This window comes from Lithobates pipiens, unplaced genomic scaffold (genome assembly GCF_037356315.1).
Source record: "Lithobates pipiens isolate NorthernLeopardFrog02 unplaced genomic scaffold, aLitPip1_a1.2 Scaffold_30, whole genome shotgun sequence".
Classification (NCBI taxonomy): Eukaryota; Metazoa; Chordata; class Amphibia; order Anura; family Ranidae; genus Lithobates; species Lithobates pipiens.
The window spans coordinates 37,761,847-37,833,650 of NW_027507791.1; the positions used below are offsets into that span (position 1 = coordinate 37,761,847).

The 71,804-nt window shown below is 47.9% G+C and overlaps 4 protein-coding genes and 1 pseudogene across 4 annotated transcripts in view; 1 reads left to right on the plus strand and 4 right to left on the minus strand.

Annotated features, from left to right (window-relative positions):
• The window catches only part of PAQR6 (progestin and adipoQ receptor family member 6), a 39,350-nt gene extending 34,370 nt beyond the window's left edge, over positions 1-4,980 (plus strand). Inside the window, exon 8 of the mRNA XM_077464024.1 lies at positions 1-4,980. This exon is cut by the window's left edge and continues 7,509 nt beyond it. The gene's annotated coding sequence lies outside the window, so the exon portion shown is untranslated.
• Positions 4,981-9,916: 4,936 nt separating this feature from the next.
• On the minus strand, positions 9,917-15,861 carry BGLAP (bone gamma-carboxyglutamate protein). Its single transcript, XM_077464025.1, has 4 exons — positions 15,717-15,861; positions 13,529-13,570; positions 10,992-11,058; positions 9,917-10,717 (listed from the first exon to the last, which is right to left on the minus strand). Exons 1-4 carry the CDS (start codon positions 15,775-15,777, stop codon positions 10,585-10,587), a joined length of 303 nt encoding a protein of 100 aa, XP_077320151.1. The 5' UTR covers positions 15,778-15,861; the 3' UTR covers positions 9,917-10,584.
• Positions 15,862-26,306: 10,445 nt separating this feature from the next.
• LOC143950434 (U2 spliceosomal RNA) lies at positions 26,307-26,414 on the minus strand (annotated as a pseudogene).
• A 1,526-nt stretch (positions 26,415-27,940) lies between these two features.
• PMF1 (polyamine modulated factor 1) lies at positions 27,941-37,625 on the minus strand. Its single transcript, XM_077464026.1, has 5 exons — positions 37,430-37,625; positions 34,755-34,860; positions 33,747-33,847; positions 31,734-31,929; positions 27,941-29,220 (listed from the first exon to the last, which is right to left on the minus strand). Exons 1-5 carry the CDS (start codon positions 37,564-37,566, stop codon positions 29,161-29,163), a joined length of 600 nt encoding a protein of 199 aa, XP_077320152.1. The 5' UTR covers positions 37,567-37,625; the 3' UTR covers positions 27,941-29,160.
• An 8,865-nt stretch (positions 37,626-46,490) lies between these two features.
• SLC25A44 (solute carrier family 25 member 44) lies at positions 46,491-59,207 on the minus strand. The gene is made up of 5 exons (XM_077464027.1): positions 59,056-59,207; positions 58,008-58,087; positions 52,488-53,133; positions 50,301-50,428; positions 46,491-47,288 (listed from the first exon to the last, which is right to left on the minus strand). Exons 3-5 carry the CDS (start codon positions 53,107-53,109, stop codon positions 47,097-47,099), a joined length of 942 nt encoding a protein of 313 aa, XP_077320153.1. The 5' UTR covers positions 53,110-53,133; positions 58,008-58,087; positions 59,056-59,207; the 3' UTR covers positions 46,491-47,096.
• Between the last annotated feature and the right edge of the window lie 12,597 nt (positions 59,208-71,804).

Genomic DNA, 71,804 nt, shown 5'->3' on the forward strand with positions numbered 1-71,804 from the left:
AAAAAGTGCTTATGCCGCATACACACCGTCTGAATTTCTGACAACAAATGTTCGATGTGAGCTTGTTGTCGGCAAAGCCAGCCATACCATGTGATTTCCACCAAAATGGCTTGTTGTGTAGCCTTTAGGCAAAGCCAGCCATATCATGTGGTTTCCACCGAAAGGGCTTGGTGTGTGGCCTTCAGGCAAAGCCAGCCAAGCCAAGAGGTTTCCACCAAAAGGGCTTATTGTGTGGCCTTCAGGCAAAGCCAGCCAAACCAAGTGGTTTCCACCAAAAAGGCTTATTGTGTGGCCCTCAAGCAAGGCCAGCCAAACCATGCGGTTTCCACCGAAAGGGCTTATTGTGTAGCCTTCAGTCAAAGCCAGCCAAACCAATGCGGTTTCCACCAAAGGGGCTTATTGTGTTGCCTTCAAGCAAAGCCTGACAAGTCATATGGTTTTCACCAAAAAGTGCTTATGCCGCGTACACACGGTCGTAATTTCCGACAACAGATGTTCGATGTGAGCTTGTTGTCGGAAAATCCGACCGTGTGTATGTTCCAACGGACATTTGCTGTCGGAATTTCCGACAACAAATGTTTGAGAGCTGGTTCTCACATTTTCTGACAACAAAACTTGTTGTTGGAAATTCCAAGCGTGTGTACACAATTCCGACGCACAAAATTCCATGCATGCTCGGAATCAAGCAGAAGAGCCACACTGTCTATTGAACTTCATTTTTCTCGGCTCGTCGTACATCTTGTAAGTCACCGCCTTCTTGACGTTCAGAATTTCCGACAACATTTGTGTGACTGTGTGTATGCAAGACAAGTTTGAGCCAACATCCGTCGGAAAAAAATCCACAGTTTTGTTGTCGGAATGTCCGATCGTGTGTACGCGGCATTAGAGTGTGGGCTTCAGGCAAAGCAAGCCATACCATGTGGTTTCCACCAAAATTGCTTGGTGTGTGGCCTTCAGGCAAAGCCAGCCAAGCCAAGAGGTTTCCACCAAAAGGGCTTATTGTGTGGCCTTCAGGCAAAGCCAGCCAAAGCATGTGGTTTCCTCTAAAATGTCTTTTTGTGTGCCCTTCAGGCAAAGCCAGCCAAGCCATATGGCTTCCACTAATGGGGCTTTTCATGTGGCCTTCAGGCAAAGCCAGCCACGCTATGTGGTTTCCAAAAAAATGGCTTGGTGTGTGGCCTTCAGGCAAAGCCAGCCATATCATGTGGTTTCCACTGAAAGGGCTTAGTGTGTGGCCTTCAGGCTAAGCCAGCCAAGCCATGGGTGTCCACCAAAAGGGCTTATTGTGTAGCCTTCAGGCAAAGCCAGCTAAGCCATGCGGTTTCCACGAAAAGGGCTTATTGTGTGGCCTTCAGGCAAAGCCTGACAAGTCATATGGTTTTCACCAAAAAGTGCTTATGCCGCGTACACAGGGTCGGAATTTCCGACAACAGATGTTCGATGTGAGCTTGTTGTCTTAAAATCCGACCGTGTGTATGTTCCAACAGACATTTGCTGTCGGAATTTCCGACCGTGCGTACGCGGCATAAGCACTTTTTGGTGAAAACCATATGACTTGTCAGACTTTGCCTGAAGGCCACACAATAAGCCCCATTGGTGGAAACCACATGGCTTGGCTGGCTTTGCCTGAAGGCATATGATTTCCACTAAAAGGGCTAGCCGTGTGGCCTCCAGGCAAAGCTAGCCAATCAGCAGCCGTCATGTCACCAGTAGAATCTGTTGTTCTGTAGGAGTTGCTATTCCAAGCTCGAGCTTGCTCTGGAAGTAGATGGCGCTGGATGGGGAATTAGCCACATAGTTCCTGCTAAAAGGGCTTGTTGTGTGGCTTTCAGGCTAAGCCAACCAAGCCATGAGGTTTCCACCAAAAGGGCTTATTGTGTGGCCTTCAGGCAAAGCTAGCCAATCAGCAGAGGTTAAGTTACCAGTAGAATCTGTTCTTTTGTAGAAGTTGCTAATCCAAGCTTGTGCTTGCTCTGGAAGTGGATGGGTGCTGGCTGGGGATATAGCCACATAGTTCCTGCTAAAAGGGCTTGAGCCGTGGCTTTTAGACAAAGCCATTTGATCAGTGGTGGTCATGTGGCCAATGTCTCCAATGTCCAGCCTATAGTTATGTCTTTGCTATAGCTGTTTGAAGTTTGATGTTCAAACCCCAACCTGCAGCTCTGCCTGAACCCTGACTTCCCCTTCATTGGAAATCATATCTAAATTACCAAGAAGAGCAACATTGAAATGGGTAAACATCTAATATCTATGGCAACAGGGCGTCAGGAAACGACAGGAAGAGGAAACAAACCAGGCTTACATATTTCCACATCATACGTGTGCTAAAATGCAACCACTGGATCATTATTACCGTATTTTGTTGCAAATGCTGAAAATGTTTGCAGATGAGGGTCTCGTGGCTGAACACTGAGCAATAAAGGACCAGTTTCGGGGTCTCTGTCTTCAATTTGGATACTTTTCCATGGTCAAATATCTCTAACTCTCTCAGTACAACCCCTTTCTGTAGCTTTCGCAAAAGGTATTGCTTTGTTTTTGTGGTTTCAAGTAACCTGAATGAGGAAATGTCCTTCCAAAATGTTGCAATCTGCTTGCCACAAAAGGCAATCCTATGAAATCAGAACTGACGTTTTTTTTTGCAAGAACCTAGTTTGGGTGTATAGATAGGTGGGATGGCTCAGTCCATGCAATAATAAATAGCAATAATGCCTAACAGAACTAGCTACCAAATCTGTCTTATAACACCCAAACCAGCCTTTTCAGAACTATAACTCCCATCATGAGCCTGCTGAGCCTTGTAGTTCCATAAGAGTTGATCTAAACCAGCCTTTCCCAACCTTTTCAACACAGAGGAACCCCTGAAGTAACTTTTCAGTCACAGGGAACCCTTGCTAAAACTGACTATATTTACAACTCCTGATACATTTGTGTGGTGGTCAGTGGAAAGAAAGCTTCTTACACTTGTGGACATTGGGAAAAATGACCACCTTAAGGATAGATAAAAAGGTCAATGGTTTCAGTGGGAACTTATCTGAGAGGCAGAAATTACTCATTGCTCAGGACACACCTAGCAACCTCTGGAGGAACCCTGGTTGAGAAACCCTGATCTAGACCAAACTTTATCAACCTAAAAAGGTTGATAAAGTTTGGTCTAGACTAGGGTTTCTCAACCAGGGTTCCATGGAACTCAAAGGTTGATAAAGTTTGGTCTAGACCAGGGTTTCTCAACCAGGGTTCCATGGAACTCAAGTGTTCCTCCGAGTGATAAAGTTTGGGCTAGACCAGGGTTTCTCAACCAGGGTTCCATGGAACTCAAAGGTTGATAAAGTTTGGTCTAGACCAGGATTTCTCAACCAGGGTTCCATGGAACTCAAGTGTTCCTCCGAGTGATAAAGTTTGGTCTAGACCAGGGTTTCTCAACCAGGATTCCATGGAACTCAAGTGTTCCTCCGAGTGATAAAGTTTGGTCTAGACCAGGGTTTCTCAACCAGGGTTCCATGGAACTCAAGTGTTCCTCCGGGTGATAAAATTTGGTCTAGACCAGGGTTTCTCAACCAGGGTTCCATGGAACTCAAAGGTTGATAAAGTTTGGTCTAGACCAGGGTTTCTCAACCAGGGTTCAATGGAACTCAAAGGTTGATAAAGTTTGGTCTAGACCGGGGTTTCTCAACCAGGGTTCCATGGAACTCAAAGGTTGATAAAGTTTGGTCTAGACCAGGGTTTCTCAACCAGGGTTTCATGGAACTCAAGTGTTCCTCCGGGTGATAAAGTTTGGTCTAGACCAGGGTTTCTCAACCAGGGTTCCATGGAACTCAAGTGTTCCTCCGGGTGATAAAGTTTGGTCTAGACCAGGGTTTCTCAACCAGGGTTCCACGGAACTCAAGTGTTGCTCCACAGGTTTCTAGGGGTACCTTGAGCAATGAGCAACTTCTGCCTCTCAGATAAGTTCCCACTGAAACCATTGAACGTTTTATCTATCCTGAAGGTGGTTCCAGAGGAACCCATTGGTGGTCAGTGGGAAGAACGCCCCTTACATTGATGGTCAATTAGCCACCCTTCTCAAGAGTTAAAAAGATTATTGGTATCATGCTGTTGGCTCTGCCAAGTGTCTTCGGTCCAAGGCATCACCAGATAGCAGGTCAATCAGCCACATCTCAAGGAACCCCTAGCAAGCTCTGGAGGAACCCTTGCGTTCTATGGAACCCTGGTTGAGAAACCCTGATCTAAACGTAAGCATATGCTTGGGTTTGGCGCATGTGGCCCTCTGGTGCCATCTTGTGGCCAAAACTAGGAACTGCACATGCTTACTGCATACTATCAGTTACATTTGTTGCCATCTTGTGGTCAAAATGTATAACAACTGTTATCGGTGGTCTGTTGGTGCCATCTTGTGGTCAAAATGTATAACAACTGTTATTGGTGTCCTGTTGGTGCCATCTTGTGGTGACAATACGGTACTGTCATTTCTTGTTTCCTAACGTTGCAGCTTGAGCGCGTACTGGAATATATAGCAATAAAAAATATGACTGCACCCTTCCATTGCTCCATAAGCATAACACATTATTGTATTACTATGATTATGAAGCTAACTGCTGCTGAACATCATGTGGTTGTACACGGCACTGCTCTATCTTGAAAATCTTCAGTTTTCATATATAATTTAAAAATGCTGCTCTTGTATTATTATCAACACGAAAAAAAAAAAAAAAAACTAACCCCTTTATCTGCAGGTAATAATAGATATTTCTGTGCAAATAGAAGATATTATAAGCTAAATGCGTTTTAAAAATTTTTTTTTTAGAACCTGTTTTTATTCTCGATCATCCATATCGCGATTATGTGCCTTCACCTTACCGAGCTTCGTTGAATGTATTTTTTTTTTCTAAGTACTAACTGCAAAAAAGAGATTTTATTTTTCCGTCAGTCATGATGTAATTTTTTCTATTAACTGTACTAACAGTTTGATTTTTTTAAATGAAACCTGTTTTTGTATGATTTTATGTTTTTATAATGTTTTGGTGTGGGGGGGGAAGGGGAGGGGAGGGGTGTTTCAAAAGTAATTTTTATGGGGTACATTCCACAGTTTGTCCTTTTTATAACCTCTCTCTTTTTTTTATCATAACATGAATGAATTACTGCATAACCTACAGTATATACACACTCTATATCGTCAAAAGTATTGGGGTGCCTGCCTTTAATGGCATCCCAGTCTTAGTCCGTAGGGTTCAATATTGAGTTGGCCCACCCTTTGCAGCTATAACAGCTTCAACTCTTCTGGGAAGGCCGTCCACAAGGTCTAGGAGTGTGTCTATGGGACTGTTTGATCGTTCTTCCAGAAGAGCATTTGTGAGGTCAGGCATTGATGTTGGGCGAGAAGGCCTGGCTCGCAGTCTCTGGTCTAATTCATCCCAAAGGTGTTCTATCGGGTTGAGGTCAGGACTCTATGCAGGCCAGTCAAGTTCTTCCACCCCAAACTCGCTCATCCATGTCTTTATGGACCTTGCTTTGTGCACTGGTGTGCAGTCATGTTGGAACAGGAAGGGGCCATCCCCAAAGTGTTTCCACAAAGTAATGAAATCATCCAAAATGTCTTGGTATGCTGATGCCTTAAGAGTTCCCTTTACTGGAACTAAGGGGCCAAGTCCAACCCCTGAAAAACAACCCCCACACCATAATCCCCCCTCCACCAAATGATCTGGACCATTGCACAAAGCAAGGTCCATAAAGACACGGATGAGTGAGTTTGGGGTGGAGGAACTTGATTGGCCTGCACAGTCTTGACCTCAACCCAATAGAAGACCTTTGGGATGAATTAGAGTGGAGACTGCACATCCAATATCAGTGGCTGACCTCACAAATGCGCATCTGGAAGAATGGTCAAACATTGCCATAGACACATCTCCTAAACCTTGTGGAGGGCCTTCCCAGAAGAGATGAAGCTGTTGTAGCTGCAAAGGGCGGAGCCAACTCAATATTGAACCCTACGGACCAAGACTGGGGTGTCATTAAAATTCACGTGTGTGTAAAGGTAGGTGTCCCAATACTTTTGACAATATACATATATATATATATATATATATACACACACACATATATATATATATATATATATATATATATATATATATATATATATATATATATATGGGCTGAGGAGCATATTCTAGCTGGGGGTCAGCAACCTTCGGCACTCCAGCTTGTTGTCAGCCCTATAAGGCATTGCAAGACTTCAACAGCCCCAGGCATGATTCCCAGAAGCAGAAGCATGGTGGGATTTGAGTTTTATCACTAAATAATAAAAAGCAACAGGGGGTATTCAAAACAAAGGGAAGAGAACAGTTCCCACTTTTCTCAGTCAAAAGTCCGACGGCTCACAGTGGGTTTTGGGGTGCGATCCTAGTAGTAACAGTAAACAGTACAATCGCAACACAGACTTAGAGAAGCCCCAAAAAGAAGGGGCTACCATAAAAGGACCGAGAAGTTTGACCAATGACAATTTATTGAAGAAAATACAGTTACAAAACTCTAATTCAAGAAAAGTAGTCACCTTCAGCCTTTATCAATTAAAAATTACAACGTTGTCAAACAAGCACTGGACAGCAGCTGCTTACACACATCCATCCACACAGTCCATAGGTTTCTACGGGCAGAATACCCTCTAATTAAACAGAGCCAGAGGAGTACTCCATCATATCCCCCAATGGGTTCAAACCAAGCCTGGCCTATGATGGATTTAAAAAAACAAGACAAAAATGTCCAGTTAAAGGAATTAGAGGGTGTTCTATGGACTTTGTAGATGGATGTTTGTGAGCAGCTACTGCCCAGTGCTTATAGGACAACCATTTTGTCCTTTTTAATTGGTGAAGGGTGGAGGTGGATTTTTTTTTTTCTTGAATTAGGATTTTGTAACTATTTTATCCAATAAATTATCATTAGTCAAACCGCTTAGTCCTCTTATGGTAACCCCTTCTTTTTTTGGACTTCTCTAATGCCGTGTACACACGATCCGAATTATGGTCGGAAAAAGCTCTGATTGTTTTTGCGACTGAATTCCGCTCAAGCTGTCTTGCCTACACACGGTAACGCCAAATTCCGACCGCCAAGAACGCGGTGACGTTGCGACACTACGACGAGCCTGAGAAAAAAAAATGAAGTTCAATGCTTCCGAGCATGCGTCGCATTGTTTCCGAGCATGCGTAGGAATTTTGCGTGTCGAAATTGCTACAGACTATCAGAATCTCTGACAGAAACTTTCTCCGTCTGAAAAATTGACAACCTGCTCTCAAATTTTTGCTGGCGGGAATTCGGCCAGCTAGATCCCGATGGAGCCTACACACGGTGGCGTTTTTCCCATGAAAAGCTCTCATCGGTCTTTTGCTTTGGCCGGAAATTCCGATTGCGTGTACGCGGCATTAGTCCGTGTTTCAATTGATTTGAGTTATATGTCAAAGACAAAAATTGCAGATTGTTTATAATATTTTAATATATACCAAATAGGTGCCACTTTCCCAGAATTCCTATGGGCGCCCCAAACTTGAGACCACTATAGCATGTCAAGATGCAAGCAATCGGGTTCGAACTGCTGTTACACGTTTGTTGTTCACTTGAGAGCCATTGGGTGCCATAGTTTGGCGGAAAGCTAAATGGACCTTGAATTTCATGATCAGAATTAATAGTGCCTCCACCATCACTTCTTCACGTAAGTCAGGCCTAAGCGATTATTTTTTCAAGGCGCCAATGTTATCCTGCGCTCCCCTTGTTCCTAAGTCCCGGGTCTGCTTCAATATGTTGAAAACACCTAGAACAACTCTGCTCCCGCGGTTACACCATCCAATACTAGTAGACCTCCCCTCTCCAGCTCCACAAAGTTGTGGTCGCCCTCAACTACCATGAAGATGCCCCAAGTTCCTCATACCTTGTGGCTTCAGAGCTTTCCTAATCTTGGCCTTACATGGTCTCATTGGTGGATGGGCCTCATTTTCCTCCTCCCTGAGTCTTCTGATCAGGACTTCCTTGTCCCCTCTCTTCCTTGTTCCCCCAGCAGTGTGTAGATATTAAAACACAACATGGAAGCCTAACAACGTTTAAACACAGCCCGTAGTGACCTTCATAATGGTTTAATTAATTCTCTAATACTTCTACTCAAGACGTTATGTTTCCACATGAGGGTGTGTTAGAGAGAGGAGATCTCCTTAAAAAAAAATATATAAAATTTACTAAAAAAAATAAAATAAAAGCAAACAGGAAACCTGTGGTTAACACTGAGCTATTGGCGTGGCCTGTAGCCATTCTGTGTAACATTAAAGGGCTATCAGGATTTGTCACGGCTAGTAATGGTTTGTTGTATAGAAAGTCATGGTGATAATATTCTGTAGTAGGAATAAATATAACCCCAGGGGGGGTAATGAAAGAGATTGAAGTCTTGTGTTTATTTTTTTACCTTTCAGGACTGTGTAGGATGGGGGGCGATGTTCTGCAGATCTCAAGAGTAACCAAGGTGCCACGGCACCCTGAGGTGCCCTTTGGGTCTCCCCGCGGTGCCGCAAACATGAGACCCCAATTGCCCTGTATGAGTGATTGATAAGCGGACTCTGTGATCGAGGGGATCTCTGTGGTGATGGGGGATCTCTGATGTGATGGCGGACTCTGTCATGGGGGTATTCTGATGTTATAGGGATCTTATGTATTGGGGGAATCTGATATGATAAGGGACTCTGATTTGAGGGTACTCTGATATGATGAGGGGATATCATGTATAGGGGGTACTCTGATGTGATGGGGGTCTCATGTATAAAGGTACTCTGATGTGATGGGGGTCTCATGTATAGAGGGTGCTCAGATGTGATGGAGGTCTCATGTATAGAGGGTGCTCAGATGTGATGGGGGTCTCATGTATAGGGGGTACTCTGATGTGATGGGGGTCTCATGTATAGGGGGTACTCTGATGTGATGGGGGTCTCATGTATAGGGGGTACTCTGATGTGATGGGGGGTCTCATGTATAGAGGGTACTCGGATATGATGGGGGGATCTCAGGTATAGGGGGCGCTCTGATGTTATGAGGGTCTCATGTATAGGGAGTACTCTGATGTGATGGGGGACTCTGATGTAATGGTGTTCTCATGTATAGGGGATACTTTGAGGTGATGAAGAGGTCTCATTCATAGGAGGTAATCTTATCTGAGGGGGGGTCTCATGTATAGGGGGGACTCAGATGTGATGGGGGTCTCATGTATTAGGGGTACTCTTATGTGATGGGGGTCTTATGTATAGGGGGGACTCAGATGTGATGGGGAGGTCTCATGTGTAGGGGGTACTCTGATGTGATGGGGAGATTTGTGTATAGACGTATCCTGATGTGATGGGTGGTCTCGTGTATAGGGGGTACTCTAATGTGATGGGGAGATCTTGTGTATAGGGGGTACTTTGATGAGCTGGGGCTCTCATGTATAGGGGTACTCTGATGTGATGGGGAGATGTGTATAGAGGTACCCTGATGTGATGGGGGGTCTCATGTATAGGGGGTACTCTAATGTGATGGGGAGATCTTGTGTATAGGGGGTACTTTGATGAGATGGGGCTCTCATGTATAGGGGTACTCTGATGTGATGGGGAGATTTGTGTATAGACGTGCCCTGATGTGATGGGGGTCTCATGTATAAGGGGTACTCTGATGTGATGGGGGTCTCATGTATAGGGGGTACTCTGGTGTGATGGGGGTCTCATGTATAGAGGTAACCTGATGTGATGGGTGTCTCATGTATGGGGGCACTCTGATGAGATGGGGGTCTGAAGTGTGGGGGGGGGAGGGGGGTAATGGGATGTTCTGCAGATCTGAGAGACCAGTAATGGAAGGAATGACATTCTGCAGATTATCATATATAAACTGGCAATCCATATAGAACAAAGCACACACGTTATAAACGTAATACATATTTATTTATAATAAACGACCTTCAATAACATAATTCCACATAGCACCATATTGAAGTTATAGAAGCAAGCCTGATAAGCGTGTCCATGCCGGGAAGTCCAATTTCGGGCTGTTTGTCAGTCTGGGGGGCACACAAGGCATTGAGGACCCTGCCTGGATTTTTCACTCATTGCACCTGCCTGTCCCCACAATGTGCACAGAAGGCCTGGGGTGCGTTTGGCTCACTTACAAGCACCCCAAGAGGCCTTTTCACATCTCGTCGAGTGTCAGTCAGCTGTTTAAGGGGACCTGTCCACATAAGTATAACAGAAATGAAATGTGTACCCCCCTGTGCAATCTAAGTCTGAGAGATTTGACCTTTCTTGATCCTATCTTCTCATACAGCGTGCAAAAGTCTATTTAAAGTGCTTGCGGCCCTAAAGGGCCCATCCTAAAACCTATAACCACCCCCTCCCCCCCCTGCTCCTGTGCTATTCTTGCCTGGCTACATGAGGTAATGGCTACTTAGCTACAACACACACAAAGCAAGAAGAGTGTGGCCCATCTGGAAGATGTTTGTGACAACTGGCCAGCTTGATACGTCGTGAAGAAAGCAGGATAAGTGAAAGGCTATCGTACAAAGACGGGAAGAGAAGCGACGGCACTGGGTCTTTAGATCGGGCCGTAGAAGCGTCTGTAGGCCTCCTGAAATCCAATGTGGTCAGCCAGTTCATCGCAGCTTGGGTTCAGCTCACATACTTCTCTCTTGGATTCCAGGGGGTCTCTTACGGGGGTCCCGAAGACCCTAAGCGAGACAGAAAAAAAAAACCAGAAGGTCACCACCACAGGTTAACCAAGACGATGCATAACATGATAGGAGGCAAGGACCCACATAAACGGTGATAGGTCAACTTATGGATGACCAGTTTGGGTGGAGCTACAAAACTCCAGGGAATCAGGGAATGGGTAGGATATACGGAGACTTGCATTTGCTGGAGATCCAATGGTTGACTATCACCACACCAAGGTTGAGGTTAGTCGTTCCGCATAACAGAATTGAGGAGAAACACAACACTTACGCATTGTGAAGGTTGCTACGTCTGTGTCTTTTGGCAAAGTTGGCGGACTCTTGTCTAGAGATAAAAGCTGCCGGAAAAGAAAAAGAGAGGCGTTGCTGGTGAGACAAGGAGATATTAGATGTCCATCCCCCACCCCTCTTATCTCTTTACACATCAGATGCTAATCAGGGCTGTAAAATTTGGATGAAGGAAGAACATACCATGATATTATGCCCACACCCCACTCCTATATGTAGAACACAAAACAATTTGTAGCCAAGGGACTGTAGGGGGGCATACAGGTAGAGAGCGAAGCCAACAAAAGAGAAAATATACCATAAAATGCCAAGTTTGTTATACAAAATTTAAAAAGGACATAGTAGTGACCATATCCATGTAATGTACCTAGGTATAATTCACATCTGTACTACAGAAAACATCCCTATATTTACAAAGAAGGTCCACATAAGAAGAAAAACGTGTTTTACTATGCCTCAGTTTATGAATGGACCGGAAGCTCCGTACAGAGCTATTCCTGTCCATACATTCGGTGCTGGTGAGGCTGCAGAGAAAGAGGTGAAGGGCTGTGTGTCCTCAACCCCCTATCTCTGTCTCAAAGGTAAACAGCACAGGTTTGTTTCGACTCCCCTCTCTGCTGATGTAACAAAAGTTGGTACAGGCTCGACGTCATCACGACCACGGGGTCCAGATCCACCTAGATCCCTGGACCGACACCTGGCTCAGCCTCTCGGCAAGCCGATGAGAGGCTGAGGCGGTCACTCCCACCCCCTCCACAGCTCAGCGCACCAGTTAGCAAACCGCTGAGAGGTTGAGCCGGCCGATCCCGCCCCCTCCCACCACCTCCACAGCTCAGCGCACCAGTTAGCAAACTGCTGAGAGCCTGAGCCAACCGCCCCCTCCCACCCCCTCCACAGCTCAGAGCACCAGTTAGCAAACTGCTGAGAGGCTGAGCCGGCCGCCCCCTCCCCAGCCCCTCCACAGCTCAGGGCACCAGTTAGCAAACCGCTGAGAGGCTGAGCCGGCTGCTCCTGCCCCCTCCCACCCCCTCCACAGCTCAGTGCATCAGTTAGCAAACCGCTGAGAGCCTGAGCCGGCCGCGCCCCTCCACGGCCCAGCACTCAAGTGAGCCAGAAGGGGGCGGAGCAGAGAGCTGGTGACTGACAGTCACCAGCTCTCTGCTCGGGGAGCTGTGAGAGCTGAGCGATCGGCGGTGCTCGATCACTGGGTTCTCAGTGTAGAGGTGCAGAAGGACAGGTCAGACCAATGCTGCATCCACCTAGGTAAGTATGAATAATAAAAATAAGAAAATCATACTTCTCTTGTAAAAAATATTTTAAAAAATGTAATTGTAAATAAATAAATGAACTAAAATGGTAAAAAAATAAAAATAATAAAATAACAAATATAGAAATCTTCTGACACCTTGGTCGCAAAGGTCACATTTGGCGTTTGGCCACCGTGGGTAGGCCCCCGCCAGGGGTCAGTGGGGCCCTTTATGGTTTCTTGCACAGGGACCCTAAAGGTTCTAGTTACGCCTCTGCCCCACCCCCTCCCTATTTCATGGTGGTGAGTAACAGTAGAGGGTGATTGTAGTCTAAGGCCAGGTTCACACTGCTCCGACATGGAAGTCAGACGACTTCCGCTCTGACTTCCCTACGACTTCATGTTCGACTTCCATGTGACTTCAATGAACAGGACCCGACTTTGATTTGACAGTACCAGGCCAATTGGGTCTGATATGGATCTTGAGGGGAAACCCCACACCAAAATTATTTATTTATTTATTTTAAATGGGTGGGGTCCCTCCTCACAAGACCAAAGGGTCTGGTATGGATTTTAAGAGGACCCCCTGCGCCAAAAAATAAAAAATAAAAATGGCGTGGGGTTCCCTCCAAAATCCATACCAGACCGAAGGTTCTGGTATGTACGGTCTTGGAAAAGGGCCCCCGTTTTTTTACATTTTGGTATGAGGTTTCCCCTTTAAGATCCATACCAGACCCAGGTGGCCTTCTTTTTTTTTTTTTTTTTTTTTCATTTTGGTGTTGGGCTCCCCTTCAAGATCCAAAGTCAGATCACTTAAGATGATGATCTGACTTTGATCCGAATTCAGTGATATTGAATGGGCTGAAGTCGGACCAAAGTAGTGCAGGAATCTTTTTCAAAGTCAGAACCGACTTGTGTCGGACCAGTTAAGAAGGCTCCTATAGGAAACCATTCATTTAGTCGGAGCCGAAAGTCGGAGCGTATGCTGCACCAGTATGGTCCCACAGTGCTCTGGCAATCCTTTGTCATAGGTGCTCCTTGTACAACATGTTTATTTATAAAAACAAAAAAAAAATGTATAAATACAAACCAAAATAGTACAAAATCTATTACGTTACAAAAAAAAATATTATGCTGTATGGTTTGATTGAACACTGGGGTGTTACCAGACCTTTGCAGAGTGCCTACTAAGAGCCATAAGGGTAAACGTGATAATAAATATTTAGGAAGACACAAGTAATAATAAGTAGTTAAAAAAGGAGATTTACACCGACCTTCAGAACTGCGCGAATCAGCCAGACTTCCACGATTGTGAGCTAGAAAAAAAAACAAAAAACACAGATGACATCACTAGATTATTTCCCAGTAAATCTAATCACTTTTTCTGTATATTAGAGACTCTATTGGTGATATTTCTGCCCTGTGCCCATTATGAGGGGTTCCCACCATCCCTGTGCTGAGTTCCCAGGTCTGTACACCTGCTGTGCCCATTATGAGGGGTTCCCATCATCCCTGTGCTGAGTTCCCGGGTCTGTACACCTGCTGTGCCCATTATGAGGGGTTCCCATCATCCCTGTGCTGAGTTCCCGGGTCTGTACACCTGCTGTGCCCATTATGAGGGGTTCCCATCATCCCTGTGCTGAGTTCCCGGGTCTGTACACCTGCTGTGCACATTATGAGGGGTTCCCACCATCCCTGTGCCGAGTTCCCGGGTCTGTACACCTGCTGTGCACATTATTTAGAAGAAAAACAGAACGTTGGGACTTTAAATGAGGCGGTGACCGGGTAAGGTCAATTGCCTCCATCCCTATTTGAATAAAGCAATCAGGATGACTGGGGGTTGGGACTTTAAATGAAGCAGGCAGGTGTAAAACATTAAAATTTATTGGAAAATCAATGGTAAGTTGCATGAGGGTAATCATGAGTACACCAAGAAGACCAATATATTCCATTCAATGGATAAACATACAGCAATAACAATTGATTACTAAAAATACAAATCACATATTACAAGTGATCATTAAGTAAGTAAAACATATAGTTGGCATAAAACATGGCATATAGTAGCTCTATGCATTTCGTGGATTCATCCACTCTTCAGGAGCATGCACGTGGAAAACTGAATGCTGTAGTGTAATAATAAGAATATCTGTAAGGTCTGACCCTGTCACGGAAGGCAGAGATTAAAATAAAGTAATTAGAAGTAATATTGGCTAGGATAAACCCCCCAAAAATCCCTGTGCGGAGTTCCCGGGTCTGTACACCTGCAGTGCCTATTATGAGGGGTTCCCACCATCCCTGTGCTGAGTTCCCGGGTCTCTACACCTGCTGTGCCCATTATGAGGGGTTCCCCCCCATCCCTGTGCTGAGTTCCCGGGTCTGTACACCCGCTGTGCCCATTGTGAGGGGTTCCCACCATCCCTGTGCTGAGTTCCCAGGTCTGTACACCCGCTGTGCCCATTATGAGGGGTTCCCACCATCCCTGTGCTGAGTTCCCGGGTCTGTACACCCGCTGTGCCCATTATGAGGGGTTCCCACTATCCCTGTGCCGAGTTCCCGGGTCTGTACACCCGCTGTGCCCATTATGAGGGGTTCCCACCATCCCTGTGCTGAGTTCCCGGGTCTGTACACCCGCTGTGCCCATTATGAGGGGTTCCCACCATCCCTGTGCTGAGTTCCCGGGTCTGTACACCCGCTGTGCCCATTATGAGGGGTTCTCACCATCCCTGTGCTGAGTTCCCAAGACTGTACACCTGCTGTGCCCCTTATGAGGGGTTCCCACCATCCCTATACTGAGTTCCTGGGTCTGTACACCTGCTGTGCCCATTATGAGGGGTTCCCACCATCCCTGTGCTGAGTTCCCGGGTCTGTACACCCGCTGTGCCCATTGTGAGGGGTTCCCACCATCCCTGTGCTGAGTTCCCGGGTCTGTACACCTGCTGTGCCCATTATGAGGAGTTCCCACCATCCCTGTGCTGAGTTCCCAGGTCTGTACCCCTGATGTGCCCATTATGAGGGGTTCCCACCATCCCTGTACTGAGTTTCCAGGTCTGTACACCTGCTGTGCCCATTATGAAGAGTTCCCACCATTCCTGTGCTGAGTTCTCGGGTGTATACACCCGCTGTGCCCATTACGAGGGGTTCCCACCATCTCTGTACTGAGTTCCCAGGTCTGTATGCCGGCTCTGCCTGTTATGAGGGGTCCACACTGTCATTATTCTTCATGACTGTATTAGCAATGATCAACCTTACAAAGAAAGACCAGCACTCATAAATGTATGTGTCTGTGGTTTGATGGTAGGTGGTATAGCTCTCTAGCTTTTGGTGGAATGTTGACTCTTTAGGATCCTGAAAAGCTACTTGAAAAATGTTCTACCATTTCTAAAGAGTGATCACTAGAGTGATGTGTAAGGAAGACAGAGAGAAAGGGTCAAGGAGATGCTCATAGAGTGGTGTACTTACCTCTACGTCCCATGCATAAGACCACCAACCCAAGTAAAGCGGCGACTATCACCAGTTTCATGGTTCTGGTTCTTGTCTTCTTCTCAAGCTCTGAGTCTGTGCTCCTTCTCTGGTTTCTATCTCCTCTGGCTGAAGCATCATAAATATATACAGGATGGTCTGGCACCCCCAGTGCCCCCGCAGAGGAGGAGGGACCAGGGTTTCGTGGCACCCAGAGGTTTTTCTGTCTGTCCGGCAACCAGAAAACAGAAATTACTTTTCTTTTTTTTCCCTAGATCATTCGTAGATCATTTCACCAAAAATAGAGGAGAAGTCCTTCTGTGCCAGTTGGCAAAGCAATCAGGATTCAATACAGTACGTGTTTATCTAGGTCAACGGAACGTCCAAACAAAGAAGAGACTTTTTACTGCAAAGCTAAAGAAAATCCTGGAATTATAGAATAGATTGAAACAATGTATAAAATCACTTCCTCTGAACTCATTAATGTATCCAGGTAGATCAATCGAGTTTGTAAAAATAACTTGTCCATCTTTTACTTGCTGCTGCTATCCCCCTGGAGCTTTGGGTCTCCAAACTTTTCTGTACAAGGGCCACATCATATATATATATATATATATATATATATATATATATCAAAACACAAGTGTGTAAATGGGACTTTGAGTACGCCATCGGGAGTCAAACAAACACAAGATTTGTCAACGTCAAAATAAACTTTTATTACAATTCTCATAAAATATTTGTAGACAAATACCCCAAAATGTATTTGTAACAGAACCCTGTTGCACCCCACTTGAGTGCTTCCATCAGTACACTGCTTCCTCCAATCTGAATCCTCAGATATCAGTTATTACAGCCATATATTGTAACCAAGAACCAGACGAGACTAACTCAGTTACACAGCTTGAAAATTAACTGTTTAATGAAACATTGTTACACAGAGGTAACACTTAGGACAATCCCCCCCCCCTCCCCTTGCATTCAGTTTGGGGTAGACTGTCCAATCAGCAGGGAGAGCTGTTGGAGGAATCCCCCCCCCCCTCATTCACAGCAAATACACATACCAGAATACTTTTCTCACAAGGCAGACACAATAGAACATTGGAATACTGCCACACCCCAAACGATACAGCAAACAGTCCACAACAGTATGAGACAATATACAATATATAAAACATTCCAGTGTAGTTGTACAGTGATTCTGATTAGTACAGATCAGACTGGGGTTCTTGGTCACCCCATGCCCCTAATAGACACAGGGAGGGACATGAGGAGCTGAAGCAAGGGTTTCCCAACCTCTCCAAGGGATTCACAGGCCCCCCGCCCAAAGTGACTCCCGTCACAGTGTTAAAAGCAATAGTCATATGTGATAATCACAATGATAGACATGACATGACTTAGACATGGGAGGTGCATGAGGAGCTGAAGCAAGGGTTTCCCAACCTCTCCAAGGGATTCTGGGTCCCACAGGCCCCCCGCCCAAAGTGACTCCCGTCACAGTGTTAAAAGCAATAGTCATATGTGATAATCACAATGATGGAGGTTGATTTCAACAATGTCACCCATGATGGTCAAGGTGACAGACTGGTCTACGCGTTTCATGGGAAACCCCCATTGTCCGATCACAGGTACAATAACGTACTGAAAGTGGTTGTAAACCCTTTTGTCGTACTTTTACCTATAGGTAAGCCTAGAATAAGGCTTACCTACAGGTAGTGGAAATATCTCCTAAACGTGCACCGTTTAGGAGATGTATCACTTGTAGTGCCTCAATGTCATCAGCGCATGCGCTGTGAAGAAACGGACCACCGTGCCATTTCTTCCTCCGGCCTGTGCCGTGACTGACGGCTCCCGCACGCATGCGCGAGAGTGACGTCACGCGGCTCCGCACAGTCAGGATTACTTCCTCTCTAAGAACCAGGCAAGACTAGCTCAGTTACCCAGCTTGAACATGAACTGTTTAATGAAACACAGGTACACAGAGGTAAAACTTGGGACAATCCACCCCCCCCCCTTTGTATTCAGGGTGTGGGGTAGACTGTCCAATCAGCAGGGAGAGCTGTTGGAAGAATTCCCCCCCTCCCTCACAGAAAATACACATACTATAATACTTTTCTCACAAGGCAGACACAATAGAACAATGGAATACAGCCACACCCCAAACGACCCAGCAAACAGTCCACAACAGTATGAGACTATATATATATACACACACATACACATTCCAGTGTGGTTGTACATTGAGTCCGATTAGTACAGATCAGACTGGGGTTCTCAGTCACCCTGTGCCCCTAATAGACACAGGGTAACTTAGATATAGGAGGTGCATGGGGAGCTGAAGCAAGGGTTTCCCCACCTCTCCAAGGGATTCTGGGTTCCACAGGCCCCCCTGCCCAAAATGACTCCCCTCACAGTGTTAAAAGCAATAGTTATATGTGATAATCACAATGATGGAGGTTGATTGCAACAATGTCACATATGATGGTCAAGATGACAGACTGGTCTACGCGTTTCATGGGAAACCCCCATTGTCCGATCACAGGTACAATAATGTACTGAAAGTGGTTGTAAACCCTTTTGTCGTACTTTTACCTATAGGTAAGCCTAGAATAAGGCTTACCTACAGGTAGTGGAAATATCTCCTAAACCTGCGCCGTTTAGGGGCTATATCACTTGTAGTGCCTCAATATCATCATCAGCGCATGCGCTGCGAAGAAACGGACCACCGTGCCATTTCTTCCCACAGCGTGTGCCGTGACTGACTGCTGCCGCGCGCATGCGTGAGAGTGACGTCACGCGGCCCCGGCCAGTCAGGATTACTTCCTCTTTAAGAACCAGGCGAGACTAGCTCAGTTACACAGCTTGAACATGAACTGTTTAATGAAACACAGGTACACAGAGGTAAAACTTGGGACAATCCACCCCCCCCTTTGTATTCAGGGTGTGGGGTAGACTGTCCAATCAGCAGGGAGAGCTGTTGGAAGAATTCCCCCCCTCCCTCACAGAAAATACACATACTATAATACTTTTCTCACAAGGCAGACACAATAGAACAATGGAATACAGCCACACCCCAAACGACCCAGCAAACAGTCCACAAAAGTATGAGACTATATATATATATATATATATATCTCTATATATATATATATCTCTCTCTCTCTCTCTCTCTCTATATATATATATATATATATATCTCTCTCTCTCTATCTCTCTCTATATATATATCTCTCTCTCTCTCTCTCTCTCTCTCTCTATATATATATATATCTCTCTCTCTCTCTCTCTATCTCTCTCTATATATATATATATATATATCTCTCTCTCTCTCTCTATATATATATATATATATATATACACACACACACACACATACATACAACATTCCAGTGTGGTTGTACATTGAGTCCGATTAGTACAGATCAGACTGGGGTTCTCGGTCACCCTGTGCCCCTAATAGACACAGGGTAACTTAGACATAGGAGGTGCATGGGGAGCTGAAGAAAGGGTTTCACGGGAGTCACAATGTTAAAAGCAATAGTCATATGTGATCATCACAATGATGTAGGTTGATTGCAACAATGTCACATATGATTGTCAAGATGACATAGACTTGTCTACGCGTTTCGTGGGAAACCCTGTTGTCCGATCACAGGTACAATAACGTACTGAAAGGGAAATAAAAAAGATACAATTATTATAATAATATAATGAATATACTGTGTAACCAGCTGTGTTCCCAACAACCCACCCCCCCCCCCCCCCGGTAAAAAAAAAGAAAGAGAGGGGATTGTAGCACTGAGCTTGTAGGGGGAAGCTAACTTAATTTTGGTCAATATGTGGGCGGGCCAGTTGATTGGTACCCAAGAAAGAGCAAAGATACACAGGGTGAGGGAAGGGGCGTGTGTACGCTCCATCGGAATTTAGTTGTCCGAATTTCCGCCAGTAAAATATTTATAGCATGTTCTCAATTTTCCAGAGACGTAAAAACTTTCTATCGGAAATTTCGATTGCATGTATGCAATTCCAACACGCAAGAACTCACGCATGCTCAGATTCAACTACGAGATGAAAGCTATTGGCTATTGAACTTCCTTTTTCTAGTCCCCTCGTACGTGTTGTACGTCGCCGCGTTCTTGACGGTTCGGAATTTGGTGCGACCGTATGTATGGAAGACAGCTTTGAGCGAAATCCCGTCGGGGAAAACCATCAGAGCTTTTTCCGACGAGAATTTCCGATCGCGCGTTACGCGGCATTACAGTGGAACTTTATGCCAAAATTAAAAATGGGCGAAGGAGGCAGAAATTTGAGTGCGGAAGAGACGTCGTGGCGCAGTTTTTATACATATACGCATACAGTATAAATACACGATCATAAAAACCATCTGAAATACCGAAGACCCCTGGGTGAGTCGATCCTGAGGGGTTAAACCGAAGATTTGGCAGATTGCGGTGATTTGATGGTATAATGCCATGTTGGGATGATGTTGTAGAGAGCCCTATGCTATTATCTTTCCACCCCGTCTTCCTCTCCCTGTAACGGCGGATGCGTTTTCCGCCAGCGGTCAGACCTCAAAATGGGAAAGCGGAGCTGGGTGGACTCCCTGACCCGGGATTACCTGGATAGAGAGCCCAGAGCCACGTCTTACGGAGCTGCTGCCCAGACTCTGCGTCGTGCCAGCCGAGTTTTCCAATCACATTGTCACAGGAATCGGAGCTTGATGACATTCTCGTCTTTTCAGCGTCAGATTGGCTGTATTTAATAGGGGAATTGATTTACTAAAAGGCAAATAGACTGTGCACTGTGCAAGTGCAGTTGCTCCAGAGCTTCGTAAATGAGGTAAAGTTTCACTGTGCAAAGATCACCCAATCACATGCAGGGAAAATAAAATAATAAAAAAAAAAACAGCATTTGTGCTTGCACACGATTGGACGATGGAAATCAGATCTTCCTCTCATTTACTAAGCTCTGGAGCAACCGCTCTAGCAAAGTGCTCAGTCTATGTGCCTTTAGTAAATCCATCCCAACATCTTCTGTACGCAGCTCCACAAATGATGGAACTTCAGTCTAAAGCTGGTCACACGTTACATTGTATCTAATCTAAGGGGACATTTTTTTTCATTGGCAAATGGTAAACTATTTTATAACCATATTTTCCTCAGATTATTTACGCAGTGTATGTGGTATGTGTTTATAAAATAAAGAATGCAGGGCCAAGCTGTGCCCATCAATGCAGCCTCACCAGTGCCCATCTATGCAGCCTCACCAGTGCCCATTTATGCAGCCTCATCAGTGCTCATCTATGCAGCCTCACCAGTGCACATCTACGCAGCCTCACTAGTGCCCATCCAATGCAGCCTCATCAGTGCTCATCTATGCAGTCTCACCAGTGCCCATCCAATGCAGCCTCACCAGTGCCCATCTATACAGCCTCACCAGTGCCCATCTATTCAGTCTCACCAGTGCTCATCCAATGCAGCCTCACCAGTGCACATCTATACAGCCTCACCAGTGCACATCTATGCAGCCTCACCAGTGCCCAGAAATGTATCCTCACCAGTGCCCAGCAATGCAGCCTCACCAGTGCCCATCCAATGCAGCCTCACCAGTGCCCATCCAATGCAGCCTCACCAGTGCCCATCCAATTCAGCCTCACCAGTGCCCAGAAATTCAGCCTCACCAGTGCACATATATGCAGCCTCATTAGTGCCCAGAAATGCAGCCTCATTAGTGCCCAGCAATGCAGCCTCACCAGTGCCCAGCAATGCAGCCTCACCAGTGCCCTACAATGCAGCCTCACCAGTGCCCTGCAATGCAGCCTCACCAGTGCACATCTATGCAGCCTCATCAGTGCTCAACAATGCTACCTCACCAATGCCCAGGAATGCAGCCTCAACAGTGCACATCTAAGCAGCTTCACCAGTGCCCAGCAACGCAGCCTCACCAGTGCCAAACAATGCAGCCTCACCAGTGCCCATCCAATGCAGCCTCACCAGTGCCCAGCAATGCCGCCTTTCCAGTGCCTAAAAATTCAGCCTAACCAGTGCCAAACAATGTAGCCTCACCAGGTCCCATCCAATGCAGCCTCACCAGTGCCCAGCAATTGAGCCTCACCAGTGCCCATCTATGCAGCCTCACCAGTGCCCATCAATGCAGCCTCACCAGTGCCCAGCAATAGAGCCTCACCAGTGCACCCCTTATTCAGACATCTGGCCCCTTTCAGGACATTGGGCACCTGAATTACAACGCAGGGTGTTTTAGAGCCATAGGCTCTAATAGGCTTCAAAATAGGGTGGCTCGTGGCCCAGAGCATTGTGCCATGAACCCACCCAGGTGTTGCAACAGCAAATTAATATTCGCTATTGTAACCCTGATCCTCAATCCGGCCAATCTGAAGCGAGTGTGAGACCCGTTTTCTGATTGGCCGAAAAGAGGAGACTCTCGATTGGCGGCTGAGAAGGAGGAAGGAAATGGAAGCCGCCTCAACTGTGGAGACCTGTAGAGAGCAGGGGCAGGGGAACGGGAGGTCGCCACTGAGCATGGGAAGCTGCGATGGGGTAAGTGCGACTGTCTGGCCGACCGACAGACGGGGGGATATGGGGTGTCAGTGGCTTACTGTTTGCTGCCCCCCCAAACAAAAATTCCACTGATCTATACAATGTAGCCCTCTAATATCTTGCTCCATGTATACAATGCTGTCCTCTAATATCTTCCTCCATCTATACAATGTAGTCCTCTGATATCTTCCTAAATCTATACAATGTAGTCCTCTGATATCTTCCTCCATCTATACAATGTAGTCCTCTGGTATCTTCCTCCATCCATACAATGTAGTCTTCTGATATCTTCCTCCATCTATACAATGTAGTCTTCTGATATCTTCCTCCATCTATACAATGTAGTCCTCTGGTATCTTCCTCCATCTATACAATGTAGTCCTCTGACATCTTCCTCCATCTAAACAATGTAGTCCTCTGGTATCTTCCTCTATCTATACGATGTAGTTCTCTGATATCTTCCTCCATCTAAACAATGTAGTCCTCTGACATCTTCCTCCATCTATACAATGTAGTCCTCTGGTATCTTCCTCCATCTATACAATGTAGTCCTCTGACATCTTCCTCCATCTATACAATGTAGTCCTTTGGTATCTTCCTCCATCTATACAATGTAGTCCTCTGGTATCTTCCTCCATCTATACAATGTAGTCCTCTGACATCTTCCTCCATCTATACAATGTAGTCCTCTGACATCTTCCTCCATCTATACAATGTAGTCCTCTGATATCTTCCTCCATCTATACAATCTAGTCCTCTGGTATCTTCCTCTATCCATACAATGTAGTCCTCTGATATCTTCCTCCATCTATACAATCTAGTCCTCTGGTATCTTCCTCTGTCCATACAATGTAGTCCTCTGGTATCTTCCCCTATCCATACAATGTAGTCCTCTGGTATCTTCCTCCATCTATACAATGTAGTCCTCTGACATCTTCCTCCATCTATACAATGTAGTCCTCTGGTATCTTCCTCCATCTATACAATGTAGTCCTCTGACATCTTCCTCCATCTATACAATGTAGTCCTCTGACATCTTCCTCCATCTATACAATGTAGTCCTCTGATATCTTCCTCCATCTATACAATGTAGTCCTCTAATATCTTCCTCTGTCCATACAATGTAGTCCTCTGACATCTTCCTCCATCTATACAATGTAGTCCTCTGGTATCTTCCTCCATCTATACAATGTAGCCCTCTGACATCTTCCTCCATCTATACAATGTAGCCCTCTGATATCTTCCTCTATCTATACAATGTAGTCCTCTGGTATCTTCCTCTGTCCATACAATGTAGTCCTCTGGTATCTTCCTCCATCTATACAATGTAGTCCTCAGATATCTTCCTCTATCCATACAATGTAGTCCTCTGATATTTTCCTACATCTTCTACACAGCCCATATTGATCGGGTCTGTAGAAGTTTCTCCTCAGAGAAATGGAACAATCCTGTGTTTCTCTTTATGGGCTCAGGTGAAGTAGAACAGAGCCGGTCTGTGTGTGTGTGTGTATTGGCTCAGTGTTCTGTGTACAGTACAGGTAATGCTCCCAATTCTAAAATAACTACACGGGACGGGGGTCAGTGGGTTCTCTTCTGCTTCTCTGCCAGATAAATATATATATATATATATATATATGTGTGTTAGTTTTATGAAAAACCATTTCATCCTTTCTGGGATTACTTTTGTATCTGGAGCAAACCGTTTTTGGTGTGCCACGAAAATCTCAGATCAAAACAAGGAGTCAGTGCACACGATTTCTATATCTCTAGAACAAACCACTTGACCCCCTGGAAGATTTATCCCCCTTCCTGACCAGGGCATTTTTGTGATATGGCACCGCGCTGCTTTGACAATTGCGCGGTCGTGCGACGCTGTACCCAAATAAAATGTATGTCCTTATGTCCGCATACATGCCCCCTACCCAAAAGTGTAAGGTCATGTGTATATATACACACACACACATATATATATATATATATATATATATATACATATATACATACATACACACACACATACGTGATCCGGCACACAGGTGCCGCCATGTAGCAGTAAAACTGCTATAGGGCAGCCCTAAGCCAGTTTACCACTTGCCACCCGCCCCATAGCACATTCACTGCTACCCGATTGTCCGCCGGTGCCCGTCTGTACATGGGCAGAACAGCGATCTGCCTATGTAACAGTGGAGTCCCCTCACCTTCCATACCCCCCCTCCTCTCTCTCTTCTCTGGGCACTCAGGGGGTTAACTACATTCTCTTCAATCACAACATCATCCATGAGGCTGTGGCCGGGACTCGTGTTCTGACTGCCAGCCTCGGTTTGGACGACAACCCAGTAAATCACTGGAAACCAGTGTAAGGACGGGACTGGGAACCACACTGTGTAATCAGGAAGGGGACGGAGTTCAAAGCGGACCGCAGAGGCCCGAGGCATGGCAGCCCAATGTTTATGTAGTCTGCCGGAAAACACAACCTGATATTTAAGGATCGCAGTACACAGCGATGAACCCGGTCACCCCCCCCCGGACCTGAACCGCTTCCCTGCGGAAAGTCCCAGGGGATTAAAGGGGAACTCCAGACAAAACTTTATGTACATTCATGAATAAAGAACGCCGCTCTCCCGACCAGGCCTGTGTAACGTAGAGGTAAGGAGCGGCCTCAGCCTACCTGTGTCTGCCAAAAAACCTCACCTCCTCCAATGCATTTTGCCCCGCACAACAGGGCCTAGTCCAGTGATGGTGAACCTTGGCACCCCAGATGTTTTGGAACTACATTTCCCATGATTCTCATGCACTCTGCAGTGTAGTTGGAGCATCATGGGAAGTGTAGTTCCAAAACATCTGGAGTGCCAAGGTTCGCCATCACTGGCCTAGTCATAGGGTCTGGATTAAAGGAGAACTCCAGACAAAACTTTATTTGCATTCAAATAAAATAGGAAATTTTTCTATTGAAAAAGCCCATGGCGTGCAAACACACCCAAAAAACTTCCACCCGGTGCATAAAAAAAGTGCACACACATAAAGAGTGACACACTAAAAAGTGCAGACGGGTGCCTGATGTCCTCCAAAAGAAGGACCATACCCTGATCCCCCGGGGCGTTAGGCTCCAGACAGGGACTGAGGTACCAGACTCAACAAAGTGGGACCCGGACGAAACCGGAATCCCTCCTTTCCCCGGGAGGACTGCCGAAACAGAACCTCCTAGGTACTTGGTACTGTAGGGGGCTTCCCCGAAGGTAGGCCCCCCCTCATGGAGATTGGACCAAGCCAGAAGGCCTATGTCCGCTCTCCCACAAGACGTTCAGGATTGGTCCGAGGACCGACACCCTACTAATCAAACGTGAAGTGACACACAGTGACAAACACACAAAGATAAAATAAATAAAAAGTGGGGAAGGGATAGTGAAGAGGAGAGTGAAAAGTGACCATTGTGAGATACAATGGCCGGCCCTCCGGCCAGGAATCAAAAATTCCTCTGGTCCTAGCCAAAAGGCCGGGCCCTAGAGGCAGGTGTAAAAAAAGCGTGTAATGGTGACGTGACCTAGGTGCCTAAATCAAAGTGCTGACGCACAGTGAAAGAAGGCACCCCTGGACTGCCACTCCAGGGGCACATCACCATGGGCTTTCCAACAAAAGCATCCCCGACAGCCCAGCCCAGACCACAACAGCCCCCACCCCTATCAGGAAGGCATGGAGATCAAGGAGCTTAGTGAGACCCTTTACCATCAGGTCCCACCCTCACTCCCGTCACTCCCACCTAATTACATCCAGGACGTACTGACCGTTCCCCCCTCCAGGCTAAAGGGGAACAAGCGTTCCAATCCCGAAAAACTGACTGGGGCTAAAGCTGCCACAATCCAAGCCGGTCTGCCAGGGTCCCCTCCCCTGGCTTCGACCCAGTGTTTCTCCGCCCTCACCAGGTGCATCCTTCCAGATGGCTCAGACTCGACCATGCATCGGCCCCCAGTTTACTGTCGGGCGGCACGACGTGGCCCCTACCGAAACCATCCTTCGGGATGCAAATTACACCATCGGAGAGCGCCGCCCAAACCCTCTCAAATAGGGATGGACCAGCGCCTCCTTTGGCAACTGATAAGAACAGATACTACACTTGATCTTAGCCAAAAGGCCGAGAAGCCTTAAAAAGCGATAAAATAGGAAATGTCATATTTTTAATGCAGACCCCCCCCCCCCCCCCACTATCTATAACATAACATCACTGGGTCTCTGTGCTTCTGTATGCCATGCAGGCAGATCGTGGCTGATGGGAGGGACCAGCAGGGTGTTGTACACAGCTTCCACCACAGCCCCCGGCCTCAGTACTCCTCTCAGGAGCCCTCAGTCCTGATACAAGTAGTGGGAGGAGCTATGCAAATATCATAAGGCCTTGGTAGGTGGGTGTCAGTCTGGGGAAGTGGGCGTTCCTAGGCAGGGTGTATTTGCATAGATAAACACCCACATGTGATGCTGAGCCTCAAAGATTGGAAACAGTGGGAGGAGTTACACAAATATGAAAACGCTTTGATGGGTGGGGGATCAGATCAGTGTGGAGGAGTGGGCCCACACGTGATGCTAAGCCTTCATGTTTAGAAGCAGCGGGAGGAGTTATGCAAAAAAAAAAAAAAAAAAAAAAAAGCCTTGATGGGTTAGTTTCAGTCTGGAGGAGTGGGCATTCCTAGGCAGGCTGTATTTGCATAGGTAACACCCACATATGATGCTAAGCCTTCATGCGTGAAAACAGTGGGAGGAGTTATGCAAATATCAAAATGCCTTGATGGGTGGATGTCAGTCTGGAGGAGTGGGCGTTCCTTGGCAGGCTGTATTTGCATAGGTAACACCCACATGTGATGTTGAACCCCCCAAAATTGAAAACCAAACAATGAGAGGGATGGGCCAAGAAAGGGCTATCAGGTATATGCAATTAGCGGACCTCCAGTTGTTGCAAAACTACAAGTCCCATAATGCCTCTGCCTCTGGGTGTCATGCTTGTGGCTGTCAGAGTCTTGCTATGCCTCATGGGACTTGTAGTTTTGCAACAGCTGGAGGTCCACTAATTGCATATCCCTGGGCTAGATGATTGCTCATCCTGCGGCCCTCCACCTGTTGTGGCACTACAATTCCCATCATGCCTTTAGCCTTTGGGTAGTCATGCTTGTAACTGTCAGCCTTGCAATGCACCATGGGACTTGTAGTTCTGCCTAGATGATAAGCGCCCCCCACCCAGGAAATGAGGCAGAGCTCTAGCTGACTTGCTGCAGCTTCTATTGCACATGGTGAGAAGCTCACAGTGTGCAGTGAAGTCAGAGGAAGCGGTTTGAGCGCAGGAGAGGAGCCGGTACAACCGTGCAAGACTTAGCAGGGGTGCTCAACCTGCGGCCCCCTCCAGCTGTTTGCGGAAGTCCCATGAGGCCTTGCAAGGCTGACAGTTACGAGCATGACTCCCAAAAGGCAGAGGCATGATGGGAATTGTAGTGCCGCAACAGCTGGAGGGCCGCAGGGCGACCAATCGTCTAGCCCTTTCCTCTCCCCCGCCTGTCTGTCTTCGACCCATCCCTTTCATTGTTTGGATTTCAATTGTAGTTCCGCAACAGCTGGAGGGACGCAGGTTGAGCACCCACGGTTTAAGGGAAGACTGGGAGGTCAGATTTAACCTGAAACCATAACACATCTAGAAAATACATAATTTATTAACAATTACATTTTTAACAAACAGCAAAAAAAAAAATCCCATGTGCACAACACGTTCTCGCCGCCAAACACTGGGTATAATATGATGAGAAGCCTTGTATGTGTATGTTATTAAGGCTACGCTTCCACTTGTGCAACGCGTCCTGCGACTTGGGACCGCAAAGTCGCATGACGAGTCGTACCCCGTGATTTCCAATGAGTACCGCTCACATCTGTGCGACTTCAGGAGTAGTCCCTGCACTACTTTGGTCCGACTTTGATGCGACTTCAAGACCTCAACATTACACAGACGTTGCAACTTCAAGTTGCATCAAAACCATGCGACTTCGGGGTTGCAATAGCGGCAACCTAGCCTAATACAGCATGACAGCAGTACTCGGTATATTCTCATGTTACATGCCTTTATGTAAATTATTCTTCTCCACATGTACACGCAGAAAGTCCCAGTGATGGTGGTTGGGCCAAAACTAGAACACACCAAGGGCCCTTAATAAGTGTACACCTATGTGAGGACCATGTTTGCTTGCAGAGGTGTTCCACACACCCCCCTCCCCTCCCCCCTCCGGTGCAGGCCGCCCTGTTCATGTATTTCGGGAAGCAGCGGACGGCACAGACGCAGCCGCTACTCCCCAGATCTGACATCTGTGCGGGTGTATGTCCCCAAATGCAGACAGATGTCAGATTGGGGAGTCACGGCTGCGTCTGTGCCGGCCGCTGCTTCCCGAAATACAGGACGGCCTGCACCGGAGGGGGAGGGGTGTGCATGGAACACCTAGTTGTGTATGTAAAAGTGACAGTTACTAGGATTGCGATGAACCAGAACACTGCCGGGCATACTAATAATGTTTAGGCCTCCTTCATTCACACAGAGGGCATACGTAAGCATATACACCTCTGCCGGGGCCGAAACTTTATTAGAATGCCCGGCAGTGTTCTGCTTCATCACAAGCCTAGTAACTGCCACGCAGAACTGGCAGTGCAGTAATAGCGGAGACAAAGGTAAATAAATGGATGTAAAATAAAGAAGAGAACATACTGAATACTATGGTCACTTGTATCATCCATAGAATACAAATACCACCATAGCGCTCCTTTAATATGGAGGGTCTCAGCGAGGCAGTAAAGGGGTGGGGGGGGGGAGGCTTGTATCCGTCCACAATATGGGACAGCAGCTGGTACAGTAGCAGAGGAGTTGCAGGTCACACCTTCTCGATCTTCTGGATGGACAGGATCATCTCCCTCTGGGACTGACTTAATTTCTGGAACACAAAAACAAACAAAAGGTATGAGCAAAAAAACAGGACTCATCCCTTAGACTTTGCACCACACAGAGCATGCTCAGTCATTCCTGCACCACACGAGCATGCTCAGTCATTCCCACACCACACAGAGCATGCTCAGTCATTCCCACACCACACAGAGCATGCGCAGTCATTCCCACACCACACAGAGCATGCTCAGTCATTCCCACACCACACAGAGCATGCTCAGCCATTCCCACACCACACAGAGCATGCGCAGTCATTCCCACACCCCACAGAGCATGCTCAGTAATTTCCACACCCCACAGAGCATGCTCAGTAATTTCCACACCCCACAGAGCATGCTCAGTAATTTCCACACCCCACAGAGCATGCTCAGTCATTCCCACACCACACAGAGCATGCTCAGTCATTCCCACACCCCACAGAGCATGCTCAGTCATTCACACACCCCACAGAGCATGCTCAGTCATTCCCACACCACACCCCACAGAGCATGCTCAGACATTCCCACACCCCACAGAGCATGCTCAGTCATTCCCACACCACACAGAGCATGCTCAGCCATTCCCGCTCTGGGCATGCTCAGTCATTTCCACACCCCACAGAGCATGCTCAGTCATTCCCACACCACACCACACAGAGCATGCTCAGTCATTCCCACACCACACCCCACAGAGCATGCTCAGACATTCCCACACCCCACAGAGCATGCTCAGTCATTCCCACACCCCACAGAGCATGCTCAGTCATTCCCACACCCCACAGAGCATGCTCAGTCATTCCCACACCACACCCCACAGAGCATGCTCAGACATTCCCACAACCCACAGAGCATGCTCAGTCATTTCCACACCACACCACACAGAGCATGCTCAGTCATTCCCACACCACACCCCACAGAGCATGCTCAGACATTCCCACACCCCACAGAGCATGCTCAGACATTCCCACACCCCACAGAGCATGCTCAGTCATTCCCACACCCCACAGAGCATGCTCAGTCATTCCCACACCCCACAGAGCATGCTCAGTCATTCCCACACCCCACAGAGCATGCTCAGTCATTCCCACACCCCACAGAGCATGCTCAGTCATTCCCACACCACACCACACAGAGCATGCTCAGTCATTCCCACACCACACCCCACAGAGCATGCTCAGACATTCCCACAACCCACAGAGCATGCTCAGTCATTTCCACACCACACCACACAGAGCATGCTCAGTCATTCCCACACCACACCCCACAGAGCATGCTCAGACATTCCCACACCCCACAGAGCATGCTCAGACATTCCCACACCCCACAGAGCATGCTCAGTCATTCCCACACCCCACAGAGCATGCTCAGACATTCCCACAACCCACAGAGCATGCTCAGTCATTTCCACACCACACCACACAGAGCATGCTCAGTCATTCCCACACCACACCCCACAGAGCATGCTCAGACATTCCCACACCCCACAGAGCATGCTCAGACATTCCCACACCCCACAGAGCATGCTCAGTCATTCCCACACCCCACAGAGCATGCTCAGTCATTCCCACACCCCACAGAGCATGCTCAGTCATTCCCACACCCCACAGAGCATGCTCAGTCATTCACACACCCCACAGAGCATGCTCAGTCATTCACACACCCCACAGAGCATGCTCAGTCATTCCCACACCACACCCCACAGAGCATGCTCAGTCATTCCCACACCCCACAGAGCATGCTCAGTCATTCCCACACCACACAGAGCATGCTCAGCCATTCCCGCTCTGGGCATGCTCAGTCATTTCCACACCCCACAGAGCATTCTCAGTCATTCCCACACCACACCACACAGAGCATGCTCAGTCATTCCCACACCACACCACACAGAGCATGCTCAGACATTCCCACACCCCACAGAGCATGCTCAGTCATTCCCACACCCCACAGAGCATGCTCAGTCATTCCCACACCCCACAGAGCATGCTCAGTCATTCCCACACCACACCACACAGAGCATGCTCAGTCATTCCCACACCACACCCCACAGAGCATGCTCAGACATTCCCACACCCCACAGAGCATGCTCAGACATTCCCACAACCCACAGAGCATGCTCAGTCATTTCCACACCACACCACACAGAGCATGCTCAGTCATTCCCACACCACACCCCACAGAGCATGCTCAGACATTCCCACACCCCACAGAGCATGCTCAGACATTCCCACACCCCACAGAGCATGCTCAGTCATTCCCACACCCCACAGAGCATGCTCAGTCATTCCCACACCCCACAGAGCATGCTCAGTCATTCCCACACCCCACAGAGCATGCTCAGTCATTCCCACACCACACCACACAGAGCATGCTCAGTCATTCCCACACCACACCCCACAGAGCATGCTCAGACATTCCCACACCCCACAGAGCATGCTCAGACATTCCCACAACCCACAGAGCATGCTCAGTCATTTCCACACCACACCGCAGAGCATGCACCTCATTCTCAGTGGTGCCTCCTTACCTGCCAGGCCTGCTGCCTCCTCTGGATCTCCTGCTGCATCTCCTCGACCTTCCTCCTCCCGGCCAGGACGGACTGGGCCAGCTTGGCGTTCTCCTGTTCCCTCTCCTTCACCAACTTGCGCAGGTATTCCCGCTGCTGCAGGAGGTACGGAACCAAGTGAGCCCGCAAGTCCTCCTCGGGAACGCCGCTGGGACGCCTGTCGGAGCAAACAACAAATTGTTAAAGCTAGGGATGCACCGATATATCAGCCAAAAACAGGGGTATCTGCGTTTTCCTGATTTTTTTTTTTTTCTTTTAAAAAGTGCCAATAATGGAATGCTGTGTCCCACTGTCTTCAATGCAACGTCACGTCCCCACCAGAAAGAAAACCAAAAATCCAGAAAAAAAAAAAAAAAACCACACACACACACACACACAATACAAATGTTATAAATGGAGTTGCAGTTCAGTGAGTAGAATAAGTATTTGATCCCCAACCAACCAACAATAATTCTGCCCCCCACAGACTGGCTATAGTAGGTGCTTATATGGTACACAGATTAGTCCCGACAATGTAAGAAGGTTCTCCTAACCACAACTCGTTATGGGTATAAAAGACACCAGTCCACAGAATCTCTTTCCTCCACCCAAACCCTCACCATCATGGGCAAGGCCAAAGAGCCATCAAAGGACATCAAGGAGAAGATTGTAGACCTGCACAAGACTGGAATGGGCTACAAGACCATCAGCTTGGTGAGGAGGAGGCAACTGTTGGAGCGATTATTCACAAATGGAAGAAATACAAAATAACCATCAATGGTCCTCAGTCTGGAGCTCCATGCAAGATTTCTCCTCATGGGGTGAGGGTGGTCACCAGAAAAGTGAGGGATCAGCCCAGAACTACACGGGAGGAGCTTGTGAAGGATCTCAAGGCAGTTGGGACCCCAGTCACCAAACAATCCACTGGTAACACAATACGCCGCCATGGATTGAAATCCTGCAGAGCCCACAAGGTCCTCCTCCTGAAGAAGACACATGTACAGGTCCGTCTGAAGTTTGCCAATGAACATCTAAATGATTCAGAGAAGGATCGGGAGTAAGTGCTGTGGTCAGATGAGACCAAAATCGACCTCTTTGGCATAAACTCGACTCGCTGTGTTTGGAGGAAGGAAAATGCTGACTATGACCCTAAAGAACACCAATACAGTCACACACGGAAGTGGAAACACGGTGCTTTGGGGCCGTTTCTCTGCTGAAGGTACAGGCCGACTTTGCCGCATTGAGGGGCCAATGGGACGGGGCCATGTATTGTAAGATCTTGGATGAGAACCTTCTTCCCTCAGCCAGAACACTGAAGATGGGTCATGGATGGGTCTTCCAGTGGGACAATGACCCAAAACATACGGCCAAGGCAACAAAGGAGTGACTCAAGAAGCACATTAAGCTCATGGAGTGGCCTAGTCAGTCTCCAGACCTTAATCCTATAGAACATTTATGGAGGGAGCTGAAACTTCGGGTTGCCAAGAAACCTTAAGGATTTAGAGAAGATCTGTAAGGAAAGGTGGACCAAACCCCCTCCTGAGATGTGTGCAAACCTGGTCACCACCTACAAGAAACGTCTGACCTCTGAGATCGCCAACAAGGGTTTCTCCACCAACTACTAAGTCATGTTTTGCTTGAGGATCAAATACTTATTTTACTCATTGAACTGAAACTCCATTTATAACATTTGTACCATGTGGTGTTTTTTTTTTTCTGAATTTCTGATTGATATTTTGTCTCTATCATATAAAATACACCAGTGATAAAAAAATTATAGACCCTTCATTTCTTTGTAAATGGGCAAACCGGGGGGGGGGTCAAACCGTTATTTTCCTCACTGTATGATGTATTACGAGGTTGGGAGGAGGTTAAGCTTCTTCTATCATTAACTCATCTTTTAATGAGAAAAAAAAAAGGGGGGGGGGTTTTGTGTCCTTGGCGTCTCTCTTTGAAAAGTGACCCTAAAAGTGAGAAGCATTGACCAGATCTCACCATTGGATATCCGCTGCGTTCGCCGCATCTTTCTCCATCTTGTCCAAAGAGTCCAGCAGTGCTTCCAAATTCCCCTCTTCCTTTATCTCCTGGATCTCAGCCTGAAAAAATAAATAAATAAATAAATAAAAACTATATAAAAAAACAAAACAAAAAAAAAAAAAAAACACACACACAACTATAAAAAAGACTATATATAAAAAAAACTATTAAAAAATAAAAATTATATATTATAAAAAATAACTATAAAAAAAAGAATAAAAAAAATTATATTATATATATATATATATATATATATATATATATATATATATATATATATAAATAAATACTATATTAAAAAAAAAAACAAAAAAAAAAAAAAAAATATATATATATATATATATATATATATATATATATATATATATATATATAAAAAACACAACTATAAAAATAAAAAAAACACAACTATAAAAAAGACTATATATAAAAAAAAACTATTTAAAAAAATAATATATTATAAAAAATTTAAAAAATAATATATATATTATATAAAAAAAACACAACTATAAAAATAAAAAGACTATATATAAAAAAATATATTAAAATATAAAAATGATATAATAAAAATAAAAAATAACTATAAAAAATTTTAAATAAATAAAAAAAGAATAATAAAAAATAATGTATTCTTGTATAAAAGCCCCGAACATTCCCATAGCCATCAGCCCATAATGAAGACTCACTTTACTGTGTCTAATATGTGTATTTCCGATGATTGTCTTGCTCCATCTAGTGGTCATAATGAGATATTTTCCTGATTGAGGTCTTTCATGAAAATACCCCATTATAGCACACTGGCTGGTGCTGATGAACATAAAAAAAACCCCCAAAAAAAATGCAGTATGGCGATTATTGGTGACGGTGGTGGGAATTCTGGGGGTATTTGTACAGAAAAGTATTATATAAACGGGGAGTTACACTTTATGATACGCTGTAAAGTAAACCAATTTGGGGTCGGCTCACCTTGATGGAGGAATGTAGTTGGGCCACGAACTGGTCGTAGATTCCTCGGGTCAGCTCCGGCTGCAGCTTGTAGAACTTCTTGTAGCAGCGAGCGAAGCGTTGGTAGCTGCGGAGGAAGGGGGGAGGGGGAGGTCAGACATGTCCATGAAGGGGGGGATGGGGGGATATAGCAGATAATCGGGAGGTCAGAGGTCACACACTGATCTGTACAGAACTGCATTGTGTGTAACGGCTGCTTGTGAGGCTTCCTCCAGAGGGAGGCGCTGTCCTATCAGTGTGGGGATCGGTCACTGCTACTACTTGTACTAAATCTCCACTTCATCATCAGGCTGGAGGAGGGAGAACACCGGCCAATCGTGTTCCTCCACAGCCATCCCACTCTCCATACACAGACCATTCATAAAATGGTTGGAGGAGAGCTGGTCATGTGACTGTGAAAGGTCACATGACTGGGGTCTCCTCCCGGCTATTCCCCCCATTTGGGTTTAGTTTGCTCCATTAGCGCCAGACTCCTCCCACCACCTTCAGACCCCTCCCACAGGCTCCTCTAGCCAGCTCTGGACACCTGCAAATTGCAGACTCCTCCCACCAGCTCTAGACTCCTCCTGCAAATTCCAGACTCCTCCCACCAGCTGTAGACTCCTCCTGAAAAATTCCAGACTCCTCCCACCAGCTGTAGACTCCTCCTGAAAATTCCAGGCCCCTCCCAGAATACTCCTCCTACCAGCTTCAGACTACTCCTGCAATTTCCTATCTCCTTCCATAAGCTCCATAGCCCTCCCACCAGCTTCAGGCTCTTCCTGCAAGTTTTAGGCTCCCCCCACTAGCTCAAGGCCCCTCCCAACAGCTCTGAGCTCCTCCAGCCAGCTCTGGACAACTCCCTGCAAGTTCCAAAATGCCTCCAACCAGCTCCAGGCTCCTTCCGGAAGCTCCAGGACACTCCCACAGCTTGACTTCTCCCACAAGCTCTGGGCACCCTCCTGCAAGCTCCAGGCCACTCCCACAAGCTTCAGGAAACTCCCACAAGCTTGACTCCTCCAGCCAGTTTTGGATACCCCCTGCAAGTTTCAGACTCCTCCCACCAGCTTTAGGCCATGCTTACCAGCTCAAGACTCCTCCCGCCTACTCCAGGTTCCTCCCATGAGCTCTGGCTACCTCCTGCAAACTTTGGACTCCTCCCACCAGCTCCAGACCATTCCCACGAGCCTTAGCTACCTTGTGCAAGTTTTGGACTCCTCCTACCAGCTTTAGGCAATGCCTACCAGCTCAAGACTCCTCCTACCAGCTCTGGATACCTCCTGCAAGTTCCAGACTCCCCCCACCAGCTCCAGACCACTCCCATCAGCCTTAGATACCTTATGCAAGTTCCAATCTCCTCCCACCTGCTCTGGTCATGCCTAAGAGTTCCAGACTCCTCCCACCATCCTTAAATATGTTATGCAAGTTTTGGACTCCTCCCACCAGCTTCAGGCTATGCGTACCAGCTCAAGACTCCTCCTACCAGCTCTGGATACCTCCTGCAGGTTCCAAGCTCCTCCCACCATCTCTAGTCACTTCCTAAGTGTTCCACACTCCTCCCACCAGCCTTTGGCTACCTTATGCAAGTTTTGAACTCCTCCTACCAGCTCTAGATAACTCCTGCAAGTCCCAGACAACTCCTGCCAACATCAGACCCCTCCTACAATTTCCAGACTCCTCCCACAAGCTCCATGGCCCTCTCACTGGCTCCTCCTGCAAGTTCAAAAATGCCTCCAACTAGCTTCAGACCACTCCCACCAGCTCCAGACTCCTCCAATCAGCTTCAAGACCACTCCCACCAGCTTTGGACTCCTCCAATCAGCTTCAAGACCACTCCCACCAGCTCTGGACTCCTCCAATCAGGTCCAAGACCACTCCCACCAGCTCTGGACTCCTCCAATCAGGTCCAAGACCACTCGCACCAGCTCTGGACTCCTCCAATCAGGTCCAAGACCACTCGCACCAGCTCTGGACTCCTCCAATCAGGTCCAAGACCACTCGCACCAGCTCTGGACTCCTCCAATCAGGTCCAAGACCACTCCCATCAGCTCTGGACTCCTCCAATCAGCCCCAAGGCCAGGCCCAACAGCTCTGGATTCCTGCAATCAGCTCCAAGACCACTCCCAACAGCTCTGGACTCCTCCTGCAAGCTCCATCAGGAAGTGGGTGGAACTTTTGTTGTAGTTAGCCCCCCTGTTGGGTGTGCATTGTTGTCTGTGTACCTTTTATTTCCCCCTCACTTCCTCTGTGGTAAAAAGGTGTCACCAGGACAGGAAATGATAGGAAATCCCTTCAATGGGGACACATAAACATACTTAGTGGTGTATAGAAGGGCTGGTGCTTGTGACACCCTCACTTCCTGTACTGGTGTCACAACAAAAATCCATCCTTTGGGGTCACAGACAGGGACTGTCACTCCTTGCTGTTGGTAGGTGAAATTAGAACATCAAATCCAGTAGATTGTCAGCTCTTGTGCCAATACCCAAAGCTTAAAATCTGACCAAAAGCTCCCTCAAAATTCAGCCGCATCACCATTCCGCCAATCAAACCGCACAGCCTCTGAGGTGTCCGGCCAATCAGGCGTGCCGGGTAGGTGTCTCGGCCAATCACAGCTCGCCGAGCTGAATGGGACGCCCATTCAGGACGATCAGCCTCACCTTCCCGCCTCCACCAGCCCTTCCAGAAACTTGTCCACCAGCGTGTTGAAGATGAGCAGCCGCCCCGGGGCGTCCGCGGCTCCGGGCTGCTCTGAGCTCTGCCCCGAGGTGGACGGGACCGCCTCGGCTTCCTCCATCTTGCTCGGGGCCGTAACCAGACGCGGCTCCGTCTTTTTCCCGCCCGCCGATACTGAGAGCTGATTGGTTGACAGCGCCTGTCCGTCACGGGACGGGCCAATCACGTGATCCGATCCCTCTGAGGAGAGGCTATAAACCCCCAGTGACTGAAATGTTCCTCACAGAGCATTTTCACCCAACATTCACACATTCTCCTCATTGGAGGTCGCCCTTTCACTGCTGACGCGCCTCATACCATAATGGCTTCTAGTGATACTTTCCATGAAACCCGTGCCGTGTTTTCTTGACTCCCCGCCATGTTTCCCTAACGTGTTTCCCGTTACCCCGGCCATGTTTCCCTAACGTGTTTCCCGTAACCCCGGCCATGTTTCCCTAACGTGTTTCCCGTAACCCCGGCCATGTTTCCCTAACGTGTTTCCCGTAACCCCGGCCATGTTTCCCGGCCACATAGCTGCCAACATTGGTAAAAAATGTATAGGGACACTTTATTGGCTGTAGGCGAAGTCTTATTATAATTAGGACGCTTGTAGGCGTGACATAGCATAAAAATGCGGCGCTGAAAAATGGGCGTGGTGTATGTGAAATAGCGGGCATGGCTTATATGGGCGCGGTTCAAATGGGGGTGTGGTTAGAGTCTGAGGTGAATGAGAGATGGAGAGAGAGAAGGAAGGAAAGAGGGATGGAGGGACAGCAGGCCCAGATCCTACACCACAATAGAAATGTGTGTATTCCAGAGTTTTAGAAATCAGCAGATAAAGATACTCCAAACACCTGGTGTTGGCGCTTCGATCATCCCGACACCGTGGTTGTTATTGATTGATGATTGAAGCGCATTATTTCATTATTACATTGTAATATAGAATGAAATCATTCAACTCACCATAATCCAGAATCAATGGGAGCCCTGAGCGTGTCACTAGCCACGTCGCCTGCCACCAGATGTCATCGGGTGCCCCCAGCGGAGTCCATCCTTACATCAGGTGCCCCCAGCAGAGTCTGTCCTTACAGATCTGTGTGCCCGGCAGCGGAGGCCCTGCTTATATCTGGTGTCCCCGGCAGTGGAGCCCTCCTTTTACATCTGGTGTCCCCAGTCAACGGAGCCCTCCTTTACATCTGGTGTCCCCCGGCAGCGGAGCCCTCCTTTACATCTGGTGTCCCCCGGCAGCGGAGCCTTCCTTTTACATCTGGTGTCCCTGGCAGCGGAGCCCTCCTTTACATCTGGTGTCCCCGGCAGCAGAGCCCTCCTTTACATCTGGTGTCCCCCGGCAGCAGAGCCCTATTTTACATCTGGTGTCCCCCGGCAGCGGAGCCCTCCTTTACATCTGGTGTTCCTAGCAGCGGAGCCCTCTTTTACATCTGGTGTCCCCAGCAGCGGAGCCCTCCTTTACATCTGGTGTCCCCAGCAGCGGAGCCCTCCTTTACATCTGGTGTCCCCCAGCAGTGGAGTCCTCCTTTCGTTTCCTGGAACCCCGGTCATGTTTCCTGGACCCCCAGCCATGTTTCCCAGACTCTGGCCAAGTTTCCTGGACCCCAGCCATCTTTTGGGGAGACCAGCCATGTTTCCTGGAACCCCGGTAATGTTTCCTGGACCCCCGGCCATGTTTCCTGGAACCCCAGCCATGCTTCCCAGACCTCGACTATGTTTCCTGACCCCGGCCATGTTACCTGTACCTCAGGTGTGTTTTCTTAACTCCACGGACATGTTTCTTGGATCATCAGCCATGTTTCCTGAACCCTGGCCATGTTTCCGGAACACTTGCCCACGTTTCCCAAAACCTGGCTATGTTTCCTAGACCCTCAGCCATCTTTTGGGCACACCAGTCATGTTTCCCAGACCCTGGCCATGTTTCCTGAACCCCGGCCATGTTTCCTAGAACCCCCCAACCACTTTTTAGGGACACCAGCCATGCTTTCTGGACCCCAGCCATGTTTTCCAGACCAACTATGTTTTTTAGGCCCTCAGCCATGTTTCCTGAACCCTGTCCATGCTTTCTGGACCCCACCCATGTTTCCCAAACCCTGGCCACATTTTCTAGACCCCTGGCCATGTTTCCAAAACACTAAACTATGTTTCCTGGATCCTGAGAGTTTTCTTCACTCCCTGCCATGTTTCCTGGACCACCAGCCATGTTTCCCAAACTCTGGCTGTATTTCCTGGAACCCCAACTATGTTTCCTGGACCCCTGCTGTGTTTTCTTGACTTCCTGTCATATTTCCCAAACCCTGACCATGTTTCCTGGACCCAGGGTATGTTTCCTAGACCCCCAGCCATGTTTCCTGGAATCCCAACCATGTTCTCTTGACCCAGCCATATTTTCTGAAACCCCTTCTGTGTTTTCTAGACCCCCCCCCCCCCCCAGCCATGTTTCCTGAACCCTTGCTGTGTTTTATTGACTCCCAGCCATGTTTCCTAGACCCCCAGACATGTTTCCTGTACTCCGGGTGTGTTTTCTTGACTTCCAGCCAGCATGTTTACCGAATACTGGTCATGTTTCCTAGACCACCAGCTATGTTTCCCGAACCCTGTCCAATTTTTTCTTTACCCTCTGCTGTGTTTTCTTGACTCCCAGCCATGTTTCTTGATTCCCCCGGCCATGTTTCCTAGACCCTCAGCCATGTTTTCTGAACCCTGGCCATGTTTTTCGCTCCACGTGAACATAGCCTGTATGACCAAAGTGATTTCCCATGACTTCCTTTTTTGGACAGGAAGTGAGGGGAAATCTCCCAAATTGGGGACACAGCGTTCAACCCTTCCCCCATTCTACTCAAAACAAGATACGTTTTAATGAGGAAAAAAAAAAAAAAAAAAGCCAGACAACATTTTGTTAAAGTGTTATCATCTGTATTGATAGGAGGGGACACAGTGATGGCTTCTATCGTGTTACATGGTTTGTTTTTCCTGAAAAAGTGTTACAAACAATAAATCTGACTGCCAATGACCCCAAAATAGAAACAGGAGTATAATATATACACAATTCACAAACATAAGGGGGCCCGGGGGCCTGGCGTGGCCCGGGTGATTGGGGTATGAACAAAGCTCTTTGGGCCCTGGCAGATTAATAAATGTTTTCCTAAAAGGCCTGTGATAAGCAGCACCAGGCGAGGACGACGCCGCAGTTCTCTTTCGCCGACGGAGGGCCTATTCACATAGAAGAGTTCCATTCTGTTGCGTTACTGCATACGCTTTAGGGTTCGCTCACACATGCGGTCACGCTGCCTTTGAAAAGCCATCCAAGGTGGATGGCTTTTCAGAGGGTGTTCCACAGGCAGATTTAACACCTCAAAAAGCCAGCGCTAAGGCATCGCACGTGGTTATGGAGTTTAGCTTTACACACATAGTTGGGGGGGGGGGGGGGTCTTATACAGTAATACCTCGGATTACGAGCATAGTTCGTTCCAGAAGAACGCTTGTAATCCAAAGCACTCTTATATCAAAGCGAGTTTCCCCATAGGAAATAATGGAAAACGCAGCTAATCCGTTCCACAGCCGCTGCTTGTCTATGCAGTACCGCATGTGGCCAGAGGTGCTCGGGGGGCGCCGGAGAAGCATCACCGGCACCCCCGCACCTCTGCCCAAATGAATTCTGCTCGTCTTGCAAGACAATGCTCTCAAAGCGAGTCATTAAAAAAAAAAAAACGATTGTATTGCGAAACGCTCGTAAACCGCGTTACTCGCAATCCGAGGTTCCACCGCACAAAATTTTTTTTCCCCCTGATTTTAAGGTTAAACGTGAAATGTGAGCCAAGGCTCTTCGTTGACGTTCTTATCGTTTTACATTGAACTCGACTCTTACAAAAATATAACTCCATCTAATATTGCTGAATATATCTAGGATTTATTTTCTGTCCGTCAGCCGCGTGATTTGTCGTTCGGGGTCATCCGGGAACAACGCGACTCACTGCCTTCTATTATCTGATCGAACTCCAGTTTATTAACCTCTAGATAAGGCGCAGCCACAACCGACACAAAACGACAATCGTAAAAATATAAAATCCTACGCAGTGCGTTTAGGGGTTTTATCGTTCTCCGAGGGTGGAGGCTCTCTTGCCTCTTTCACTTTTCCGTCCTTGGGGAAAAAAAAAAACGAACCACCTTGGATCGCCTTTCAGACAGCGGTTTACAGGTATTCAGGAAGCAACGCATACATGGAATGATCATGGCCTGATCAACTGGAAATACATGAATACAAGAAGGCATGGCAATGCGTTTATCCCGACGCGTTTCAGAGTTGGTTTGCACCTCCTTCATCGGAGGGGCAGTAGGGCATCAACTGTATTTGCTCCACTCACCTACATATTCCATGTTGTATTAAAAGAAAACACGGGTCTCAAAGAGTTTCTGATTGCTTCACCCACCTTGCAGTGGTTACACGTTATAGATTAGATCAATGGTTCTCAACCTCGGTCCTCAAGTACCCCCCAACAGGCCACATTTTGGGAATTTTCTCTTAGATAAAAATTAGCTGTACGAAATACCAAGCCATTGACTTGGATTTAAAGCACCTGTACAAGATAAAAGGAAAACCTGCAAACATGGCCTGTTGGGGGTGCTTGAGGACTGAGGTTGAGAACCACTGGTCTAGAGAGGCCTGAGCCAATGCTGCCCCTGATAACGGGACACCAGAGAACACTGAGGCCTGACAGACCGAAACCTGCATGTAGAAACCCATTGCTCAAACAGAAACACAGTCCCGGGGTAGGCTATATTCCGGGCGTATGCCGATTGTAAACTGGTGTCACGTATGTGTAGTGATCTCTAAGCTGAGCATTCAGCAAAGTCCCACCCTAGCAGATTTTCCGCTTTCCAAATGAAAAATTTAGAGGTGGCGGTCGGGGGCAAAAAACACACAGATTAACCACCTGTTTTTTACCACCTTTCCATCACCAGTGTGAAATACCTTTAGCAGCCAATCATAATTACTCTACACCAGGAGTAGGCAATTGATTTTGGCAAGGGGGCACCTGATCTGGAGAACCTCCATTGTGCAACATCACTTTGGCAGCAAGGCAAAAGTTAAGGACAACTAGTGGGGGCATATGCTCCACCTCTTGTGGGTTGACCTGGCCACACTTCCACCCATGCCCTAACCTGCATCATATCCTTTGCTACCCACCCTCCATGGTCCACCCCAGTCGCTCAAGGGGTGGCGCCGCTCCTTCCTACATGATCAAAATCACTTGGAATGGAGTGGAGTGCAACTGCTGCCATCTTGGAGACCAGCGAACCAACAAGGGCGGAAGCGCAGCCACTGCGTCTTGTTGACTGGCTGGACTGGATCCAGGGAACCCACGCTCCCACATTTCCAACTGAGCTGGATAGACAGCGCCAAAAAGGACCAGATGTGGCTCCGGCCCATAATATGCCCAGGTCTGCACTCTAAACCAGCCTTTCTCAACCTTTTACCCCAAAGGAACCCTTACAATAATTTTCAGGTCTCAGGGAACCCCCCCTTAAAATGAGTCCATTGGTGGTCTTTGAGAAAATGCACCTTCCATTGGTGGTGGTCAGTGGGCGGAATACTCCCCCATTATAGTCATAGCTCTGGCAAGTGGTGTTGGTCCTTAAACTATGAAGGCACCATATCGTGAGAGATCAGTTATCTACAGCTTAGGGAACCCCTAGCCACCTCTTGAGGAACCCTAGGGTTCCACTGAAACCTAGTCGAGAACCATCGTTTTATTGGTATACCTTTGCATTGGGTAACCTCTCAGCAAAACGAATGGCCTAACATCAAAATTAAAAAAATTCTACAGGATGAGGTGCGGCAGTTCTCCTACACCGTTAAGGAAAAGGGGACAGTCTTTCAAAAACAGCAAGGTGCACATTTTGGACAGACGGGACAACTGGTTCCAAAGAGGCACGAAAGAAGCCACCTACGTCAAACTGGAACTGCCATCATTGAACGGGGAGCGGGGACCTCGGATATCACCTGTCTTCCACATCTAATGAGGTTTTATCACCTCTAAAATTCACATGTTCAGTCAAGTGAATCAACGGAACACCCACGCAGGCTTTTCGACACCAAGAAACAACCTCTCAACAACCGAACAGGGTGGTTTCACATCTTTCACACCCTTCAACGTTGCATTATGTTCTTGGACAAGCAATGTCTACACCAGCCTCTCCCAACCTTTTAACAACGAGGTACCCTTGAAATAAAATTTTCCAGGCTCAGGGAACCCCTGCTAAAATTTCCTATATCTACAACTCATGGTACATAGTGAGGTTATCATAAATCATATCCCTGTCTATTGTGTTCACCAAGATACCCATCCAAGGAGTTTTTTTTTTTTTTTTAAACTATCAATACTTCCCGCTGACACCACTAATTGTGGAAGAGAATTCCACATCCTTACTGCCCTGACAGTGTTAAAAAGAAAACCTACGCAATTTAAGCTTAAACCGTTTTTCAAGGAACCCCCTGGCAACCGTTGAAGGAACCCAAGGTGTTCCACAGAACCCTGGTTGAGAAAGGTCGGGATAATTCTGGTTCACAGAATCAAAAGCAAGATCACTGGTGTGCCTTTTTCCTCTACATTTGGGTTTGGGCAGTGGCTTTTTGGGCCCATTTTAGAGGCCCAATTACCAAGGGATCAACCTTTCCTAAGTAAAGATGTCAAAAGATAATTCTTGATCTATGAAAATATAGTCTTCTCACATTGCAATTCATTTTGAATTTAAAAACACAAGGGAAGCATATACCACACGACGTTCAAAAAAACCCCAAAAAACAGGACGTTTTTGGACCAACTGACAAAGCCGATTGGTTCAGTTGCCACGTGACTACTTCAACTCAAAACGCAAAAGGCGAGGAGGACTGGTCAAGAATCCACCACAAAAAAACTGATCACCAATCAATATGAAGTGTGTGGCCAGCGTTAGAAGGACCCTGAGAGACAGCTTGGAAACCCCAGCAATAAGAGATACATCTTATTCCCCCCCCCCAAACAAACAATTAAACCCAGCAATCTGCTCTATGAACGCCGTAGGCCTCTAATCGGCCATAGGCCTCTATTCCTGCAAAGCCCGTTAAATTGAAAATAGATAATGGGGTTGATTTAATAAAACTGGTCCACACAGAATCTGGTAGAGCTGTGCATGGTAGCCAATCAGCTTCTTACTTCAGCTTGTTCAATTAAGCTTCGGCAATAAATCCTGGAAGCTGGTTGGTTACTATGAAACAGCTTCACCAGATTCTGTGTGCACCAGCTTTGGCAAATCTCCCTGCAAGGTTGCACAGCCAAGATGTATAAAGGCAATTGGTAAAGTTCAGGTAACCGTTGCCATCAACATTCTTAATTTTGTAAATGTGTACATCTTGTGGCACTGATGAGGGGGAAGCACATTTTGTTAAGCGAAACGCGTTGAATATCTTGTGAATTATTGAAGCCGCTTTGGAATCCCTTATGAATTTGGTCTGGCTCTCTTCTCTTTAGGATCCACCCTCCGAGGCATTTTCATGTAATTTGCATAACCCCCCCCCCAAGAGCCGCTTGCACCGGGGGTGAGGCTGTGGTGGTTTCAGGAAGCCAGGCACAGCACACTTTCCGGCCTCTACCGCCAGCTATGATCTGCCTGCATTACATATAGAGAAGCACGGAGACCCAGTGATGTCTAATATAAGGAAATGAAAACCACAAAGGTTTAATTAAAGAATTACTTCGGAGGGGGGGCAACACATAAGCAATGTTAAACATCAACTTTTTTTTGACAGAGTTTAGTAGGGATGGAGCCTGTCGGGTTTCTTTTGCCATCTCTGACCCCCATGGAAGGTTTTACCCCTCACATCTTGTCGCCATCCTTTCTAACTCTTCTCTGCGCTGTGAAAAGACAAACAAACAAGCCGTGTGACATTCCACTTTAAATGTCACGTTCGATGCGCCCTCTCTCACAGAGAGTTTCACAGTTTTTAATACTATTCCTGAGCTATAGGTACCTCGTGGGCGGGGCCTAGTGTGACATAAAAGGATCTAGTTCAGGGCTATACAATTAGCGGAACTCCAGCTGTTGCAAAACTACCAAGTCCCATCATGCCTCTGCCTCTGGGTGTCATGCTTGTGACTGTCAGAGTCTTGCTATGCCTCATGGGACTTGTAGTTCTGCAACAGCTGGAGGTCCGCTAATTGCATTTCCCTGGTCTAGTGTCTCAATATGATTAAGAAAAAGCCCTCCCCGAAAAGTGGATATATCCTTTAAAGTGATTTAAAAAATTATACATTTTTATTTTAAACAAGCATGTAATACAAACCTGCGCTAATGGTTTTGCACAAAGCAGCCCCCCCCCATCCTTATCTTCTGGGGTCCCCCACCACAACTCCTGGCCCCTCCCCCTCTGCCAACAGCCCTCCCATAGCAAGCTGCTTGGCCCCACACCCTCTGCTTGCTCCTTTACTGGCTATGATTGCCAATGGCTCCTACTGCTGCCTCTCTCTCCAGTGAGGAGGGAGAGAGCTGCTGCTCTCGTGCATGATGCTGGATCGAGATGGGGCTCAGGTAAGTATTTGGGGGTGGGGGCAGCTAGACACAGTTTTTTTTTTTTTTATCTTAATGCATAGAATGCATTCACAGGATCTCGTAGCTGGAACAAGCACTTCCTCTACGCAATTTTGACATTGCGCTTTCGTGTGTCGCTCAGGGCAGCCCATGATTCACGCACTTGAATAGGCTGCCCTATCCCTGTTCGTTGCTCCTGCTCCTTTTTTTTATTATTTGGGCGATGAGCTTCACATGATTTGAGAAGGCGCGGTTTTCTAATGCAACAACTGCAGCAGAATCGCATCACATTTTGGGGTGCCAATGTGGGATAATGCCATGCAAAATGCGTACGCCACATTGTGCTGCCTTTGCCACGCGATTTAGGATCAGAGGCGATGTAAACAGGGCCCTACGGTAAAATAATATAAAAACAAAAAAAAACACACCTTTTACTTTTAGAACCACTTTAAAAAAAGGGAAGACTTCTCGTTCATGCTTCCAACAAAATTTGGCAATGGCATTAAATAAAATCAATAGAACTATGTATATAAGGAAAAATAAAAGAGTCCATTCTAAAAATACAAACACCATTTATGTTAAATAAAGAATAAAAAAAAAAAAATTAATTGGGCCAAGTTGGTGCCACAGCGGACCAGAATACGATGGGTGGAAAGGAAAAAAAAAAATGGTCACAGACACGGATAAAAAAAAAAAAAATTTACAACAGGGGGCGCTGTTTGATGCCAAGAATGTAGGGTGGCCAAATCCCTGTGTGTCCACCCCTGGCACGCACCTTGGAATAGCCCAGCAGCAGTGTTTTATTTTTTCTGATAAAACCGAAGTTCCTATCGCACTTACTGTACGATATATATATATATACACAGCCTCTCCGTTTTTTCTCTTTGTGCACAGACACGCAAATATTACACACACACACACAATTGTGTACGATCCAGTGGAATTTGGACTGTCTTTGCAGGGGCAGTCTTCCAGCGCGGTTGGCCCCGAGCGTGTCGCCCCGTCTCTACGGAACATCTCTAAGTCCACAGACTGTCACCAGTGTCTCGAATCTACCAGCTCAGGTCGGAGGCTCAGCTTCTTCAGGGTCTCGTAGCCCACCACTATGACGATGGTCGAGGGGGTGGAGGAGATGATCCGGGCGGAAAGGCCTTTGGTCAGGCCCCAGGGTCCTTCCTCCGCCATCAGCTGCTTGAAGGTGTTGATGATCGAGCTTTTTCCCTCCACCTGAAAATACGAGGGAGGAGGAGGACGGGTGAGATGAGGAACCAAGAAGCACATCGTAATATCGTCATTCAGAATCCATCAGTCTACTCAGAATAGAGATACACAATATACCAGTCCTTCCCAACCTTTTACCATGGAAGAACCCTTAAAAAAAAAAAATCCAGGGTCAGGGAACCCTTACTAACAGTTACTATTTACCCCCCACACGGTCATTAATATGGAGTTGCCCTCACATTGTGTATAGAACAGCCTCCACTCTGCTGGGAAGGCTTTCCACAAGATTATGGAGGGTATCTGAAAGGCAAAAAGGCTGCACTATACAGCCACACGTTTGTGGACACCTAGCCATCATGGCTATAAGAGCTTATTGGACATCCCATCCCCAAACCATGGCCAAATATATGGAGTTGCCCCCCCCCCCCCCACAAGGCCATTAATGTGGAGTTGCCCCTCCCCCCCCCCCCCACAAGGCCATTAATGTGGAGTTGCCCCTTCCCCCCCCCCCCCACAAGGCCATTAATGTGGAGTTGCCCCTTTCCCCCCCCCACACAAGGCCATTAATGTGGAGTTGCCCCTTTCCCCCCCCCCCACAAGGCCATTAATGTGGAGTTGCCCCTTCCCCCCCCCCCACAAGGCCATTAATGTGGAGTTGCCCCTTTCCCCCCCCCCCACAAGGCCATTAATGTGGAGTTGCCCCTTCCCCCCCCCCCACAAGGCCATTAATGTGGAGTTGCCCCTTCCCCCCCCCCCCCACAAGGCCATTAATGTGGAGTTGCCCCTTCCCCCCCCCCCCCCCCACAAGGCCATTAATGTGGAGTTGCCCCTTTCCCCCCCCCCCACAAGGCCATTAATGTGGAGTTGCCCCTCCCCCCCCCCCCCAAGGCCATTAATGTGGAGTTGCCCCCCCCCCCACAAGGCCACTAATATGGCGTTGCCCCCCCCCACAAGGCCACTAATGTGGCGTTGCCCCCCCCCCACAAGGCCACTAATATGGAGTTGCCCCTCCCCCCCCCCCGACAAGGCCACTAATATGGAGTTGCCCCTCCCCCCCCCCCCCACAAGGCCATTAATATGGAGTTGCCTCAGCACTCTTCCCCACATAGCCATTAATATGGAGTTGACCCTGCACCCCCCACATGGCCATTAATATGGAGTTGTCTCCGCACCCTCCCACGGCCATTAATATTGAGTTGCCTCCGCTACCTCCCCACCCACATGGGCATTAATATGGAGTGGCCTCTTTTCCTCCCACAAGGCCATTAATATGGAGCTACCTCCGCACTCCCCCCCCCCCCCCCCACATGGCCATTATTATGGATTTGCCCTCACATTGTGTATAGAACAGCTTCCACGAGATTATGGAGGGTATCTGAAAGGCAAAAACTGTCCATGACTCAAGGATCCTCTGGAGGAACCCTAGGGTTCCATGGAACCATGGTTGAGAATGGCTGTATAGTGCAGCCTTACTTTTATGGACACCTGGCCATCATACCTATAAGAGCTTGTTGGACATCCCCATCCCGTGGCCAACAATATGGAGTCGACTCCGCACTCCCCACCCCATGGCCATTAATATGGAGTTGCCCTCACGTTGTGTATAGAACAGCCTTTCCACAAGATTATGGAGGGTGGTGTCTGCTGGAATTGATGCCAATTTGCAAGGTCAGATATGGCCATTGGACCTGACCTGGCTCACAGTCGGTGTTCCAACTGGTCCCAGTAGTGCTTAGTAGGGTTGCAGCCATGGCATTGTGTAGAACACTTAAGTTTCTCCACAACAAACCATGTCTTTTTTTTTTGGATCTGGACACCATTTAGAAGGTCAGGTACTGGATGAGATCATCTGGTTCGCCATCAGCATTCTAATTCGCCCCAGAAGTGTTCAGTGCTGTTGAGGTCAAGGCTAGGTGACGGACACGAGTTCCCTCAGTCCAGACTGGTCAAACCATGTCTTTATGGATCTGGTCATCATTTATGAGGTCGGGTACTGATGTTGGATAAGATAATCTGGTTTGCCATCAGCGTTCTAATTCACCCCCAGAGGTGTTCCGTGAGGTTGAGGTCAGGGCTCTGTGCAGGATGTTTGAGTTCGGTCAAACCATGTCTTTATGGAACTGACTTTGTGTACAGGGTCAGTCATGGTGGAACAGAAAGAGAACTTCTTAAAACTGTTACTACAAAGGTTGAAAGCACACTATCGTCTAAAACAAGGATTCACAACCTTTTTTTCCCCCTTGGAGGAACCCTTGGCAAAAAGTTTGCGATCTCTGGGAACCCCTGATATAATGTTCCCACCCCATAGGTCATGGAAAATTGGTCTGACCAGCGAGCTGTTGATATAACAATTATTTTTAGAAATAGCAGTAGAGATATGATCTACTTGCGACTGATCGGTGAATTGCAGTGGAATCCCCAGGAACCTCCTGAGGAACCCCAGTTGAGGAGTCCCGGTCTGAAACATCTTTGTATGGTGTATTACTAGTAGTGCCCTTCACTGGAGACACCTGAATGTAATCATTAGGGGGGGGGGGGGTGCATACTTTTGGCCATATAGTAGATGTGATGGTCAGAGGGTCCACAAAATGTTCTTGATATGTTTTTGTTTTTTTTTGTAAAGTGTTAAACCTGGCAATGTTTGGACTCCAGTGGTGGGATCTTCAAGTCTGGACACTTTCTGTGGCTGGCTGGAGGCTGGGTTTTATTTTTTTTTATTAATAAGAATGCAATTGGAGTGAAAATGCCCCAAGGTGGGCAGAATCAGACCAAGTGACTGCAGGAAGAACACCTTCAGATTGGAGAACCCAAGAATGAGAAGATGCTAAAAGCTGGTTTGAAGCCCACCCAAGACAAAGCACAGGTTCCTACAATTGCCCCGTCTACCAGCAGCACCTACTCAACTGCCCTTCGCTCCTCCCCCACTGCAAAGAAAACAAGGTCAGCTCAAATAGAATACATTTAAAATTCTTGAGCACACAATATTTGGTGGGGCAGAACCCCCCCCCGTTGCGTTACCTGCACTCTGGCCCTTATGACATCCATGGGATTGGTGATGGTGGCCGCTGTAGCTGCAGCCATGGGCCCCGAGATGGCTTGAAGCAGTAGGTGTGGACAGTCTTTAGGTGACAGACTTGATAATTGTTCTGGAACAAAGCAAATGATGTTTACAACACGGGAAAAAAATAAAATAAAAAATATATAAAAAATAAATAAATAAATCACATTATATATTATACGGCATGTGCTGCCATCCTGAAATCCAATATGAAGCTATTTTGGAAAAGAAAGTCCTCTGACTCCGCCCACTAGACTCCACCTATATCAAATATTACATATGGGGTAAGCCGACTTTCTGAAGAAAGCCCGCCTTTTGCCCCCTGCAGTGCGATCCCTTTAATGCCCTCCCCCCCTTTTCCCTTCAACACTTGCTCCTCACCTTTCCTTCAATGGTTCCTTTAGAGCAAGGGGTCTCCCAACGTTGTAAACAAAGGGCCGGTTTACTGCCCTTAAAACTTTAGGGAGCCGACTGTGGCCAGTGGGAGGAAAAAAAATATTCCTGCCACCGACACCAATGATGAGACACTATTCCTGCCACCGACGACGGGGCACTATTCCTGCCACCGACAGTTACATAGTTAGTAAGGTTGAATAAAGACACCAGTCCATCCAGCTCAACCTGAGTGAGTGTCCACAATTGTCCCTATCCCTGTACATTGCACACTCACATCAGTCCCTACACCCTCAAGGAGCCCACAATCCAAGGTCCCCATTCATATACTAGGGCCAATTTTGGACAGAAGCCAATTAACCTACCTGCATGTGTTTGGATTGTGGGAGGAAACCCGGAGGAAACCCACGCAGGCACAGGGAGAAAATGCAAACTCCAGGCAGGCAGTGTTGGGATTTGAACCAGCGACCCTTCTTACTGCTAGGTGAGAGTGCTACCCACTACACCACTGTGCCGCCCTAGTCGACGGGGCACTATTCCTGACACCGATACCGTCAACGGGGCACTATTCCTGACACCGACACCAATGATGAGACACTATTCCTGCCACCGATACAGTCAACGGGGGCACTATTCCTGCCACCGATACAGTCAACGGGGCACTATTCCTGCCACCGACGACGGGGCACTATTCCTGCCACCGACGACGGGGCACTATTCCTGCCACCGACGACGGGGCACTATTCCTGCCACCGATACAGTCAACGGGGCACTATTCCTGCCACCGATACAGTCAACGGGGCACTATTCCTGACACCGATACAGTCAACGGGGCACTATTCCTGACACCGATACAGTCAACGGGGCACTATTCCTGTCACCGACGACAGGGCACTATTCCTGACAACGATACCGTCAACGGGGCACTATTCCTGACAACGATACCGTCAACGGGGCACTATTCCTGACAACGATACCGTCAACGGGGCACTATTCCTGACAACGATACCATCAACGGGGCCCTATTCCTGACACCGATACAGACAATCGGGTACCATTTGATCCCACCGACACCAATGATGGGGCACCATTTGATCCCACCGACACCAATGATGGGGCACCATTTGATCCCACCGACACCAATGATGGGGCACCATTTGATCCCACCGACACCAATGACGGGGGCACCATTTGATCCCACCGACACCAATGACGGGGGCACCATTTGATCCCACCGACACCAATGACGGGGGCACCATTTGATCCCACCGACACCAATGACGGGGGCACCATTCCTCCCATTGATTGTCAGCGGGAGGAACAGTGCCCCGTCATAAGTGTCAGTGAGAAGATGTCACTAACAGTGGGGGGTGGGGGGGGAATGCAAGCAAAGGGCCATATCTGGCCCCTAGGCTGCAGTTTGGAGACCACTGCTTTAGAGAAATACGTGGTACTTCGGGGTATAAAGACGCATGCAAGTCCATTGCCTTCTTCTGGGGGGGGGGGGCAAATCCTCAGCCTGGCGTAAGCTCAAAAAAAGTTAGGTGCAACTTCAAGACAGGAAATAGAATGGAATCTTTCCAGCAGGACAACGATAGAAAAATAAACCTAACAGAGGTCTACTCTTTCTAAAAAAAATAAAAATAAAAAAAAATAAATAAAAATTTTTTTTTATATATAATAAAAAATAAAAATAAAACAGGTAGGCTATACAAACTCTTTAAAATAAACTCCCAGCATGCCCTGCCACCCACCTGCATAGAAGTGGTAGAAAGGCCACCACACGGCACTGTTGGGGATGTAGGTCATCAGCGAAGCCACGTAACCCCGATAAAACCCCTTCGGCCCGTCCGCCCTGAAGATCTGCATGATGATCTCCTTGGTCTGGCCGAACATGACCGTCTGCTTCCTGTCCGCGCTGCTGATGCGGAAGCGGCCCAGGCTCTCCCCCTGCCGCTGCATCATGAGGTGCTGCGAGATCACGTCGATGGGCACGGTGATGCTCTGCGCCACCAGAGACGCCGATCCCCCCGCCACCAGAGACTTGACCGTGTTGCTGCTGCTGTAGCCCGACACATACTTGCGGGTGAGTTCGTAGGTGGTGACGTAGCACTGGCCGGAGATCAGGGTGAAGGTGTTGACCAGGAAGCCCCGGTACAGGCCGGCCGCCCCCTCCGACCTCAGGATCTTCACAAAGGCGTCAAACGTCCCGTTGTAGAGGCTCTTCCCTTTCTGCACCTGGAGCCGCGTCCGGATGAGCGTGAACGGGTAGACGCTGACCCTGATCATCATCGTCATGCAGACCCCGAAGACGTAGAACTTCTTCTTGTCTAGGTGCTCCCACTCGATGATCTGGATGTTTCGCTTGTCCTCCATGATGCCAGATTGACGCCGTCACACCTAAATAAAAAGGGGAGACCCCGAGATTAATGTAGACGTAAAATCGATCGGCCAGATCTAAACCCAACTCCCTCTGCTGGAAGCTGGTGGCATTTACTACTCGGAGAACACATTGGCTATTATTTGTTACATTGTATCCTTCACAAAGTTACAATCTTGCCTCAAAATTCCGGTTTTCCTATAGAATCCCAACAAGAGCCCCAAGTATTCCTTTACAAGTGAGGTGGAGGGGGGTGGCAAAACTCAACAGTTGAGCTGCGCTTTTACTTACTAGAAAATTTCTTATTCCCCGCCAAACATCACACACACTCTCACAAAAGTAAGTACACCCCTCACATTTTTGTAAATCTTTTCTTCTATCTTTTCATGTGACAACACTGAAGAAATGACACTTGTCTACAATGGAAAGTAGTGAGTGTACAGCTTGTATAACAGTGTAAATTTCCTGTCCCCCTCAAAATAACTCAACACACAGCCATTAATGTCTAAACCGCTGGCAACAAAAGTCAGTACACCCCTAAGAGAAAGTCTCCAAATTGGGCCCAATTAGCCATTTTCCCTCCCCCGGTGTCATGTGACTCGTTAGTGTTACAAGGTCTCAGGTGTGAATGGGGAGCAGGTGTGTTCAATTTGGTGTTATCGCTCTCACTCTCTCATACTGGTCACCGGAAGTTCAACATGGCACCTCATGGCAAAGAACTCTCTGAGGATCTGATTAAAAAAAAAAAAAAAGAATTGTTGCTCTACATAAAGATGGCCTAGGCTATAAGAAGATTGCCAAGACCCTGAAACTGAGCTGCAGCACGGTGGCCAAGACCATACAGCGGTATAACAGGACAGGTTCCACTCAAAACAGGCCTCGCCATGGTCCACCATAGAAGTTGAGGTCACGTGCTCAGCGTCATATCCAGAGGTTGTCTTTGGGAAATAGACGTATGAGTGCTGCCAGCATTGCTGCAGAGGTTGTAGGGGTGGGGGGGCAGCCTGTCAGCGCTCAGACCATACGCCCTACACTGCATCAAATTTGTCTGCATGGCTGTTATCCCAGAAGGAAGCCTCTTCTAAAGATGGTGCACAAGAAAGTCCACAAACAGTTTGCTGAAGACAAGCAGACTAAGGACATGGATTACTGGAACCATGTCCTGTGCTCTGATGAGACCAAGATAAACGTATTTGGTGTCAGATGGTGATAAGCGTGTGTGGGGGCAACCAGGTGAGGAGGACAAAGACAAGTGTGTCTTGTCTACAGTCAGGCATGGTGGTGGGAGTGTCATGGTCTGGGGCTGCCGGCACTGGGGGGCTACAGATCATTGAGGGGACCATGAATGCCAACATGTACTGTGACATACTGAAGCAGAGCATGATCCCCCTCCCTTCAGAGACTGGGTCACAGGGCAGTATTCCAACATGATAACCACCCCAAACACACCTCCAAGACCACCACTGCCTTGCTAAAGAAGCTGAGGGTAAAGGTGGTGGACTGGCCAAGCATGTCTCCAGACCTAAACCCTATTGATCATCTGTGGGACATCCTCAAACGGAAGGTGGAGGAGGAGTGTAAGGTCTCCAACATCCACCAGCTCTGTGATGTCATCATGGAGGAGGGGAAGAGGACTCCAGTGGTGACCTGTGAAGCTCTGGTGACCTCCATGCCCAAGAGGGTTAAGGCAGTGCTGGAAAACAATGGTGGCCACACAAAACATTGACACTTTGGGCCCAATCTGGACATTTTCACTTAGGGGTTGTACTGACTTTTGTTGCCAGCAGGTTTAGACATTACTGGCTGTGTGTTGAGTTATTTTGAGGGGACGGCAAATTTACACTGTTATACAAGCTGTACACTCACTACTTTACATTGTAGACAAGTGTCTCTAGTAATAATTTTAATAAATGATTAACAAATGTAAATGCATATAAAAAGAAAAAATTTAAAAAAGCGGTTCTGGAGAGGAGTACCTCCATGACGTCAGAAGAAACAAACATACCCAACGTGGGAACCGGCACTACTTCCCAGATCCAGCAATGGCAACCACCACCAGTGGATGAAAACCGCCATGACAGGTCCTGTTTGTGACACTCATTAGTCATATCGTACAACCAACTAATTCCTCAACGCCGGCTGGGGCCAGTTCTGTGGCATTTCCAGGGAAGTAACCAGTCTAAGGAATGCGGCGAGTCAGAGAGTGTGGTGACACCTCAGGGGAGTCACGTGACTCGGGAGAGAATCTCACACTCGTAAGGGAAAAGCCATAAAAACATAAAACTCAGAGTTTGTTGAACCCGACACAACTTCTCTCCAGCACTGGGCTAAAGTGCAAACCCGGCTTCATTCATAAAAATGACTAACGTTACATCCTGACAATAAGGAAAGGCAACAAAAAGCCATGGCATTCCTCACCCCCTCGTGTACCAAGGTCTGTTTCTAAACTTCCTGCTATTCAAGGAGTTAAAGCAAGCTGCTGTAGGCAAATGGGTGCCTTTATCATCTAACCAAGGTGTCCCCTCAAAGGCCAACACTGGTGTCCTCTGAAAGGCCAATCAATGAGTCCCCTCAAAGGGGCCAACGCTTATGTCCCTTCAAAAGGTCAACCAAGATATCCCCTCAAAAGGCCAACACTGGTGTCCCATCAAAGGGCAAACCCAAGGCGTCCCTTCAGAGGTCAACATTGGTATCCCTTCAGAGGCCAACAGTGGCATCCCCATCTGGGGTCGACCGAAGGCGTCCTCTCAATGACCAACCAAGGCGTCCCCTCAAAGGTCAACACTGGTGTCCTCTGAAAGACCAATCAATGGATCCCCTCAAAAAGGGGCAACGCTCATGTCCCTTCAAAGGTCAACCAAGGTATCCCCTCAAAGGCCAATATTGGTATCCCTTCAGAGGTCGACCCAAGGCGTTCCCTCAATGACCAGCCAAGACATCCCCTCAAAGGCCAACACTGGTGTTGTCTGAAAGGCCAATCAATGAGTCCCCTCAAAGGGGCCAACGCTTATGTCCCTTCAAGGGTCAACCAAGGTATCCCCTCAAAGGCCAACACTGGTGTCCCATCAAAGGGCAAACCCAAGGCGTCCCTTCAGAGGTCAACATTGATATCCCTTCAGAGGCCAACAGTGGCGTCCCCATCTGGGGCCGACTGAAGGCGTCCTCTCAATGACCAGCCAAGGTGTCTTCTCAAAGGCCAACACTGGTGTCCTCTGAAAGACCAATCAATGGATCCCCTCAAAAAGGGGCAACGCTCATGTCCCTTCAAAGGCCAACCAAGGTATCCCCTCAAAGGCCAATATTGGTATCCCTTCAGAGGCCAACCCAAGGCGTTCCCTCAATGACCAGCCAAGACATCCCTTCAAAGGCCAACACTGGTGTTCTCTGCAAGGCTAATTAATGGATCCCCTCAAAAGTGCCAATGCTCATGTCCCTTCAAAGGTCGAATAAGGTATTCCCTCAAAGGGCAAACCCAAGGCGTCCCTTCAGAGGCCAACAGTGGTGTGGTGCCTCAAAGGGTAAACCCAAGGCGTCCCTTCAGAGGCCAACAGTGGTGTGGTGCCTCAAAGGGCAAACCCAAGGCGTCCCTTCAGAGGCCAACAGTGGTGTGGTGCCTCAAAGGGCAAATCCAAGGCGTCCCTTCAGAGGCCAACAGTGGTGTGGTGCCTCAAAGGGCAAATCCAAGGCGTCCCTTCAGAGGCCAACAGTGGTGTGGTGCCTCAAAGGGCAAATCCAAGGCGTCCCTTCAGAGGCCAACAGTGACGTGCCTCAAAGGGCAAACCCAAGGCGTCCCTTCAGAGGCCAACAGTGGTGTGGTGCCTCAAAGGGCAAACCCAAGGCGTCCCTTCAGAGGCCAACAGTGGTGTGGTGCCTCAAAGGGCAAATCCAAGGCGTCCCTTCAGAGGCCAACAGTGGTGTGGTGCCTCAAAGGGCAAATCCAAGGCGTCCCTTCAGAGGCCAACAGTGGTGTGGTGCCTCAAAGGGCAAATCCAAGGCGTCCCTTCAGAGGCCAACAGTGGTGTGGTGCCTCAAAGGGCAAATCCAAGGCGTCCCTTCAGAGGCCAACAGTGGTGTGGTGCCTCAAAGGGCAAATCCAAGGCGTCCCTTCAGAGGCCAACAGTGACGTGCCTCAAAGGGCAAACCCAAGGCGTCCCTTCAGAGGCCAACAGTGGTGTGGTGCCTCAAAGGGCAAACCCAAGGCGTCCCTTCAGAGGCCAACAGTGGTGTGGTGCCTCAAAGGGCAAATCCAAGGCGTCCCTTCAGAGGCCAACAGTGGTGTGGTGCCTCAAAGGGCAAATCCAAGGCGTCCCTTCAGAGGCCAACAGTGATGTGCCTCAAAGGGCAAACCCAAGGCGCCCCTTCAGAGGCCAACAGTGGTGTGGTGCCTCAAAGGGCAAATCCAAGGCGTCCCTTCAGAGGCCAACAGTGGTGTGGTGCCTCAAAGGCAAACCCAAGGCTTCCCTTCAGAGGCCAACAGTGGTGTGGTGCCTCAAAGGGCAAACCCAAGGCATCCCTTCAGAGGCCAACAGTGATGTGGTGACTCAAAGATTACCCGAGGCACCCCCCATCTAGGGCTGACCCAAGGCATCCCCTCAAACGGCCGGTGATGGATAACCCTCAATGACTTGTGGGGTTCCTCAAAGTCAAAAAAACAGTGCACCCTAAGCACCAATGGTGGCATGCATGCGCCCCCCTCGAGGCCAAAAATGATGTCCCTTAACGTCACAATAGGGTCTCTTAAAGGCCCACCTTACCTGTACAGAGCGGAACACAATGAAGGAACAAAGCCCCCTGGAGAACACGGATCTATCATATGGTAAGGGGCTGCATTCACCCCCCTGCAGTATCGGGAACAAGGGTGGGGGGGAGGAGTACAAACACCACCAGCCATTACCTCCTCGGGGATCCTTCCACTGACATCCATCAGCCAATCAGAGAATTCCTCTGTGATGATCGGGGGAGAGCGGACATGACCTGAGAGAGGAGAGAGAGGTCAGTGTACAACGCCACGGTATATGTCAGAGATACATTCATTATAATAGTGTGTGACGGGAGGGGACATTAGAGCGTAAGCTCCTCTGGCAAATAGATTTGTTTTCTCTGCTGTATATGTCAGAGCTATAGAAATGTACAATAGTGTGTGGGGGAGGGGAGATTAGAGTGTCAGCTCTTCTGTACAGAGACTGATGTGAGTGTGTGGGGGAGGGGAGATTAGAGTGTCAGCTCTTCTGTACAGAGACTGATGTGAGTGTGGGGGGAGGGGGGATTCGAGTGTCAGCTCTTCTGTACAGAGACTGATGTGAGTGTGTGGGGGAGGGGAGATTAGAGTGTCAGCTCTTCTGTACAGAGACTGATGTGAGTGTGGGGGGAGGGGGGATTCGAGTGTCAGCTCTTCTGTACAGAGACTGATGTGAGTGTGGGGGGGAGGGGAGATTAGAGTGTCAGCTCTTCTGTACAGAGACTGATGTGAGTGTGGGGGGAGGGGGGATTCGAGTGTCAGCTCTTCTGTACAGAGACTGATGTGAGTGTGGGGGGAGGGGGGATTCGAGTGTCAGCTCTTCTGTACAGAGACTGATGTGAGTGTGGGGGGAGGGGAGATTAGAGTGTCAGCTCTTCTGTACAGAGACTGATGTGAGTGTGGGGGGAGGGGGGATTCGAGTGTCAGCTCTTCTGTACAGAGACTGATGTGTGTGGGGGGGAGGGGAGATTAGAGTGTCAGCTCTTCTGTACAGAGACTGATGTGAGTGTGGGGGGAGGGGAGATTAGAGTGTCAGCTCCTGTGGTGAGTGTCTCGGTGTTGTACAGCAGGGCGGTATAGGTGGGTGATCTATGAATGGGGGGAGGGGTGTACAGAGGTCAGGGGGGGTGTATGTGACTCTATATGGGGCACAGATCGGTGGTCGGTCCCCCAGTACACACACACGGTGATTCGGATGTCTCACCTCTCCCGCACTCTTCCGGTCCCCGCTCTGTGCTGATCTTCTCCTCTCGGGGACATCCACCACCTGCCCCTCCGATCCCGGAAGTCAGAGGCCTGGCTCTGCCAGCCAATCGCCACCCGCCGTCATGTCACGCGGGGCACGGAGATTGCCTTAAAGGGCCAGAGACACGCCCCGCTGTGCGCATGACTGAGGCGTGCCCCACCCAAACGTCACATGTCCCGCCCCAGGAGGAGGAGCTGACCATTAATCATTAATAAAGAGGACCTGTAATATCAATACATCTATTTTATATTTATATATATTTATCCTAATAAAGAGGACCTGTCATCCCTATATGTATATATAATGGGGACCTGTCATCCCTATATGTATATATAATGGGGACCTGTCATCCCTATATATATATATATAATGGGGACCTGCCATCCCTATATATATATATATATATATATATATAATGGGGACCTGTCATCCCTATATATATATATATATATATATATATATATATATATATATATATATATATATATATATATAATGGGGACCTATCATCCCTATATGTATATATAATGGGGACCTGTCATCCCTATATGTATATATAATGGGGACCTGTCATCCCTATATATATATAATGGGGACCTGTCATCCCTATATATATATAATGGGGACCTGTCATCCCTATATGGCAGGTCCCCATTATATATATATATAGGGATGACAGGTCCCCATTATATATATATATAGGGATGACAGGTCCCCATTATATATATATATATATATATATATATATATATATATATATATATATATATAGGGATGACAGGTCCCCATTATATATATAGGGATGAAGGGATGACAGATCCCCATTATTATATATATAGGGATGAAGGGATGACAGGTCCCCATTATATATATATAGGGATGAAGGGATGACAGGTCCCCATTATTATATATATAGGGATGAAGGGATGACAGGTCCCCATTATATATATATATAGGGATGAAGGGATGACAGGTCCCCATTATATATATATATATAGGGATGAAGGGATGACAGGTCCCCATTATTATATATATAGGGATGAAGGGATGACAGGTAGTGATGGCCGAACGGTTCGCCCGGCGGTCGTTTCGCGGCGAATTTCCGACTTTCGCCGTCCGCGGGTTCGAACGCCTTTTTCCGTCGTTCGCCCCGGCGGACTTACGTGTTTAATGTATACAAGAACTTTAACCTTTCGTGACACGTTTATCATGTGTTACAGGACAACCAATTGAGACATGACAGCTCATGGACACTTGGACATTCCCCCTAACCTATAAATACACCCGATCCGGTGGCCATTTTACATTCTTTCTTCTGTCACTGTAGGGAAAGGATCCTGTGTGGAGTAGGGACAGAGAAAACGCTAGCTATTTGGTACACAAAAGTTCTTTTCAGGACTGGTATAGGTGTTAGGTCAGCAGCCTGAGTTTCTTTTGTCAGTTTAGATAAAGGGACAGAGCGCTGTATGCTGCTATTTTAGGGACAGCTCAGCCAGATTAGTCTTTCTTCATCATCATCATCATCATCATCATTAGCTGTTACTATCAGGTCCACAAAAGAGCTGTTCCAGCTAATCGTTCCAGCCTACTCTTTTTTGCCAATTTGTATAGGGACAGGCAGGAAGCAGTGTGTCAGGCAGTGAGGATAATTTTAAAGACTTGCTGTTACTATTAGTTCCACAAAGGTTCTTTTCAGGACTGGTATCAGTGGTACGGTAATAGGCTTGTACACGTATAATATTCTTTCTTCCAAATATAGAAAGAATATTATACTTGACTGCTGCCCTTCTGCTGCAGTCTGCTAATCATTCACAACTCACTTGTTCCACAAAGCTCTTTATCAGGACTGGTAACTTGGTCTGTCTAGGGTGCTACGGTACATAGGCTTGGGTGCGGTACAGTCTGCTGTTCTGTAAGGACCGCTATCGGTCCACAATACATAGGGTTGCCGTGCACTACTGCTGACCGCTGCCCTATACTGCAGCAGTCCTTCATTGGTATAGGGACTGACGTACAGTCTGCTAATCACTAACACACAACCTGCTTGGTCCACAAAAGTTCTTATAAGGACTGGTAACTTGGTATAGGGTGCTACGGTACATAGGCCTGAGTGCGTTACAGTCTGCTGTTCTGTAAGGACCGCTATCGGTCCACAATACATAGGGTTGCCGTGCACTACTGCTGACCGCTGCCCTATACTGCAGCAGTCCTTCAGCGGTATAGGGACTGACGCACAGTCTGCTAAACACTAACACACAACCTGCTTGGTCCACAAAAGTTTTTATAAGGACTGGTAACTTGGTATAGGGTGCTACGGTACATAGGCCTGAGTGCAGTACAGTCTGCTGTTCTGTAAGGACCGCTATCGGTCCACAATACATAGGGTTGCCGTGCACTACTGCTGACCGCTGCCCTATACTGCAGCAGTCCTTCATTGGTATAGGGACTGACGTACAGTCTGCTAATCACTAACACACAACCTGCTTGGTCCACAAAAGTTCTTATAAGGACTGGTAACTTGGTATAGGGTGCTACGGTACATAGGCCTGAGTGCGTTACAGTCTGCTGTTCTGTAAGGACCGCTATCGGTCCACAATACATAGGGTTGACGTGCACCACTGCTGACCGCTGCCCTATACTGCAGCAGTCCTTCAGCGGTATAGGGACTGACGTACAGTCTGCTAAACACTAATACACAACCTGCTTGGTCCACAAAAGTTCTTATAAGGACTGGTAACTTGGTATAGGGTGCTACGGTACATAGGCTTGAGTGCGGTACAGTCTGCTGTTCTGTAAGGACCGCTATCGGTCCACAATAGATAGGGTTGACGTGCACCACTGCTGACCGCTGCCCTATACTGCAGCAGTCCTTCAGCGGTATAGGGACTGACGCACAGTCTGCTAAACACTAACACACAACCTGCTTGGTCCACAAAAGTTTTTATAAGGACTGGTAACTTGGTATAGGGTGCTACGGTACATAGGCCTGAGTGCGTTACAGTCTGCTGTTCTGTAAGGACCGCTATCGGTCCACAATACATAGGGTTGCCGTGCACTACTGCTGACCGCTGCCCTATACTGCAGCAGTCCTTCATTGGTATAGGGACTGACGTACAGTCTGCTAATCACTAACACACAACCTGCTTGGTCCACAAAAGTTCTTATAAGGACTGGTAACTTGGTATAGGGTGCTACGGTACATAGGCCTGAGTGCGTTACAGTCTGCTGTTCTGTAAGGACCGCTATCGGTCCACAATACATAGGGTTGACGTGCACCACTGCTGACCGCTGCCCTATACTGCAGCAGTCCTTCATTGGTATAGGGACTGACGTACAGTCTGCTAATCACTAACACACAACCTGCTTGTTCCACAAAAGTTCTTATAAGGACTGGTAACTTGGTATAGGGTGCTACGGTACATAGGCTTGAGTGCGGTACAGTCTGCTGTTCTGTAAGGACCGCTATCGGTCCACAATAGATAGGGTTGACGTGCACCACTGCTGACCGCTGCCCTATACTGCAGCAGTCCTTCAGCGGTATAGGGACTGACGTACAGTCTGCTAAACACTAATACACAACCTGCTTGGTCCACAAAAGTTCTTATAAGGACTGGTAACTTGGTATAGGGTGCTACGGTACATAGGCTTGAGTGCGGTACAGTCTGCTGTTCTGTAAGGACCGCTATCGGTCCACAATACATAGGGTTGCCGTGCACTACTGCTGACCGCTGCCCTATACTGCAGCAGTCCTTCATTGGTATAGGGACTGACGTACAGTCTGCTAATCACTAACACACAACCTGCTTGTTCCACAAAAGTTCTTATAAGGACTGGTAACTTGGTATAGGGTGCTACGGTACATAGGCTTGAGTGCGGTACAGTCTGCTGTTCTGTAAGGACCGCTATCGGTCCACAATAGATAGGGTTGACGTGCACCACTGCTGACCGCTGCCCTATACTGCAGCAGTCCTTCAGCGGTATAGGGACTGACGTACAGTCTGCTAAACACTAATACACAACCTGCTTGGTCCACAAAAGTTCTTATAAGGACTGGTAACTTGGTATAGGGTGCTACGGTACATAGGCTTGAGTGCGGTACAGTCTGCTGTTCTGTAAGGACCGCTATCGGTCCACAATAGATAGGGTTGACGTGCACCACTGCTGACCGCTGCCCTATACTGCAGCAGTCCTTCAGCGGTATAGGGACTGACGTACAGTCTGCTAAACACTAATACACAACCTGCTTGGTCCACAAAAGTTCTTATAAGGACTGGTAACTTGGTATAGGGTGCTACGGTACATAGGCTTGAGTGCGGTACAGTCTGCTGTTCTGTAAGGACCGCTATAGGTCCACAATAGATAGGGTTGACGTGCACCACTGCTGACCGCTCACCTATACTGCAGCAGTCCTTCAGCGGTATAGGGACTAAGAGTTTTGTCACAGGGTCATTTAAAAAATGACATGCAGAGGAAGAGGCAGGCCCTTCCGCAGGGGTGGTAGGGGTAGGGCAGGAGCAACAGGCTTGAGCCAAAGTGGGAAGTTGCAGAAGGTGCGTTCAATTACTTTAAAGGATGCACCAGACTTGGTTGAGTGGCTCGCTCAGCCTTACTCTTCTGCACCCTCCTCATCCTCTCGATCTGCACCCTCTTCTTCACTCTCTGCTATGTGCACCCCCAAAGACACTACCACCAACAACACGACCACCACCACCACCACCACATACCTTCCGCTTGAGTCACTGGAATTATTTTCCGATCCATATCAAGAGGACATTTCTGATGCGCAGCCACTCTTGGTATTGGATCAGGAAGAGGAGGTAGCAACAAGCGCTACTCAGCAGTCTGACGCCAGTACCCAGATCAGCCCAAGGAGGAGGTTGGTCCCCGGTGTTGCTGCCTACTCTACTTATAGCGGTGGGGAAGGTGACGTTGATGATGACGTGTCTAGTGATGTCACGTGGGTGCCCACAAGAGAGGAAGAGGAGGGGAGTTCAGAGGGAGATATGGACCAGCAGATAGGGAGGAGAAGCAGCAATGACTTACATTGCACAGCAGGGACAAAGCAGACTGCAAATGTATCAGGAGCGAGTCATCGACCATGTACGGTCACATCTGGCGCTCCCAGGACACCGGCACATGGCTCCGCAGTGTGGGCTTTTTTTAACGTGTCCGCTGCTGACAATAGCGTTGCCATCTGCAATCTTTGCAGTCAACGCGTTAGTCGCGGTAAGCCCAATACTCACCTAGGGACGACCGCCTTAAGAAGGCACATGAGCAGCCATCACCGAGCCCAGTGGGAGCAACGGAACACACAAAGCCACACTGCAGGCTCTCACCGTCCAGCCTCGTCTTCTACTTCTCCTTCTCCTCTCTCCTCACAATTGTCCTCCACTCCACCTTCCATCACGCCAAGCTCACATTTTTCTGCAAAAAGGCAGGCTTCCGTGGGCCTAATGTTTGAGCGTAAAAAAATGATGACGCCGGATAACCCTCTTGCCCAACGGTTGGCGGCTGGCTTGTCAGAACTCATAGCCCGCCAACTACTGCCATATAAACTGGTGGACTCGGAGGCCTTTCGCAAATTTGTGGCCATTGGAACACCACAATGGAAGGTCCCAGGAAGGAAGTATTTCTCAGAGAAGGGCATCCCAGAGCTATATGGCCATGTTCAGCGGCAAGTGAATGTATCTCTGGCACACAGTGTCGGTGCCAAGATACATCTGACCACAGACACGTGGTCTAGCAAACACGGGCAGGGAAGGTATATCAGTTTTACTGCCCACTGGGTGAACCTTCTGACGGCCGTCAAGCATGTAACCCGTGGCACCCGTGTAGATTTGGTTTTACCGCCACGGATTGCATGCAGGCCTGACTCTTCTTCTCCTCCTCCTACTCCATCCTCCTCCCTCTCCTCCTCAGCTGCCTCCTCCTTTTCCGCTGCTAGCGTCTCTTCCACTGCACCGCCCAAGCTCCCCAGAACCTATTCCACATGCCAGGTGAGACGTTGCCATGCCGTGCTGCGTCTGTTGTGCCTGGAAGCAAAGAGCCACACTGGCCCGGCACTCCTTTCAGCTTTGCGTTCACAGGCAGATGAGTGGCTAACACCGCTCAATTTGACAGTTGGTAAAGTGGTGTGTGACAACGGTGCCAATCTGCTTAGCGCATTGAAACAGGGCAAAATCACGCACGTGCCGTGCATGGCACACGTCTTAAACTTGGTCGTGCAGCGATTCCTTGTCAAATACCCTGGGGTCCAGGACATCTTGCGGCAGGCAAGGAAAATCTCGGCCCATTTCAGAAGATCTTACACGGCCATGGCTCGCCTTGCTGACATTCAGCGGCGACACCATCTGCCGGTCAGACGTCTTATTTGCGATTGCCCGACGCGATGGAACTCAACCTTCTATATGCTTGATAGGCTGCTCCAGCAGAAACGTGCAGTTAACGTCTACCTGTATGAACTCTGCGAAAGAAACGGTTCTGGGGAGCTGGGTTTTTTTTCACCGCGCCAGTGGCTGCTCATGCGCGACACATGCAGACTTCTGCGGCCATTTGAGGAGATCACCAAACTGGTCAGTCGCAGCCATGGCGCCATCAGTGACATGGTACCTTATGCCTTCTTTCTGGAGCGTGCATTGCGTCGTGTCATTGATCAGGCTGTGGAGGAGCAGGAGCGGGAAGATGAGGAAGTCGCAATGCTGGATGAATTCCCAGGGGGGGCTACTCTATCTGAGACAAGTCAACAACAGGAGTCTGATGAGGAGTCAGAGGAGGATGGTGCCGGGGCGGATGAGCAGGAGCAAGAAGAGCATGCTTTAAACCTTTCTGGGATCCCTGTTGTGCGAGGATGGGGAGAGGAGAATGAAGAGGACGACATTATCCTGGATGATGAGCAGGAGCCAGGCCACCACACCGCTTCCACTTTAGTGCAAATGGGGGCCTTCATGCTCCAGTGTTTTAATAGGGACCCCCGTATAAAAAGCATGAGGGTCAAGGACCAGTACTGGGTGGCAACGTACTTAGACCCCCGGTACAAACACAAAATGGCGGAAATGTTACCGCCGTCGCAGAGGGCTGTCAGAATGCAGCACTTCCAGGCCTTGCTTCGAGAAATGCTGCATTCTGCTTTTGCGTGCGCTGGCAGAGGAGCAATTCCCACTCCCAGAGAAGGATTTGCGGGTACCAATCCAACAGCGCCTGCAAGAAGAGGCCGGTTTGAAGATGTGTTGGTGACTTCGGATATGAGGTCATTCTTTCAGCCGACCCATCGACAGGTGTCATCCGGATCCAGCATCAGGGAACGCCTAGACCGTCAGGTGTCCGACTACATTGGGTTAACGGCCGATGTGGACGCTCTGAGGAGTGATGAACCCCTAGACTACTGGGTGGGCAGGCTTGACCTCTGGCCAGAGCTTGCCCAATTTGCAATCGAACTGTTGGCTTGCCCCTCATCCAGTGTCCTGTCCGAAAGGACGTTCAGCGCAGCAGGGGGGATTGTGACCGATAAGCGTACTCGCCTAGCTCACCACAGTGTTAACTACCTCACATTTCTAAAAATGAATGAGGCATGGATCTCGGAGGAATTCAACACATGTGATCAGTAGACCATGTATATGTCTATAAACAATTTTTGGAATCAAGCACACAGACCTTCTTAATTCATTTGGCTCACTTCCCTGACCCAAAAAAGCACACCGTACTATATGCCCCTACCCTCCTCTTTGAAGAGGTTGAGCGGTGTCATATTTCTACTGGGGCTGCTTATTATGAGGGGTTCCCACCATCCCTGTGCTGTGCTGACTTCCTCCTGGGTGTTCTTATTATGAGGGGCTCCCACCATCCCTGTGCTGTGCTGACTTCCTCCTGGGGGTTCTTATTATGAGGGGATCACACCATCCCTGTGCTGTGCTGACTTCCTCCTGGGGCTGCTTACGGTGCTGCTGTCAGCGCTGTATGTCACGGAGCTGCTGTCAGCGCTGTATGTCACGGAGCTGCTGTCAGCGCTGTATGTCACGGAGCTGCTGTCAGCGCTGTATGTCACGGAGCTGCTGTCAGCGCTGTATGTCACGGTGCTGCTGTCAGCGCTGTATGTCACGGAGCTGCTGTCAGCGCTGTATGTCACGGAGCTGCTGTCAGTGCTGTATGTCACGGAGCTGCTGTCAGCGCTGTATGTCACGGAGCTGCTGTCAGCGCTGTATGTCACGGAGCTGCTGTCAGCGCTGTATGTCACGGTGCTGCTGTCAGCGCTGTATGTCACGGAGCTGCTGTCAGCGCTGTATGTCACGGAGCTGCTGTCAGCGCTGTATGTCACGGAGCTGCTGTCAGCGCTGTATGTCACGGAGCTGCTGTCAGCGCTGTATGTCACGGAGCTGCTGTCAGCGCTGTATGTCACGGTGCTGCTGTCAGCGCTGTATGTCACGGAGCTGCTGTCAGCGCTGTATGTCACGGAGCTGCTGTCAGTGCTGTATGTCACGGAGCTGCTGTCAGCGCTGTATGTCACGGAGCTGCTGTCAGCGCTGTATGTCACGGAGCTGCTGTCAGCGCTGTATGTCACGGTGCTGCTGTCAGCGCTGTATGTCACGGAGCTGCTGTCAGCGCTGTATGTCACGGAGCTGCTGTCAGCGCTGTATGTCACGGAGCTGCTGTCAGCGCTGTATGTCACGGAGCTGCTGTCAGCGCTGTATGTCACGGAGCTGCTGTCAGCGCTGTATGTCACGGTGCTGATGTCAGTGCTCTGTATTACGGTGCTGCTGTCAGTGCTCTGTATCTCCTGCACCCTCTTGTTTGCCTACCCTGGTCCCTGACCTTCCCTCTCCTCCATTGCCTTCATTAGCTCCATAGTCCTGAATTGTCAGAACAATTTCCCAAATAAAAAAAAAATGCTTGTAGTTATCGATCCCAAATTCACCTCATACATGTATTATGCTATTGTCCAGGTGGTGGGACTACGTGCTACCCCCTAATAATTACCCCGTGGCCGCAAATTCGACCTAAAGGTTTGCGAAATTCGCCTCCCATTGAAGTCAATGGAGCCCGCGGCGAACGGTCGTTTTCGCGAACGTTTGTGTCCGTTCGCGTTTCGCGTTCGCGAAACGTCCCGTCGGAAGTTCGTCCATCACTAATGACAGGTCCCCATTATATATATATAGGGATGAAGGGATGACAGGTCCCCATTATTATATATATAGGGATGAAGGGATGACAGGTCCCCATTATATATATATATAGGGATGAAGGGATGACAGGTCCCCATTATATATATATATATATAGGGATGAAGGGATGACAGGTCCCCATTATTATATATATAGGGATGAAGGGATGACAGGTCCCCATTATTATATATATAGGGATGAAGGGATGACAGGTCCCCATTATATATATATAGGGATGAAGGGATGACAGGTCCCCATTATATATATATAGGGATGAAGGGATGACAGGTCCCCATTATATATATATATATATATATATATATATATATATATATATATATATATATATATATATATATAGGGATGAAGGGATGACAGGTCCCCATTATTATATATATATATATATATATATATATATATATATAGGGATGAAGAGATGACAGGTCCCCATTATTATATATATAGGGATGAAGGGATGACAGGTCCCCATTATATATATATAGGGATGAAGGGATGACAGGTCCCCATTATATATATATAGGGATGAAGGGATGACAGGTCCCCATTATATATATATAGGGATGAAGGGATGACAGGTCCCCATTATTATATATATAGGGATGAAGGGATGACAGGTCCCCATTATATATATATATAGGGATGAAGGGATGACAGGTCCCCATTATATATATATATATAGGGATGAAGGGATGACAGGTCCCCATTATTATATATATAGGGATGAAGGGATGACAGGTCCCCATTATTATATATATAGGGATGAAGGGATGACAGGTCCCCATTATATATATATAGGGATGAAGGGATGACAGGTCCCCATTATATATATATAGGGATGAAGGGATGACAGGTCCCCATTATATATATATATATATATATATATATATATATATATATATATATATATATATATATATATATATATATATATATATATAGGGATGAAGGGATGACAGGTCCCCATTATTATATATATATATATATATATATATATATATAGGGATGAAGAGATGACAGGTCCCCATTATTATATATATAGGGATGAAGGGATGACAGGTCCCCATTATATATATATAGGGATGAAGGGATGACAGGTCCCCATTATATATATATATATATATATATATATATATATATATATATATATATAGGATGATGAAGGGATGACAGGTCCCCATTATTATATATATATATATATATATATATATATAGGGATGAAGGGATGACAGGTCCCCATTATTATATATATAGGGATGAAGGGATGACATGTCCCCATTATTATATATATAGGGATGAAGGGATGACAGGTCCCCATTATTATATATATAGGGATGAAGGGATGACATGTCCCCATTATTATATATATAGGGATGAAGGGATGACAGGTCCCCATTACTGGTTCTAGAATCTCCCTGGTCCGCCTTCTGCACGTCTCCTTTAAAGTACAAATGGGTCATGTGACGAAACGTCTCCTTATTGGTGAGCGGTGGACTGTGGCCACGCCTCTCCATGGCCCTTCGTCCTCAGCCACCTCTGCCCGCACCCAACATGGCCGCCTCCCTGGTGTATGTGTGGGTGCCGGTGACGTCAGGCCGGGTGGAGCCTGCCAGCAGTAGTAATGGCGGGCCCTCCCCAGGTGACATGAATGGGAGTAGAGGCGCGGGCCGGGGCTGGAGATCAGTGGAGGGAGGACGGTGAGAGCTCGGTGCTGGGTGTGTATATGGGGGGAGAGGACAGGATATGTATATGTATTGTTCTTTGCATGCCATGTTCATCACACCCCATCCCTCTCTTGTATCTCTATAGGTGTGTGTGTCATTGCAGGCAGATTCAGCAGGCCTTTCACAGTGCTTCTGGAGGAGAGTCCATTCTCTTGTGGCTCAGAGCGGTTCATTGTATCCGGAGATCCATCCGCCCCGCCGACTCCAATCCCAGGCAAGACTCTGACCACACACACACACACACACACACACACACACACACACACACATATATATCTCACACTATAGCCCTGTCCATCCAGTCCTGAGATTTGCACTGCTCTGGCGCACAGCACAGTTCTGTCTGGCAGAGCAGGAGACCTGATTCTTCCTTTGGGAAGTTAGGGGAAATAATCTTTGCTTCCTGAGGGATGCAACAGGAATTTGGAGGAAATCTCTGCTTCCCGACAGGGGAGTGCAACAGGAAGTTATCAGAAATCTCTACTTCCTGTCTGTGGAATGCAACAGGAAGTTATTGGGGACTATCTACTTGCTGAACTGGTGATGCAACAGGAAATTAGAGGAAATCTCTACTTTCAATCTGGGGGATGCAACATGAAGTCGGAGGACACCTCTGCTTCCTGTTGGGGGTGCAAACAAGGAAATCTCTACTTCCTGTCTGGGCTGCAATAGGAAGTTATCAAAAATCTTTACTTCTTTACTGGGGGGGGGATTCAGCAGGAAGTTAGGTGTGTGCTTCCTGACAGGGGATTGCAACAGAAAGTTATTGGGACTATCTATTTGCTGTAACGTGGATGCAACAGGAAATTAGAGGAAATCTCTGCTTCCTTTCTGGGGGATGCAACAGGAAGTCTGAGGAAATCTCTGCTTCCTGAGGGATGCAACAGGAAGTTTGAGGAAATCTCTGCTTCCTGACAGGGGGATGCAACAGGAAGTTATCAGAAATCTCTACTTCCTGTCTGTGGCATGCAACAGGAAGTTATTGGGACTATCTACTTGCTATATTGGGGATGCAACAGGAAATTAGAGGAAATCTCTACTTTCAATCTGTGGGATGCAACAGGAAGTCGGAGGAAACTTCTACTTCCTGTTGGGGGATGCAACGTGAAGTTAGTGGAAATCTCTACTGGGGGGGCCTGGGGATACAACCGAAAGTCAGAGGAAATCTCTGTTTTCTGACAGGGGGATGCAACAGGAAGTTATCAGAAATCTCTACTTCTTTACTTGGTGGGCTGGGGGATGCAACAGGAAGTCAGAGGAAATCTCTGCTTCCTGACAGGGGGCTGCAACAGGAAGTTATCAGAAATCTCTACTTCCTGTCTGGGCTGCAACAGGAAGTTATCGGAAATCTCTACTTCTTTGCTGGGGGGTGCAGCAGGAAGTTAGGTGAAATCTCCTCTACTTTCTGTCTGAGGGATGCCACAGGAAGTCAGAGGAAATCTCTGCTTCCTGACAGGGGGATGCAACAGCCAGTTCGTAGGACTATCTATTTGCTGTACTGGGGATGCAACAGGAAATTAGAGGAAATCTCTACTTCCTGTCTGGGGGATGCAACAAGAAGTTGGAGGAAATCTCTGCTTCCTGTTGGGGGATTCAACAGGAACTTGGAGGAAATATTTGGATGCAACAAGAAGTCAAAAGAAATCTACTTTCTGCCTTGGGCATGCAACAGAATGTTATTGGAAATATCTATTTCCTGTCTTGAGCATGCAACAGGAAGTTAGAATAAATCTCTGCTTCCTGTCTGAGGGATGCAAGAAGAACTTTGGCTGAAATCTCTGGAAGGGGCGGGGTGGGTGGGGATGCAACA

Bases quoted from the DNA above. Each gene is read 5' to 3' on its own strand.
- BGLAP (XM_077464025.1), bottom strand. From the start codon at position 15,777: ATGAAACTGGTGATAGTCGCCGCTTTACTTGGGTTGGTGGTCTTATGC. The intron at 11,059-13,528 runs GTCGGTGTAAAT...CTTTTCCGGCAG, and splicing joins TGATTCGCGCAGTTCTGAAG to CTTTTATCTCTAGACAAGAG. The intron at 10,718-10,991 runs GTAAGTGTTGTG...TGTCTCGCTTAG, and splicing joins CGTAGCAACCTTCACAATGC to GGTCTTCGGGACCCCCGTAA.
- PMF1 (XM_077464026.1), bottom strand. From the start codon at position 37,566: ATGGAGGAAGCCGAGGCGGTCCCGTCCACCTCGGGGCAGAGCTCAGAG. The intron at 33,848-34,754 runs GTGAGCCGACCC...TTATTTTTTCAG, and splicing joins AACTACATTCCTCCATCAAG to GCTGAGATCCAGGAGATAAA. The intron at 31,930-33,746 runs GTGAGATCTGGT...TTGCTCCGACAG, and splicing joins AACGCAGCGGATATCCAATG to GCGTCCCAGCGGCGTTCCCG.
- SLC25A44 (XM_077464027.1), bottom strand. From the start codon at position 53,109: ATGGAGGACAAGCGAAACATCCAGATCATCGAGTGGGAGCACCTAGAC. The intron at 50,429-52,487 runs GTGGGTGGCAGG...GCTTTGTTCCAG, and splicing joins TTTCTACCACTTCTATGCAG to AACAATTATCAAGTCTGTCA. The intron at 47,289-50,300 runs GTAACGCAACGG...TCGTATTTTCAG, and splicing joins TCATAAGGGCCAGAGTGCAG to GTGGAGGGAAAAAGCTCGAT.